The sequence below is a fragment of the Pinus tabuliformis genome, chromosome 3_2 (genome assembly GCF_031772625.1).
Source record: "Pinus tabuliformis cultivar Carrire ecotype Pingquan chromosome 3_2, CPIR1, whole genome shotgun sequence".
NCBI lineage: Eukaryota > Viridiplantae > Streptophyta > Pinopsida > Pinales > Pinaceae > Pinus > Pinus tabuliformis.
The window spans coordinates 386,971,412-387,043,500 of NC_142302.1; the positions used below are offsets into that span (position 1 = coordinate 386,971,412).

Below are 72,089 nucleotides of genomic sequence, written 5' to 3' on the forward strand. Positions count from 1 at the left end.
AAGATTTCCGAGTATTTTTCCCTTTTTAACTCGTTAAAGAGAATAAAAATGGAGGTCTGCTTTCAGCTCTTTTCCGACCATTTAAAGACGAAAAGATTGCCGAGTTATTCCTCTTGACTCGCTAAACGTAAATAAGGGGTGGTCATCTTTAAACTCTTTTCCGACCGTGTAAAAACGAAAAGATTGCCGGGTCCTTGTCGTTTCAAGCTCGTTAATGGTTATGAAACGACGTGATTTCAGTCGCTTTTCTACTTTTTGAGGTCGAAGTCACTAAACATGAAAAGTACTCCTCGATCGTAATGGTCAGGCGGTTCTTTCGAGCATTGTTTTATACTTTTTCGGGCTCGAGAGACACAACTTTACGAAAAAGGACACCCTTGGAGTTTTCTTTTCCGCTGTCTTTTCAAACTCTGTAAACATGAAAAGACACCGAGTTCTTCCTCTGTCAGACTCGTTAAAACTTGATGACATTGGAGTCCGTCGAGATGACGCTTTACAAGCATATGCTATCCCCGTCAAGCTTGTTAATAAAAATAACTGGGGTACTCGCCAGAAATGGTGGGGGATTATTGTCGTGTCGGCAGTATGTCGCTCTTGAACATGGCACTTGTCTGCTTTCGTGTCTGGGTGGGGACATCTCATCTCGTTTTTCACTTGCCTTTGTGGATTTGGGTGATCCTGTTTGACCTCTCGTTTGCTCATTGCCTCGTCACCATGACCTTTGATCCATTGATGTCAAATACTGCCAAGTCCACTGTCGTGCCGCCAATATGTTCAAGAGAAGTTGACCTCTGTAGAATAACAACCTCCCTCTGATAGCTCACATAATTCTGATTCACCACAACATTCTTCCTCTGTCTCGTGTCGATGATGTGGGAAACACTATGGCCCACCTTCGATCAAGGTCACTTCCTGTCGACTTCAGCTCATTATCCAGAGGAAGAATGAATGAATGGAACAAGATTTATTGATATTTGTGTTTAATATCTACTACTAATGTTGCACTTTTGTACTCTTAGTGGATGTTGGATTAAGAAGAGATAGATCATTATATTTGGAGCTCATGAGTAGAACTAGTTATAAATAGTACTTTTATCTGTTAACTGTTTCTGCTTATGTGTAATGGTGATATTCATGTTCAGTTATTTACATATGAATGCTTAAATGCTTGAGTTATCATTTGGCACTTTTGTACGGTGATAGCTATTTATTTATGCTTAGTATATAAGTAGCTTATTATGCGATATGTTTTTTAGAACTGTTTCGTCTAACTTTTTATATGAATTGGTTTATCTTTATTGAATTCTTTTCTCATAGCAGTTGAATGATCTTTATTACCAACTGTTATTTGGAATCATTTTAGATTGCATAACGGAAAGATTACATCCCGGGTTAGTTTAGAATTAGATATTTCTGTTTATTAGAATACAATTGCATGTTGTTAGATTAGATTTAGAATAAAAAGCATTTTACTTAGGAACCATTAGGAAAGAAATATCAATTCTCAACACACACACACACATATATTGGGAAACTGGTCCCATATCCCCAGTCGGACCCACTATACCAAATGGAAAAGGAGCTGCTAACCAAGGATTGGACTGGGTGGGTATCCCCCTTGTTGTAGACCCGATTTTCGGGGCTTCAACAGGAGGGTAGCACAAGATTCGAACCCAAGATCTCCGGTTCGGTGAGACTTCATTCCACGACCATCGCCACTTGAGCTACCCCAGGTAGACTTGTTTGTAGAATTTTATTTATGAAGGTTGCAGTGTATTTATTTCGATATTTGTTGTAACAGATAAATTGTTAATTAAATAACAATTAGGAGAAATAATATCAACAAGGCCCATACATAGACCCAAATGGGTCATAGACACTCGGGGTTTGAAACCCCTAGACACCCATACAACTCCTAAGATGCTCTGACCAACAAGAAGAAAGAGGTCAGAAAGCATCGAAAGATGCTCTAACCAACAAGTAGGAACAATGTTGGAAGATACTTTGGTCAACAAGTAAGCCCATGGAGATGCTCCGACAGGCCTCACCAAAATCATAAGACACCCTGGAAACATTGGAAGACACTCTGATCGACTGCATGAGAGATGTCACAAACTAGGGGCTGGGGTTCCAACCGTCCCTCTTCTTCTTTTGTGTAACCCTTTCCAGGGATGTGACCCTTTGTTCCTCTTACGACAACCTAGGTAGGCCCAAAATACTGTCGACGAAAAATAGGCGCATCGAATAAGGGCTTTATAGCATCCACCACCATTATCGCTGAGCCCTCCTTCTTTGCAGCCACTACCATTTCCCATCGTTCTTTTTTCATCACTATCATCGAAAACTCCTCCTTTGTACTCGTTGCCGTCACCTCCCTAACTAGGTCACGACACCCCTAGACAAAACCTAACATGCACAGACGCACACAACCTCCCTCATTCAACAGCCTGAGGCACACGACCCCTCTTGTGGTCATTTTCGGGGTCGCAGCCCTCTGTACCACTATTGACAACCCAAGCAGGCCCAAAAGATTGGCGATGAAACGCGAGCATGTAGCTTATTTATTGTTACTGCTGATAGTTCCTCCTCCACAACTGTCGCCATCGCTCTTCAAACTTTTGCCATCACTATTGTCGAACCCTCCTCCTTCACAGCCATCGCAAAACTCTCCTCCTCTGTAGCCATTGCCATCTCTATTGCTTCACTAGGCAAATCCTATCAAAGTGCAGCCACTGTTATCCCAGGAAGAGTGACATTGCTTCTCATATATATATATATATATATATATATATATATATATATATATATATATATATATATATATATATATATATATATATATATATATCAATAAAATTATTATTATGCCGAGAGGTGCTCTACAACCTAATACATGAGGGGGAAGTTGTCACGTGAAGCTACATTAAAAAAATGTGTGTGTGTGTGTGTGTCGAATAATATATGTATATGCAAAAGATAACATTACTTTAAAAAAAAAATGTTACTTTAAAAATCAATGTCCGCCATAAATAAAATACTTCAATTTTCAACTTTATTTTACATTAGAATTTATATAGTGATATAAAGTAATTGAAATTAAAATAAAAAATTACTTTCTAGTAATATGCTAGAAATGTGTAACGTAAACATTTTAACTAGGTGAAAATAAAATAAAAATAACCCTATAAAAATTAAATAATAAAAGAAATAAAAATGACCTATTGATCCATGGTTTTAAGAATCAATGGTATTGACCCATGGTATTCATGTGGAATATAACTTATTTAAGGGGCAAATTAAACTAGGCTAGATCCATTTTAGTTTGATGTTATATTTAGATACATAAATAAATGTAGAAAACGATGGCTGAGGTATGATGGGAAATATTAAGTAAAATGTAATAATATTGCATTTTCATTAGTATTTCCTTCCAATCTGGCCACTTTTTATTGGGTGGGGGTGTTAATCAATATTGGGTAACAGATAATATTGTAATATTATATTTTATCCAAGATTTCTCCTCTTAGTTTGAGGTTATATTTAGATACATAATTAAATGTAGAAAACGGTGGGTGAGGTGTGATGGGAAATATTAGGTAAAATGTAATAATATTGCATTTTAATTAGTATTTCCTCCCAATTTGGCCACTTTTTATTGGGTGGGGGTGGTAATCAATATTGGGTAAGAGATAATACTGTAATATTATATTTTATCCAAGATTTTTCCTCACACGATTCACTTTTTATTAAAAAAAATCTTTAAATTTGAGGTTCATAAGTAAACTTAACTCCTATATAAACATTTGATCCAAGTATGGTAGAGATGTTGTAATATTTAACATCTTCACTTAAAAATAAAATAAAAATAATATTAATAAAATAAAATAAAAACATGAAATTAATATTTATACTTATAATTAATTAAAAATAATAATTAAACTAGCTTAAATCCATTAACTCTGGATCTACCAAGGGCCAAGAGGGATCAAATTTCTTGAGATGCAAAGCTCTTCTAAAGTGAAAAGAGATTTGATCCCTCTCACGGCTTGGTAGATCTAGATTTAATGGATCTAGGTTGATTATTATTTAAACTTATCAATTGTCTTTTATATAAGAGACAAGGATTACACAACAATGTTGCATATTACACTTGTTTGTATTGTGAATATTTAATCATTTAATGTTTTTTGTTTGTTTGTCAAGTTGTCTATGAGTTGACATGTGGCTCGAGAAACCATGACCTAGGGACAATTAATCCGCCAAAGTCACACTGGGGATTGCACTCGGCCTGGACCACACAGGGATCACACTCGGCCTGGGCCACACTGGGGATCGCAGTCGGCCTGGGCCACATAGGGATCACACTCAGCCTGGGCCACACTGGGGATCACACTCAGCTTGGGCCACACAGGGATCGCACTCGGCCTGGGCCACACCAATGTTAAGTTGACTGGATTTTTTAGCATGTCTCCTCCCCCTAGCACATGCACAACCACCCCTGTGAAGTTTGATCCTGGGTCACCTTGCTAACGAGGCCCATCCTCAACCGGTTGTGCTAGTGAGACTTGACATTTAATAATTTAATATTTAAAATAAAATCAATGTTGTTTATTCTTATTTTGATTGTTTTTTTAAGTAAGCATGTCTAAATTATATTAACTAAGCCAAATTTGCAGTATGTACAATCATGAGTTTCTTCTCTACCTCAGAGCAAGGAAACTAAAGAGATGAGACAAGAGTTCTTTGCCCCTAGAGGGGGAAACCAGAGTTAACATTGTTTACATTGTTTTTCAAAAAGATTAAACCATAGAAACTGCACGGGAGGGCAAAGCCTCGTGGTGCCTGGAAAATGGACTGATACAGAGTGATAACTTCACATTAGGACAGAGCCAAAAGGTCCCCAGTCTCCAAATTGGCACTCTTTGGCCAAGGAACCACTGTGCTATTGTACTGGAAATTTTCGAAGCAAAAAGGTCTTCCAAAATTAATTGATCGAAAGAAGAAGGAAAAATCGACTTGGCCCTACTTAGGAAGTCACCGGACGACGAGAGCTGTTGTGAAGCTAAACAAAGACCGAGCTGGAGCCACCTTGTGCTTGAGAAATGCCATGAGTTTGCCACGTGTCGACCTCCTTCGAGATTTCCTCCAGAATGAATCATCCGTTAGGGCTAAGCCTGGGTGGGGAAGAATATGGAACATTGGCCTCAACAGGAGGAGGAGGCGGGGAGCTCTGCAAGAAAGGGAGAGGATTTATTTTGAAATTTTAAATTGTTTAAGTTATTCTATTTCTATTTGTAATGTAAATGTTTAATAATTTAATATTTAAAAAAAATTAATATTTGTATATTTTGAATTTTAAATGGGTTTTAACAATTATATTATATGGGTTGATTTTATTTTTTTAATTTTTGATAAAGTTCTTAATTAAGATAAGTTTATATCTATACAATATTGAATTGATTTCATCCGTTATATGGTATTTATTTTGAAATTTTAAATTATTTAAGTTATTTTATTTCTGTTTGTTGTGAATGTTTTTTTTTTGCTAAGGCAAGAGTAGTTCCTTCTATTTCAATAAATCGAGAAAAAAATACACAATTTACATAAACCCTGAACTCCAAGAGGAGACCGGGAAACAAAGGGCGTGATGCCAAAGAAGAGCATCATTCTGCTGCCAACAGTAAATACGAAAAACAATTAAAACAAACTTTATGAAAAACCAAACCCCCAAAAGCCTGAGCTACGACAAGTAACCAACCACGAAGCCCAAGCGAAAAGCCCGTCAATACATGGGGCCCCACTTAAAAGGAATCAACAGATCCGACGGTTCGCAACACCCCACGAAATCGGACGATGCTCCAAAATATCGCATCAACAAACCTGTGCGAAACATACCTCGCGATGGAGGGTGGTTTCCACTTCCCGCGCTGGCCACGTGTCAGAAGTCTGAAGGTGTCGCTCCCCTTATGACTAAAACCACTTTTAACCCAAAAGTGGTGCGATCGCAACCAAAACCGCCAACCACCAACCGCCAACCCCACCAAGACCACGGGCCCCACCAAGCTGCTCGATAGATCCTAAGCGTTGATTAGCCAGGCACCATCGGACGGCTGAGCAGATGATCGCATGCTCGAGGTCATCGACCTTTAGGGCGCGTGGAAAGTGGATTTGGGACCGGGCCCTCCTCCACGTGGCATTCTTTCTATGGCATCGCTGCAAGAATTCAAAAACCACCTTTGACAGGAAATCGGTGCGACTGCTTCGAAACCACCCAGAGGTGGTTTTGCCTTCTGCCACTGAAAAATTAAGATGACGCAAAAAATTCCGAGGCTGCTTTCTACTGTTCGGGAAGCTCTGACTCCCGACGCTGAGAAAAGACTTTGTCGTGAGCTCCTTTACCTCTTTCCCTGTCTTGCCTTTCTTTGTGCACATTTTAATCCCGCTTGTTGTAGCCCTCAGACCTATCCTTCCCCCTGCTTAACCCAACATTGAAACTAGCTGCTGAAACCTTTTTGAACTGCATATTATACCCTGTGTCGCCTCTCAAGGCAAGAAGGAGAAAAGGTCCCATTCCCCAGAGAAAGAAGTCAACCATGCCGAGAAAGCCCAAAATCATGGAGTTGACCGCCGAACTGAGAAGAAGAAACAGGCAAAAGAGCATTAATCTTAGTTTGCTCCTCGTGCCCAACAATCGAAAATTTCTTTGTCCTCTGCGGCTTGAGCCTCACAAAGAGCTTTTACCCTGTTTGTAGGCATCTCTTGCCATTTCTTTCAACCCTGCCATTTGGATTAGTCACTCCTAGGTTGGCCAAAAGATCTGCAATTTTGTTGGCTTTCCGCCTAACATGGTTGAAGCTAACCGTTCGTAGACTTTGGAGGTGTTTTTGAATTCTCTGGTACACTTGTATTAGTTTCCATTGTTTTGAGGCTCTTTCAGGAGTTGTACCGTAGCTGATTTTCTTGACTGCATTTATAGTAATTTCAGAGTTTGCTTTGATGAGAACATTTGAGCTGTTATTGAGTTTAAGAAGCTCTAGACATTGTTCCAATGCCATCAATTCGGCCATGTTGTTGGAAGCATGGCCTAAATGACAGTAGAAGGCAAAAATTATTTTTCCATCTTCATCTCTCATGACACCTCCATAACCTGCAATCCCCGGGTTACATTTGGAAGCCCCATCAATGTTACATTTTAGGTAACCATTAGGAGGAGGATGCCAGAACTCCTTTTCCCTTTCCGCTGTTCTTTCCTTTTTCCTCATACCATTGGGGATGATCTCATGCAAACCCAGTTGCTTGAGAGATCTCAATTCACGTGCTGTGGGAGGATTCAAGGGATAACTGTGCAGAGTGGTGGACACAGTCTCTTTTATCTGCTTTAAGATTAAATCCATCAGGCAGAGCTGAGTAGTCTTTTCATCCTTGAAGATTCTCTTGTTCCTTTCTTTCCAAGCATTTCAGATAATGAAGCTTGGTGTAAAGGTCCAGGCTAAGTTAAGAATCTCGTTGTCTGCAAAGTCTTTTCTCCACTGGTTCAGGGTGTGAATAATGCTACCTTTGTCTCTGTCTATCTGCTGAAAAATGCTTTTGAAGGAATCCCATAACCAGGAGGTATAGGTACAACTATTGAGGATATGCTCCATAGTCTCCTCTTGAGCCTCACATAGGTGGCATCTAGAAGGCCCCATAATTCCCCTCTTCTGAATGTTATCCCAAGTAAGTATTTTCTTGTGATGGACTAACCACATAAACAGTTTGATTTTCGTCCATCCTTGGTAATTCCAAAGCTTTTTCCAGGACTTATCCAAAACGCAGGGCCCAAGGTTAAGAGAAATCCTTTTAGCCTCCTTGATATTAAAGATTCCCTCTTTGTTTTGGCCCCATTTTAACTGGACCTGCCCATTTGTTACCAGAATCTTCCTCTGTTCCAATATTTTCATGAGTTCCTCTGTCTTTGCTTTTATGGGGTTGTCCGCTCTGCAATCTATTTTTCTCCAATTTCTCCATTTATTAGTGTCCTGAGGAGGATTCCAGAAATCCCTGACTCTTGTTAGCCCTTGGAGATCGGTTTCTTGCTTGATGCCTAGAAAGTCCTCCCTTAACAACATCGGTTCTTGCTGCCATTTATCCTCCCAGAAGAGAGCCTGATCACCTGCTCTGATTTCCCAGAAGCTGTTGTTTTGTACCAGACCTCTGTTTTCCCAAGCTTTGTTCCAGATGTGAGAGCCTTTTATGTTCCCTGACATTCTGATGAGCTCACTCGTTTGCCAGGAGCTGGCATATTTCTCTTTCCAGGTATTAGCCCATTGCGCCCCTGGTTCTTTAACCCATCTCCACCAAAGTTTAGCTCCTAAAACATTACTTAGAATCTCCTGATCATCTAAGCCTAGGCCTCCATGACTTTTGGGCTTGCAAATTTTATCCCATGCCACCAGGGCCCATTTCTTTCTGGTTTCCTCCTTGCCCCAGAGAAAGTTGTTTGTTGTGAATGTTGAATAATATAATATTTAAAATAAAATTAATATTTTTATATTTTGGAAATTTAAATGGATTTTAATAATTATATAATATGGGTTGATTTTTTTCTTTTTTTTAGTAATTAAAATAAGTTTATATCTACACAATATTGAATTGATTTCAATTGTCATTATTATAATTCTACATTATTATAAAGTTTAGATAATTTATTAGTAATAATTTTTAGATAATCTACATTAATCTCTACTTAGCACATAAAACTAAAGCATCAATAACATTTCAAGAATTAATCTTTACAATATATACTTGATATAATTGTTAGAAAATCCATTTTGCTTTATACATGATACATAAAATTAAAAAATTAATGACATTTCAAAAGTTAGTCTCAATAATATACTTTATTATTAATTAATTTATTCTTTGGGTCCATAATTAATTTATTCTTTGGGTCCATCGAATTAGGTTAAGTGTTGGACAACGTTTCTTCTAAACCCATCTTGAGATTTAAGTGTTGGACAACGTTTCTTCTAAACCCATCTTGAGATTTATTCTTTGGGTCCATCGAATTAGGTTAAGTGTTGGACAACGTTTCTTCTAAACCCATCTTGAGATTTATTCTTTGGGTCCATTGAATTAGGTTAAGTGTTGGACAACGTTTCTTCTAAACCCATCTTGAGATTTATTCTTTGGGTCCATTGAATTAGGTTAAGTGTTGGACAACGTTTCTTCTAAACCCATCTTGAGACTTTGTACAAGTATTAGATTCAAAAATAAAGACGTAGTTCCTCTTGAACTAAATTTTCGAATAACGTGAGGTAAAATTTGAGTGTCGCAATCAAGGGAAAGGTTAAAATTTTGATAGTGTAACTGAGGACCAGATCTCGTCATCTTAGGTGCGAAAGAGGTAGATGGATAATTCCCAAAGAAGAATGGGAAGAAAGAATGTGTATCTTTTGCAGGACAAGAGGGGTTGAAACCAAGTGACACTTCATTGTAGAATGTCTTTATGAGTACATTAGTAATCAATTTAAAAGTGGTCTAAAGGTGGACAATTTTGGACAGTTTGAGCACACTGTTTGAGGAAGCAAGGCTTCACAAAGTTGCGAATTTTTTATTCATGACTGTTCTAGAGAAAAACTTAAGAGTATAATGTCTTATTGGATGTGGAATTTGGATCCCTTAAACTATTAAATCTCTTCAACAGCATAATCTATTCTCATGTAATCTGCCTCATAGAAACAAAATTAAACTCCAAACAATTATAATTTTATTTTTAATTTTAAACATTTACCCGACTTCTTTCCTTTTGCTCTCAATACCAATGCTATAATCTCTTTCCTTTTGCTCTCAATACCAATGCTATAATTTAATAGAAAGTTCTCTCGTAATAGAGAGAGGTCTTATCCGAAATGTTGGACAGATCACTTATAAGACAGTGCCCTTCTTTAAATCCATATAAAAAATTCCAATAACGCACTCCAACGAAAAAGTTCACGGCAAGCCAGCTAAAATCGACATTTCCCTTCTTTAAATATATATAAAAAATTTCAATAACTCACTCCAACGAAAAAGTTCACGGCAAGGCAGCTAAAATCGACATTTCGAAATAAAATTTAATTTGTTATAACGATAAATATGAACTGCTACTTTATTACAACAACATGTCGCGTGAAGGCTAGCTCCTTTTTTGAATAAAATTTAATTTGTTATGACGATAAATATGAACCGCTACTTTATTACAACATGTCGCGTGAAGGCTAGCTCCTTTTTAGCCGTAGCTATGTCGGATTCGTCTGGGCGTGGCGTTATTGAGACTCGAACCGTAGACTTTTCGTACCCGTAGCATCTCAGCTCCAGGAGGTTTCTTCGAATCGCTGTTTCCGGCCTCGGCAACCTTCCTCGTTTGTGTTGTAGTACGGTCAAATATCATCAGTTTCGAACACTTGCTTGAGGGCCTCGAAATTTGGTACGGACTTTTACGATTTCCATAGTCTCCACAAAAGTCGGTGCACGCTATTCAGACGCGTGAATGCTTGAAGTTGTGAAGCTTAAATCCATGAGAAAATTGAGCTTAATTTGTGAAGGATTTCCATTGTAAAGGTTTGGCAAAAGCAACGGCTTGTCACTTGCCCGCTTTACAGCATGTCCGTTTCGTAATTCTCATTTTCCGGAATATATTTTGATGTTTTGAGCTGAAATCCAGAGTCCTTCTCATGTTTCAAGATGAACTGACACTGAACAAGTTAACCGTCATTAAACACCATGGTCTCGTTTTCTCGAGAAGATCCACTGGAAAGGCTTGAATCCTTCAAGCTTCCACTTTCGATCTTTAAAGTCCCTGCGGCAAATTTCAAGCACGTTTAAAGTCGGTACTTGCTTTCATATTCTGGATTTTATTTTTTTGCCCCTATTTGGCTAGGGTTTAAAGCTCACGTTGCGTTTTACGGTATATTAAGATTGAAAACAGCTGTCTGAGAATTAGATTTGTTCATCAATTCTCCTAAATATCGGGAATCCTTCAGTATTTCTATTGATTTTGTAAAGTCCTTACATTCTTTATTTTGAAAGCTTTAGTTTGGCATTTTTGTTTTTTGATGTGTCATTGTCCGTCAACTGTAAAAGAGGAAGATCATTATCTTCTGAAATAGAATCATGGTACAAGCTTCTGGAAGGAGTTCAATCAGTTTCGGATCCATGACGTGCTCACTTCCTATCCTTGCTGTAACAGCAGCAACTTTAGCTATATTTCTTGGAGTTGTCATTACACCTTGGTTAGGGTTACCTCTGAGATCCACTATACAAAGCTACATTTTGGAAGCCGGTTTCATGGGTAATAGCAAAAATGCAGACTACTTTTCTGATAATAACAGTCAGTTTGTTGATGTGCCTAATAACAGCACAGTTCCCACTTACGTGTCTGGCAAAAATCATAATACAGAGGAAATCGTTCATCCAAAAACTACAGATGATGGAATTTCTAATCAATCTGCAGCGACACCAAAAAGGACGGCAAACAATGGAGGTATGGCTAAAAACGAATTTGTGAAGCAGTTTCCTTTGTCGGGAAATCCATCTATATCGTTAAATTCAAGTTTACAACCTTCAGAAAAACAGTTACAGTCAACTAGTACTCAAGCTCCTGGATCTCATGATGATTCGCAAGATAAGACTGCAAGCACAGCTGAAATCTCTGCCACTGGTAAGAAGACGGAACCGATAGTATTGCGACCGCCTATAAGTTCCGAGAATGGCACTGCAAATGTTATAACTTCTGGGTCATCCACAGGTAGTCTCTCACCATTAAAATTCTTCAATCTATTAAATTTTAGAATGATTAGATGTTTCTAACTCAGCTGTTTGAACAAGGGTTGATATTATTCCATTTTTTGTTAACTGTTGCAAAGATAGTTGTCACCATAGTTTTGATACCTGTTCTGGAATATGTATTTGTTCCCATTTGTGAAATGAAAAGGTCGTTGTGGAGAATTTTTGAAAAAATTGTTAAGTCTAGTCCTGAGCCCGTTTCACAAATTTTAATAATGTGCTAAACAGACTCTTCATACATCTACACTCTAGTTTTCATTCTTTTGTCGAGGACAACACATCCCTTCCACTTGTTTAGTCACTCAGTCATGAGAAGACTAGCTCCATGTCCTGATGAATGGAAAAAAGTGAGGTAACATCAAAATGGTTAGAAATAGCAAGATTCTTTCATCAAGTTTATGACTGTAATTACTTAAATTTGTTGTGTGCACAAATGTTCCACACTCTTCATTGTTTCCATTGAAATATCAGTTTTAAAACACATGCTTTCTTGGGAATTTAATCAGTTAAACCTATATATTTCATGCAATTTTGGTCAATTGCTGTACTGGAAATATATACCTCTGAACTTGGTTCAGTAGTAGAATAATCTTTAGTGTTTGCATAGAGATTCAAAGACATGTAGCTAAACCATGAAGACTGACTGTGTATTTTAATGCCTTTTAGACCTTTGTATATCTTCTGTTCTGTCTTGGCTTCTTGAGATTTTCTAGTTGAAGATGGCCTGCCACTTTTGCCAGAGACTGTGAGTGTGAGAGCAATCCTATGGCTCTCATTGTCGTTAGTTAACAATGGATTAAGAATTGAACCAATCTATAAAATGGACAAAAGGATTGGGCCGTTCTGATTAACAACAGCAGGACGAAACAAGAGGAAAATGTTAGCTGTAAATACTAAATGTAGTTTTCCAAAACACTTGAGCCACATTAATTATTCTCAACCTGCACTGCTAGTAATTTGTCTGTTAGCTTATATCTCGAAAGAATTAAGACAGAAGGAAATGCTCCATGGCAAAGGAAAACAGAAGCTAGATGAGTGTGATGGCATAACTTTTGCTTGAAATAAAGGCTAAATTCGTGTACCATCTGTCTTGAGTAATTTCTTGCTGACAAGGTGTAATTTGCACTCGTCAACATTATCATGGAGAATCGAGAGAGTGAGAAATGGGGGAATAATAAATTGCATTTAAAGAATTCAGGCTGATTGTTGTTACTGCAATTTTTTTTTAGCTATATAAATCTGAAAACTATATATGCATCAATAATAAATTCATGTTTAGGTTATAAAGAAACAATATCTTTTCAAGAATTATCCAAAAGTAGGTAAAACATTTTCTAGTCAAAACATAGCTTCGACATCTTCCTAGAAATATTTGATTTTGGCAACTTCAAAATGCGTTTTTTATCAGGAAGGCAGCTCACATCAGCTGATCAATTTGAAGGGCAAAGTAAGATAAACAAATTCAATGAAATAAAGTGTAATATGTTGCATTCGCTACCAGTTATAAAATCTAATATCCCAATGATACAACAAACTATAGAACAATTTTGGAAGGTAAAGCGAATATTTTAGCTGCAGTAATAAGAATGTACTGACACCACCCATCATAAGCTGTGCATCATATTGTTTTTGAGATGGAACTTACAATGACAATCTAGGAGTTATTTTTCTTATTACTTTTATAGTCATCCCTTTCTTTTGGATGGACATAATATCGTTATTCTTTGCAGGCACGACAGGGGCACAAGTGTCAGACATGTTTGAGCTTTGGCACTGAATAGATCAATTGATTCACATTTTTTATTTCTTTTTCTTTTCCAGAGTACCTAGACCTGTTCTGTTTTGGTTGGTAAAAAAGCTTATAATTTCATTAATGATGCAGATACTTATACAATGTAGGGTAGGCAGAAAATAGCAACCTGAGATGGTTTAGACATAGATTACAATGTGCTTTCTGATTTGTCCTCGCCATTATTCTTTATCTGTATATACAATCTTTCTATTATCTCGATTCTTGAGTGTTGATATCTAAGACTATTAAACGAAATTCTGGCCAATTTACCTGAAGTTGGTAGATTGTGTTGTGATATTTATATAACATTCCCAATTACATTGCGAATACAGAATGCATAAACTATTATTAGATTACTGCAAACCATCCAATAGATCAAAATGAAAAAAACGATAGCAGGTGGTGCCTTTCTGGGCAGCGGGGTGTCTAAAAGGGTAGCCTGGTTCCTTATGTAGTGTCTTGCTTCACTACACTATTTCATGTTTCAACATTTTATAAAACGGATCAAAATTTTGATAAGGAGCTTCATGATTCAATAATAATGCATTTTTGTCGTCCATGCTGTTCTCCTTTTGTTATCTCCAACTGTTTCCTGATCCGAGACAATTTTTCTCTTTATTATCTTAATTCTACTTCTTGTTCTATCACCCTCATCTTCAGATTGTGGAATTTGTTTTTCACATTTTTTAAGTCAGATTCCACACTATTCTTCCCCTTCTCAAGGTTATTGAGAACCTCAGAGCTTGTACCATAAATACCAAGGATTGAGATGGGAAGTTATTGTGAGATTCTCCATATTTAGTCATTGTTGAGTTCAGGTAAATCTAGAGGCCCTGAAGTGGGGCTTGAAGCTAACTGCTGTTTGAATCCAGTCTGGGCAAGTTCACATTGAGGAGACTGAAAGCCCCCTGGTATGGAGGAGCTCAACATATGTTTGCACTAAAAGTTCAGAGCCAAATGGTTGAGAAATTTTCCTTATCAAGGGTGATTCCCATTGTGTCAGGGGAAAGATCACAGGAACCTTTCCTGCCTGCAATGTATAGTTATCTTCAACTACACCAATTGCCATTGTCTTACTACTGTTTGAAATGAAGAGCTTTCATCCCCATTGCCTTCCAAACTCCCTATCTTTCTTCTTTCAAATAACGCTCGATAAGCGTCAGACTTAGCTGAAAAATCCCTATTGCTATGCAATTCTTCCCAAGAGACCATAGGTATCAACACCCAATGGGGGAAGAAAAAAACCCAGCACAAACAGATTTCTGCCCAAATGATAGCAAAGGCAAAAGCAAAAGGTCTGATCTCGAAAATGAAAGAGCAGAGCTTGTGCTACCCTTAAACTTAAAGCCCTTAAAAATAAGACTAAGTTGGTTAAACTTAGTATGGAGAGAAAACCACGATACCTTGATGCCAAGAGCTTCAATCTGAAGAAGAGCAGGAATTGAATGGCCAAACAATATGTCCAGCCCCTTTGGCAGTCACAAATGTTCTCCCTGTGAAATTTTCAGCAGAAGCTCAATCCATACTATTGCCACGTAGAGGATTGCAAAGGCTTAGGATGAAAGAGTATTTGCAAGGGGCATTCCTTAATTGCCTCATTTGCAATTGATACCTTCGTTGCTGAGGTGATTTTGTCGAGTGTCCAACACCTTCCATGATTGTCCTTGGATGAAGGTTTCCCATCATAATTTTTTGGACCACCTCCCATTACCATAAGAGATCTTAGGGTGTTCTGCTAATCTGCTTCAAGACGGGTTGTAGATGTTTTCAACATTATGTCTATTATCTTTGGGTTATAAGGTGAAAAAGTCTGCATGCATGAGGTGTTGTACACGTGATCATACTTTATTGATTTGCACCCCATTATCTTGTTTCACCTATGTGATTCTTGACCTTAGCACCAGTATTCACTATATAATTGACCACCTTATTAGCTGATGTGCAAACGTGAGAAGATCTTCCCCTGCTTAGAGGTAGTCAAAATATTGAATGTTGATTATCTTGTTTCACCTATGCGATTCTTGGCCTTAGCACCAGTATTCACTATATAATTGATCAACTTATTAGCTGACATGCAAACGTGAGAAGATCTTCCCCTGCTTAGAGGTAGTCAAAATATTGAATGTTTCATGCAACAAGGAGTCTGCTACCTTTTAAACTAACATTCAATGTGTGAAAAGGTCCAACCACAAAATGCAACCTCAAGAGAACTAAGAGGGGGAGGCCACTGTCATCTCACCAACCCTTTTCACTCTTTAGGTTAGCTCTCCGCCAACTCAAAGGGGCTCCTTAAGAAATGATTGCTAAAGTCTAGGCAATGTGGCTCAAGGTGAAATGAAGGAGTGGTTTTAGCAAAACAATAATGGGAGGATCAAGACTGGTGTCAAGTCCATTGGGCTGGCGGAGTCAAGAATCAATTGCTAGTGACAATGACTAAGATATCAAGAGTGAACGTAGCCTGAATTAAGGATATATAAACAAATAATTCATGCTATACAGTAAATGTGGAAATTTAATTGTGAATACTCAAATGAGCAATAAATCCAAACATGTGGCATAGGGTTTGTTTATTGAAGGATATGTAAACATGTAGCTACCTCTGATTAAGAAGAAAGGTACACGACATATTCCAGCAACAAGACAAAGGTTTAGAGGGAAATGAACCATTCATCAACTCTTCTAAATAAAGGAATAATCTTCTTGATTAGGAAAAATTATTATCTATATTTCTGTCCTTACACATACATTTGATACAAGTAGTTTCCAGCCATAGTCTTCAACAAGTGAACCGAAGGACATATGCCACAATAGTAGAAGTGTCTAGCTTTCCATTGCCTTCAAGATCTTTAACAAAAGTACAATAGGGAAGATGTCCCCATCTCCAACGATGCCAAATAAACGAGAGAGCAAACCCTTGTATAGGCTTAAGCTCAACTCGCTTCTACAATGACATAATATTTTCCTTAATTTATTTTCCAAGGAAAATATTAGAAAATGATAGAAAATATTACAATAATCTGTAAGTGGGTGAACTAGGACTAAAATGCTCATAGAAAATGGGAAATAGAATATGGTAGATGAATGTAGTGCCACATGTGTTTTTTCTCCATCTTCTTACTCATGCAAGGTGCAAGCAAAGTGTCACTTGTCTTCTCCATGTGCAAAGGCACTTCTTAAAATAACCACTTCAAATAACATATCATGACATGTCAAGAAAGTAGGGTGTTTTCCAAGTAGATGTGTTAGTGCCAAGTATACAACTCTAATGATGAGGGTGCTCTCCAATACATGCAGGTAAATGCCAAGTGTCTTGGTTATAATGGTTTCTTCTTGAGGCCTCTTTGACCATAAAGGTATAAACAATTGTGCCCTTGGGATTTGTGCTTCTTTGACCCCTTTTATTGGCATATAAGCAATAAAATATTCTTCATCAACTGTGCCCTTGAAAGGATTGCTTTTGTGAACCATTGTGACTAGATAATAACAATAAAATATTCCCTAGCAAGTGCAACCTAGGAAAGAGAGCACTTGGGTCCACATGTAAACCTCCACTATGATTAAATATCTCATGCATGCATGTGCCTTTAGGAAGATAGTGGTGTGCCCTTGATATTTGTGCACTCTTATCTACTTTTAACCAAGTCAACCATGAAGAAACCACCATATAAAGTGCGTCCTAGAACATTGTGCAAATGGGTCCACACAAAATTATCTTATCTCCTCAAATAATGTGCAAGTGGACCTCCTTTGACCAAGTGGATTTAATTAAAATATCCTAAACCAATCAGGTGTGTTCGCACAGGGAAAAGTAAAAATATGAGATATAGGGATTAGTATGGTATAAGACTTAGGGAATTATAAGCAAAATATATCATGCCCCTCCTAGGAGGTGGAATGTGGTGAAAGTGTGTTGTGTGTGATGAGGATTTTATCTAGGTAAAATGTGGAGATGTGATGTGATACACGAACTACCTATGCAAAATGATGAAGTGTGTTCCACCTAAGTAAAAGGTGAAGATATGCTTGTGAAATACAGGTTCCCTTCTTGCTCTTATGGAAATTTTGTGGAACATGTGAAATTTTCATGTATTGCAGTAACTGAAAATTATTCTCCTAACTGTAAATTTAATTTTGCAGTTTACTTGCTACGAAACAATGAATAAAATCACAATTGCAATTTTCACCATAAAAAATTTTGTGGAAAATAAAATGCTGGAAATTGAGAAATTCTAGCACGATAATTTATCATCGTTATTTTTGGACAATTGTCCTCAAAAAAACCCAATGCGAGAAAACCGGTGCAGCAGATGATGGTTTTATTATTATTCTTTAGCAACAATTCTGAGTACAATAATTTGGATGCCAAACTGGAAATCCAATCTGAGAGAATCATTGGAAAAATTATTGTGAGGATTTTTCCTCACCCCACAAGTGATTTTAGTTCTCGGAATTGGCCCCTCAACAATTCGTAACTTCCTTCTGCGTCAGCCTCTGCGTAGTGCTTGTGTAGGCCTTGTTGTTGCTGCCTCTGGAAACTCTTGAAATCTACAACTCCGCTTCTCTCTGGCTTTGGAACTGATTCATTGATTCTCCTAATCAAAATCCCGGCCACCAGCTATTGAATTGACTACTTCTCCAGCTAGATAGAACTGCTCTGTTGTTGTTGCATGTGCAATCTTTGCACAGTTCATCTAGGAAAACTCACACTCCCTCAATTTGATTCTTCCAGTACTGGAAACCTCCATTGGAATACTGCCTCACTCCTCTGCCACTTGCTACTCAATCTTTGGCTCGAATCCTCTTGCGAAATCACTATGCCACTGGGAAATCGATCTGCCTAGATAACTAAGTGTTTGCACTAGCGTGTTCTCCATCTACCCATCGACTTCTTCTTATAATCTTTTGTTGGGCCTCTAACGGCCAAGATTAAAACTTAATCAAGGCCCAAATTATTTTTTAGTCGATCCGTGTGAGTCTCTAGATGATTCATATCTTATCTCTAATTAATTAATCCCTTTTCCTAAGTTTAGACTTGGGAAATAATTAAAAATAGGCTAATAATCTAATTGAGACACTTCTAGGTGGAATTTCCAGAAACAATCTCTGGGTTATGGAGAACTCCTGTGTTTTAGCCTTTCCACATAGTTTCGAGACTAGAACACCTTTGATGCTACAAAAATTAACACTCCCTCTTAGCAAGGAAGGTGTTCTATCTAGGGCTGCACATTCTGTCACAACACTCTGTCTTTGTACCACCCTCTATCACGCTGTTGATGTCTTGCCATTGTGATTGCCTACCACTGCCCACCAACCACTGCACAACTATGATGCTGCATCTATGCTGCTACTGACACTGCTATACTACTGCTAGCTCTGCATCTGCACTGCAACTCTCTCTCATCTGTAGCTGCTGCGATTGTAACCATGACAACTGAGAAGCATCCTAAATAAACTATCCTTGCTACTGAAACAGGTTCTCCACCATACCCATCTGTTCTCTGAAATAGAAGAACTTAGCTCTTCCTAGAGATTTCATGAGTATATCTGCAACCTGCTCATCTATGGGAACATACTGTAGCTGGACCGCTTCACGCTGCACACAATCTCTGATGAAATGACACCGAATATCTGTGTTTCGACCTGTCATGAAGCAGTGCCCAAAGGTACTTTTCCTCTCCACTAAATTGCCTGCCCAATCTGCATCAGTGAACCCGCATAGTCTGACGTCATCCCCTCTGGTATATCTCAACCCATACTCGACTGTGTCGTGCACATACCTCAAAATGTGCCTCGTTGTTGTCCTATGTACCCTCTTTGGTTCCACCATAAACTAATTGAGGGTATTGACCGCAAAGCAAATATTTGGCCTAGTGTTGACCAGATACATGAGATAATCGATGAGTTGTCTATATAAGGTGGGGTCAACATCCTTGTCATCTGATGCATCTATTTTCTTCCAGTTGGTGATCATGGGCATAGACATAGGTTTACAATCCTGCATCTTGAATCTCTTCAGAATATCTGTAGCATATCTTCCTTGCCCAAGGAAGATCTCCCTGTCCTTCTGCCACACTTCCAATCCTAGGAAATAACATAGTTTTAAAAACTGGCCTAGCTAACCGGTTACCGGTCTAACCGACCGGTTAGCAGGCCCACCGTTTGGAACCGAAGCAAAAACCCGATTTAGGAGGCTAGATGGCGAGAAATGGGCCCTAACCGGTCCTAATCGGTCGGAATCGGCCGGTTCCGCCCTAAACTGGTCGATTACCTGCCATGCTCGCGGAGGACCCACACAACAACTTATCCAAGGTGGTTTAGGGTTTTTGGAGGGAAAGTAAGGGTCCTTTCCCTCCAAAAACACCCTCTCCAAGCCTTTAAGAGGCCCTTCTCCCTCTCATTTGTCTCACACATCTCATTTGGAGTGTTTGTGAGTTTGCTTGGGAGCGTGGAGAGTGTTGAGTTTTTGTTGGAGTAGTGGAACAATAGAGTTTAAGCTAAGTAGTAGTCATCATGCCTCCAAAAGCTAGAGATACTGCATGGGCTCATTGTGATATGATTGATGACAAAATGATCTGCAAATATTGCCAAAAATCCATTGAAGGAGTCTCATTGCTTATGTATTTTGTCGATGATATGTATTGCACTCAGTGCCATTTTGATATATTCACCTTTACATGGTATATAAATGAACAATCTTTGCATATTTTGCCTCTATTGGCTTGGAATCATGGTTTTAAATCTTAAAAATAGATTTTTTCATTAAAAATTAATTATTTAATGTATTTTTCTAAAACCGGTTCGTTTAGGCCTAACCAGTCCCGGTTCGACCGTTTCCGGTCGGTAACCTAGTTCATTAGGTGGACCGGTCTGGTCACCGGTTTCGGTTTTTAAAACATTGGGAAATAGTGCATCAACCCCAAATCCTTCATATGGAACTCTACTTCCAAGTTCCTCTAGCAACCCTTTATGAGCCCTGATGACCTTGTCAGGACGAGATCATCCACATACAATACTAGGATGAGTGGCTCATTCTCTACCATCAAATAGTAAAGGTTGGGATCTGCACCACTCTTGATGAATACCATTTGCTGCAAGTAGCTATTAATCCGACCATACTATGCCCCGGAAGCCTGCTTAAGCCCATATAGAGATTTCTTCAGTCTGCACACATGAGTGCGCTTCTCATGAGTCTCAAAGCCCTTTGGTTGTTCTATGTGCACCTCTTCCTTTATCACCTCGTTCAAGAATGCTGTCTCGACGTCCATATGGTGAATCTGCCACCCCATCTAAGCTGTAAGGGATAGAATTGGTCGAATAGAAGTGTATCTGGCAATTGGGGTGAAGGTCTCCTCATAATCTATCCCTTCTTTTTGTGCATACCCCTTTGCCATGAACTTAGCCTTATACTTCTCCACGTTGCCATTTGCAACATACTTGATCTTGTAGATCCATCGAGAACCTACAACTAACCTGTCCTCAGGCCTCGACACCACCTCCCAAACATCATTCGTCATAATAGAGCTGTACTCATCTACCATGGCATCAACCCACACCTGATGCTGTGTTGTTTCTTGAAAAATGGAAGGTTCTGTAACTTGAGCCACCAATGCTTGGTACCTGTCAGGTTGTCTGCACTCTCTCTTGTTCGTTCTAGAAGCTCCAACAAACTCCTCTGCATCTCTCAATGTCTGACGAACTTCTCTACTGGTTCAACCACTAGTGGTGGGAGGTTCAACCAACTCGTCCTCATCCTGCCTCTGCTGCTCTGTCTTTTGAGATCTCACTGAATCTCCAATATCTGGGGAAATGCTAGTATTGGTCACTGTACTAGATTCCTGTGACTGTCCCACTGGTGGTCCCATTGGATGCCCATGTTGCTGGACCAATGGAGCTTCAGTTGGCTGATTTTGATCACCTGCAGGTATCTCACGAGATCTCTTGAAAGCTTGATCTTCAATGAACTTTACGTCATATCTCACTACAATCTTCCTATTTCTAGGGATGTAGATCCTTTATGCCTTGGTGGTTTCACTATATCTAACGAGGAACCCATTCTCTGCAGTCTGATCCAATTTGGTGCGCTTCTCATTTGGCACATGGCAATAAGCAACGCTGCCAAATATCATGAAGTGACTTAGGCTTCTTCCCTGTGAAGACCCCTTCTGGGGTTTTCTTCCCCAATGCTTTGTGAGGAGTTCTTTTCTGAATATGCACTGCTGTGTTACATGCCTCTATCCATAGAAACTTGGGCAAATTCTGGTCATATTACATTGCTTTTGCTGCCCCAACTATAGATCTGTTTTTCCGCTCTGCTACCACATTCTGTTGTGGATTGTATGGAGTTGTCCACTCTCTTCTGATGCCTTCCTTCGCACAAAAATCTGTGAAGTCTTTATCAATAAACTCTCCACATTATCTGAGCAAAACACCTTGATATTCTTCCTTGTCGCATTTTCCACGAGAACCTTAAACTCCTTAAAGCGATTGAAGACCTCATCCTTGGTATTCAAGAAGTAGATCCAGGTTTTCCTGGAATGGTCATCAATAAAGGTGATGAAGTATTCGGTCTTACTAAGAGCTCTGGAAATCAGAGCACAAATGTTTGAGTGTATAAGTCCTAATATGCCATCTGCTCTGCTGTCACTTCTTGGGAATGTTGCCTTAGCATATTTCCCAAGCACACACCCTTTGCACACATCATCATGTTCCGTGCCAAGTTCTGGAACCCCTGTTACTGTCTCCCTGAGCATCTTGAGTGCTCCATGGTGTAAATGTCCCATTCTCCTATGCCATAGCTCATTCATTTCCTTCCGACTGCTACTGTCATTGGCTATTAGTGCCATTGGAGAGAGGAGCTGCAACCTGTACAACCTGTTACTTCGAACTCCAGTCCGTGTCACCCTTTTCCAACTTGAGTGTTTGACAAGCACCTTCTTCCCTACAAAGTGGATATCATATCCCTTATCCTGTAACTGGGATATTGAAATCAGATTCATACCCAATCTTGGCACATGTAGTACATCTGTAGCGCTGGTAATTGCTTCTAACTCCATCTGAAAATCAATGGTACCTCTCCCCACTGGAGTACACTTTGTTCTATTTCCCATCGTAATCTGGAAGTCCATCTGCTCCTCCTCGTAACCAGAGAAATATTCTCTAACCCCCCTATCATATGAGCTGACATCCATTGTCTATATACCAAACACCCTGTGAAGCTGAGCCTGATAAGCAAACAAATTCGTCCTCCAATCTAGAAGACAACTCTGAAGCCCCCCGAATGTTAATTTTGTTCATGGTCATACTGAAGAATTTACTGAAGACAAATTTGCGTGCTATTCCTTTTCCACCCGATGCTGATTCTGCTTCTGCGAAAAACCCTTCTGCACCCAAACAAGGAATCTGCTCAACTACTCCCGCTACATGCTGGAATCATTCAACTAGAAAGCTGATTTTTTTTGCCAACCTGCACTGAAAAATCGAACTTCCCCAAGCAATTCGATCTTCCTAGCTTAGGCTCTACGCTGCCCCTAGAAATTAGTCTTGTTGCTCCCTTTGAACAATGAATTTCTGTGATCCAGGTGGATATTGGTGGCCACCTGCCTATTCCACTTGGTCCCCCACCATTATTTCTTTCAGTTTTTCAGTTTCCTTATTTGTAGCACAATTTACTATTTTTGGCAATTTTTTGGGTCCTAAACTTCCAGAGCCGTTTTGAGGCCCTAAACGACGTTTTTTCGGAAAACCGGGATGGTCATTCAAAAGTTATAGTCCTCGGGTAGATATTTTTAGCGTGGTATTGTGCGCGTCAAACAGAGATCATATGCCAAAGTTACGACCCTGGGAAGTTGATGTACCAATTTACCCAAACAGGGCCCATAGTTTGGTGCTTCATCTCCTAGGGTTAGGTTTTTGGATGTTTAGGGTTTTCCATTGTTTTTCAATAATAAATAGGCCTTTGAGCCTCATTGTAACACAATTCAGAGGCATGTAGCCGCCACATCGCTTCTCAAAGATAAGCTACCATCGTCCGAGCTAGTCTTATTTCCATTCTGTTTGTAAGCATATTTCAGTATTTGATAATGAAATAAAGTGTTATTTCTACTGCATCTTTGTATTTATGGTTATATTTGTAATTTGTTGCGTTCCTGTTTAAATCCGTATCATTCTACCTCCGCTTCTGAGCTTCTCCGTCTAATCAATCATGCTCTGATACCGTGTGAAAATTTCATCTAATGCAGTAACTGGAAATTAATCTCCTAAATGTAAATTTAATTTTGCAATTTATTTGCTACGACAAACAATGAATAAAATCACAACTACAATTTTCACCATAAAAAAATTATGCGAAAAATAAAATGCTAGAAAGTAGAAATTGAGAAATCTTAGCACACACACAATAATTTTAACATAAATGACAAGTAGAATGGAAGTGGATAGTCAAAACAGGAAATGTCTAGGTAGGAAATGCTCAGGATATAATAATAGTTTTGATAGCCAGAACATGGGCAATGGAGCACGCCATGGGGAATCTACTACATTTATTAATAATTATCTAATTGCCGTTATCAAATCAAAAACCACTTTGATAATCTTGAGTGAACAAGGTTATGTGTTCCAACCTTTCACAGATACCACTGTTACATTCACAATATTTGAGATAGAGAATTGACAAAGCAACGGGGCCAAAATTGTAGAAAATAGTTACATTGCGCTCACTCGGCTGTTCTAGTGATGCTATGGTTAGGAGTCAGCGCTGAGTTTGACAGAGAGGCAATTTTGATCGGGCCCAAAATAATTCGGTGCACATCAAAAACTTGACAAATAGGGAAGGTAGTGTGCCCAGGTGCAGAGCTAACATGCTTTTATACCACTGTTGAACTCAGACAAAAATAATAGACCAAAATTAGATGAATGTGAGATACTTTCTCATTCATATTATACACATTAATACAATTTCACTGAACCCTGGTTTTCAATTTCCAAGAGATTTTTTGGACTTTGCAAGTTTGCATGACTGTTGGCCTTCAGTTGAGGCTTTTCGCCTTCCACTCATGTGAATGTTCGAAATTCACATAACCCCAAAGGATTGTGTTTCCAACATAGAGGGCTTAGAGTTATGATTTATCCACTCCTTCATTTCCCATATTTTCTGCAGCTGATTCCCTTGTGAATATTTGCATTCTTTGATTTCTATGGAGTATGATCTTTAAATCAGTGTTGAAAATATCGGTATCGACAAAATATTGGCAAATATCGACAAACAGAAAAAATGCATAATATATTCATTTTTTCTTTCTTCAGATTTTTAAACATATAAAGCAATAACAACATGAAATAAACACATTGGCACATAAATATGAAGAAAGCAATGATATATATGGCATAGTGGATGTAAAATAAAAATGATACATCAAAGGCAATACCAAATCCTGTTGATCCTTGATAATTGTCCAATCAAGGACTCAAATGTGGAGATCCAATATAGAATAACATCACATATACAAAAGTATCTCATCATCATGAGTTATATGTAGCAAAACAAATAAAACTAGTAACTATCTATTTGAAATTAGTGCCCTCTCCCCCTTTTATGAGAAAACATGATGGGCTGTTTTCCAGGCCTGCCCCTAGCAGTAGAAGGCCCCGCACCTAATGTCAAATAATCACTGATGGGTATGGAGCTATGCTTTCTTATATCTATAGCAGATAGTGCTGACGCTGATGCTCCCACAATCTCCTCCTCCTCCTCTTCCTCCCGCGTCTCGTGCTACTCCTCCCCGGAGTCGTCCTCCTCTTGCTGCCCCGGTTCTAATGGTTCCTTTGGCTCTAACCATGCAGGTGACTCCTCCAAGATGGGCACCTCAGACTCCACCCTCCACTGAGACAATACATCAATATTGTCTAAGGAAATGACATCTGGATCCATTGATGCTTCTATTTGCTTCACTCAAAGTCAGATATTGCAATGCACATACACTAAATCATTGAGGGGTGAGGACTCCAACCTGTAAGAGTATCAAAAAAACTAATGAGTCTGGACTCTTGACACTTGAGGGTCATAAATTAAAATTACTATAAATGTAATTGCTCAACTGAAGGTTGAAGCTCAAAGTTATACCTGTTGTGTTTTTTTTAGTGTATTTTCTCAAATACACTTTAATTGCGCTCACACCCTGAAGAACTACATGTTTGACTCAGGATTCTTATGGCCAATTTTTGCAAATTTGGTGCCCTTGCACCATAACTTTGTCACCAAATATCTACAACAAAATAAATAAATAAAAATGTCAAAATCATAAAACATAATTAAACCTTCAAATAAAAGTTACATAATTGACTTTTAAAAATCTAGAATATAAATAAATAAATTCTAAATTGACAATTCTAATGAGTGATGACTTGTTACTTACATGGCATGAAGATGGTCGTTTCCCTAATAGCATCATCAAAGCCAAATAGGCCAACACAATCCTGATAAAACTGTATATCGCGATTGATTTTGCTATGAAGCTCCAGATCAGGTACCATCCTCTGAATACAGGAATGGAGCCCTTCCATCACCTCGCCATCAAAATTAAAGGCGCATTTGTATGAAAATGCGGGGTTGAGGAAGAGTGTTGCTGCATGAATGGGTTGATGAACCATCCCTGTCCATCGACTATCAATCACATCCCTTAACGTCATATGTCTATCAAACCCAACAAAACCCTTGTCTGCATAATAAGAAGGAATGACCTCCTTGGCCCTATCCATGGCCTCATACAAATAATCCATTGCAGGCTTGTCCCCATCTACCAATCTTAGAACCTTTACTATAGTTTCACTAACTGATCACACTTCTTCTACTCCCTGCTAAAATGTGTCAATGTACACCATTTGCAATGGCTCTCCTGTCCTGTCTCCTATTGTATCTACAATCATGCCACTCATAAAAAACAAACATTTACTTCCATTCAAACTGGCATTTAAGCAAAGACTGAAGAGTAATAAAGTTGGTGGCAAAATAGGTGATTGCAGGACGCTACAACTCCTTGTTTCTAGTGTATCTCCTCATAAGGCTAAGAACAAAAGCATGGTGATATATAAACTTGGGGATGCTCTTAGCCATATCAATCACATCCTTGATGAAGGAGAATTTCCCCATATCCTCAAGAAACAAATCGATACAATGTGCTGCACACAGAGTCCAGAACAATGTGTGGTGCCTCTCCATAAGCATCCTGCCGGCAGACACATAATTAGGTGCATTATCTGTTATGACTTGCACTACATTCTGCACACCAATCTCTTGAATGAACCCATCTAAAAACTCACATATCATTGCTGTATCTTTTATATGTGTTGATGCATCCACTGATTTAATAAACATGGAACCTTTAGGACAATGTACCAAGAAATTTAGAAGGGTCCTACCCTTCCTATCTGTCCAACCATCAGACATCATTGTGCATCCATACACTTCCCATATCTGTTTCAATTACGCCAATCAAGAGTTATGTTCTGCTTTTCTGCTTGAAGGATTGGCCCCCACAACTCCTCATATGTAGCACTTTTGTGCCTTAGGCCCACAACAACAATAGCATCACACATTGGTTGCCAAAATGGAATGGTTTTGGTGACACTGAGAGGTAAGTCGTTCCAGAAAAGACACCTCTCCATAACTCTATTTGCTTCTTGCTTCTCCCTTTTTTAACAACTGATTTTATGGAAGGTTGTGCTCCATGTCCTGTTCGTGGAATACAAAATGACGACCTCCCACTCCCAGTAACATTAGCACTAGCAAGTGACGCTAAGGAGCCCTTCTCGCTACCCTCAGCCTTAAAATCAGAAGAAGATATCTCGAACGATCTACCTGCACGTTCAACCTTGTTTCTTTCTACCTCTTCCTTCTTTTTGTCTTTTTCATCAATTAATTCAAGATCTTTTTGTATAAGCTCCGCACAAGAAATTGTACAAAGCCCAACATCATGTCTAGGGAGTCTAGCCAGATGGTATTTCAATTGCGTAACCCCTTCTGTCATCTTGGTCCCACACAATTTGCATGATAGATATGCTTGATTTGTCCCACCATCAGGCTCCACATACTCCCAAAATGGGTCCAAGGTTTTTGGCATATTTGTAGTGAACTAATTCAAACCTAGGGCACCAAAAGAACAAAAATTGGCATTAAACACCCATACAAAAAAAGTAATAAGCACTTCATTTTAAAAAAGTAATTTTTTTACTACATTATTTGCAATGTAAATGAAAAATGGCAATAAGAAGGTGCACAAGAAAGTTAAAAAAAATGAAGCTTGCTGTCCAAATATGGAGAAAACCCTTGCATTGGCTCATGGGTATGAAAATCATAGCAAATGGAAAAAAAAACAAAAAGTTGGTAGGCAAAAAGGCAAGCAAGCATAACTCTAAATCTATGAAACATATCATTAACATAGGGTTTTTTAAGAACATACCTGTTAATGGAAGAAATGAAGTTTGTTTCATTGTTCTTCAATCTTTGATCCACAAAAATTTCTTAGTTGGTGGTGATAATGCCTATTTGATCCTCAATCCCTCCTTGACAACCGCCACAAAGCTCTTCCCCTTCCTTCTCCAAGACTCAGAAACCAAAATGAGCAAATGAAATGATCGAATTGCCTTTTCTAGTTGCGACCCAGCCTACCCGGCGTTTTTTTGGGTCGTCGCACGATATTTTGCGGAAATATCGTGATATTTTCAGGCAAGGAAATATCACAATATTTTCTTGGCGATATTTCCGCTGAGAAAATATCGTGATATTTCCGAATATTTCCGATATTTCAGCGATATTATCAACATTGCTTTAAATTCCATGCCAAATGAGTGCAGTCTTGCTGCAGATATATTTATTCATGTAATGGTGACATTTAAAAGTGTTACTATCATAGTCGATATGATGCCATCAATTCACGACCATAGGGAGCAAACATCTCAAATACTGGCAATGGTTTTGTTAGATTTCGATAGGCCCAAAATATTGGGCAAGTCATTAGGTGTTTCTCCTTTGTAATCTCATATATCTTGAGATATTTGCCTATTGGGTTTCCAAGTCTCTCTAGAATTTTTGACTCAGAATTTGAGTGGAATGGTGTATAGCCTTTACTCACATGGTACTTAGAGAAATCCTTCAGATGTTGGTCAAAATTCACATTCTAGAAGTGCATATAAAAGCCCATAATGTTCAGAATGAAGGACTCCTCTTCACATATTTGAACTGTCCTTCTTGGTTATAAAAATAACCATGGAAAACTGTTTTGCATACAGATCTGGATCTATCCCCCCTTCCACGTTCTACCTTATGAATATCCACAATCTAAGAGTTGTCTTTGGAGGCAAAATACCCATGAATCAACAGATTGAGACACGACTACCGATAAATTCCTCATCTTGAAGTTTCCTTGCTTTAATATACACCTTGGTGCTTTTGTCTACCTTTCCCTTAAATGTACAAACCTATTTTTCCTTGTACTTTTTCTTGGCTTATACTGAGACAAAAGTTCACTGTTTTTACCAAATTTTTTCTACAGTTGAGTTATGGCAAACAATGTTTGTAAAGCATTTTTCTTTCCCAGATCATATTGTTATGCTGAACTAGGGTTGCGGGGGAGCGCCCCCCCGCTGACATCCCCGCTCTGAATTCGCGCTCCACTCAGGAGGTAGTCAGGAGCGCACTCCCTTTAAAAAAAACGTTCCCTAGTTTTTCGGGAGCAATTAGGGGAGCGGTTGCTCCTTGACCACTCCCCTATGCTCCAGGAGCGATTTTTAGGGGGAGCGGCCAAGGAGCGATTGCTCCTGACTGCTCCCCCTCTTAAAAATCGCTCTTGTCTGACGCCGAAAAAGAAGGCCGCACGACTGAGAGAGAGAGGTGACGATCGGCGACGGAGAGGAAAGGGAGGGAAAAGGGGAGGGGGAAAATGATAAAAAGACCTTCTCCCTTCCCATTATTCACTTAATCCATTGGAGAGCAAGAGGAGAAAGAGGGTTTGGAGCAAGAGAGAGTTTGGAGCTTGGAGAGAGCAAGAGGGAGGAGCTTGAGGAGTTTGCAAGGGGAGATTGGAGCTTGGGATTGAAGGTCAAAGAGGTAGGATCTACACTCTAATCTAGCATTTTTTTATGTTCATTACAATTTTTTTTTCTTTATTTCCCATTCCCATTCCTCCATTTTTTTGCAGACTCAAAACTTCAGAGTTCAAACATCATGGTTATATGGCTTGGCATTTTCTTCTTCTTGGTTCATTTTTTGGTTATTATGGTGTTGGAGAGTAGAAGGAGGGTTAATCATGATGAAGAAAATGATGAAGGAGTGGGTTATAGTGGATTTGATGAAAACCCCAGAGAGGAGTACCTTGGTGAGGAAGAGAGTGAACATGATGAGGCCCAAAAAACTAAACAAGACCAAACCCCATTGTGGAAATATCTTTCTAGGCTTGAAGGAGGGAAAGGGGGTGGAGCCACTAAATTTGCATGTCCCCATTGCAACAAAACTTTCATAGGTTCATACACCCATGCCGGAAGGCACCTATGTGGGAAAAGGCCACGGGATGAAGATAAACCAATAGGAATCAAAACTTGTGCAAGTGTGTCAGCAGCAGATAGAGCCAAATACATAAGGGAAGAGGAGGAAGCCCAATACAAATCTAAAAAATCAAAGGGTTTCTTTGAACATAGCTCACAATCACATCAACATACACAAAGAACTCCATCATACTCCCATGGCAGTGGATATGGAGGCATAGGAACAAACATATCTTTATGGCGTGGATCCATATCAGATTTCCTTGACGAAGGGTTTAGGAATGACATGGATTCAAAAATTTACTGGTTTTTCTATGCATGTGGGATACCATTCAATGTTCTTCACTCACCTTATTGGCATGAAATGGTTTATGCCATAAATGATGCCCCTAAAGAATACAAGAGCCCTGGGTATGACAAGGCTAGAACCTTTGGAGTTGATCATGAAAAAGCAAAAATATCATGTTCTTTGAGTAGAATGACAAATTCTTGGGCTGAGCATGAGATGTCCATTGTATCTGATGGATGGACAAATGTAAAAGGCAAGTCATTGATAAGTGTTCTTGTTGTGTCTATTAGTGGTGCCATCTTTCTTTCAGCATATGATTACTTAGAGAAGTTCAAGACCGACATCAACATTGCTGAACCATTATTTGAAACAATTGAACGTATTGGGCCATACAATGTCATCCAAGTCATCACTAATAATGTTGCTAATTGTAAGGCAACGGGAGCAATTATTGAGGATAAATACCCCAACATATTTTGGTCTGGTTATTTGGTTCACACAATGAACCTTTTGATGCATGATATTATTAAGAACAAAAACCAACAATACAAATGGATTGGTGATTTGTACAAGAGAGGCAAACAAATGATAAAATTTATTACAAATCATAGCAATACCCATGGGATTTTCTGCAATCACTCAAGATTGGAGCTGTTGAAGATTGTGAAGACTAGATTTGCTAGCTATTACCTCACCTTCAAGCGCCTTTTGAAGGTAAGAGAGTCATTGGCTAGCATGGTATCAAGTCCACACTGGCAGGTATTAAAGGACATGGCTACAAATGCAGCTAACAAACAAGGTTTTTAACCAGTGGAGGAGACTGCTCTTGATGGTCTGTTTTGGGCACATGTGAGACAAGTATTGGAATTCACCAAGCCCATTTATAACATGATTCATTTTGCAGATATAGATAAACCAGTGATTGGGAAGGTGTATGAGCAAATGGATACCATGTTGGGGCAAATAAAAGATATTGTTCAAAAAGATGATCCCAACTTGTATACACTAATTCACAATTGTGTGTGTACACGGTAGAATAAACTTAATGTTCCACTATATGCCTTGGTGTATATCCTTATGCCAAAATACTACTCTCCATATTGGTTGGGCCAACTTGCATCTGGGGGTGGGGTTAGTGTCAAACCCCATATGGATCCAGAGGTATCTACAGGATATATGCAAGCATTAAACAAGTTGGTACTTGACAGAGAGGAGTGTGCTAATCTGCGTCTTGAATTAGGCAGATACTTCAGTTGCACTGGTTTGTTTGGTTCTTTGCATGCAATGGAAGATAGAGACAAATTTGATGCTCTCACATGGTGGGAAGCATATGGCGGCATGAGACTTTTGCCAAAATTGACAAAAAAAGTTCTCTTACGGGTTGTAAATACTTCTTCTGCAGAGATGTGTTGTAGCGCCTACAACTTCATACATAATGTGAGAAGAAACAGAGTCAATGAAAACTGGGCAGAAAGCTTGGTTTATGTGCACTACAACTTGAGGTTGTTGAGTCATTATTGTGATTGGGATTATGAGGATCCAACATATAAAATTTGGGACAACCACCCAGAGGACGATAATTTGGAGGATGGCACTATACATCTTGAAGAATTGGAAGCGGAACTTATGAGAGATGAAGGTGAAGCAACAACAACCATGCCACCCCACCATCCAGTAGCAGTGCCAGTGCTCGAGTTCCAAGTTTTGTTCCTTTGCTGTCACCACCTCCATGTACCTCCTCACGTGGAGGCATATGCCTTCTGGTTCTGGTCATGCGACTGTGTGGGAGGAGATTCCTAGAAGACGAAATTAGACATTTCTCGTGGCGGCAAGACAAAGCTGTAGATAATAGATTTACTTGTCTTTTCTAGTTTCTAGTAGTTTTGATAACTGTTGACTCTTTCATATTTATTATGATATTTTTTGTAATCAATATATGACAATTTAAGTTTGAAGTTGGCAATTATAACTCATTGGTAATGAATTATGAATATGGTGCTTCTTGAAAGTTGAAAGTTGTTTCATTTCATTTCATATTAGATATTCTTTGTTGTGATGGTTATAGTTAGCTTACATGTACAGCTTTGGTGATCAATTATGATAAATGTTATATATTGAATTTTGAAAGCTTGAAACTTTAAGATTGATGAATCATGAGACTCAATATGTTGTATGTTACTAACTTGTGGACGTGGTTGATGAAGATTATAATTTCTAGATGATTGTTGTTATATGCTTCAATCTATGTTTTTTATGCTTTTTATATCTAATTCATCATTCTACATGCTTTTGTTGATATTATATGCATCAAAATATAAAAAAAATAAAAATATATATATTATATAAAAAATAGCTCATAAACCGGGAGCTTCTGAAAATGTCGCTCCCACTCCCACTCCTGCTCCCCATTTTCGCTCCTGCTCCCAAGTAACCTTGTGCTGAACAGTTCAGCCATGGTGTTTGGGTTTTTGGGCCTATCCTGGCCTTAATAAAAAAGGCAGGGCAAAATCTCCAAAATTTGCGTCTCATTTCTTCATTTATAATAAACCATTTGTCCATGTAGAGTGAAGTAAGCCTTTTTATAACTTTAGACATTTGCAATGGAACAACAGTGGCCTAGAAAAATAGCACTCTTCCCCTTTTTCTTTCACTCTTCACTTTGTTTTCTGCCCCTTATTAATTCATTTATCATCTTATTTGATCTTTAATCAAATCCCTCTTGACCATTTAATGATTGATTATATTCTTATTTCTTTACCCATATTGAGTTTTATTTTTGACCATTTCAATTATTTATTTTCTTTCCCTTTTTACTATTTAATATATTATATCCTTCCCTTTTAAGGTTATTTCTTGACCGTTTATCAATTTATATAATTTATATTTTTGACTGTTTATCATTTTATAATATATATAATTTATATTTTTGACAGTTTATCGATTATCAATTTATAATTTATTATATTCTTGACTGTTATTCTAATGCGTTGACCTATTTAAGGACTGATCAGCACTCGCTCTCATCATCTTTTAGCTTTCTGGTCCCTGATGATGGGTGGAGTGTCCACCTGAAACGTCGAACCGGGTTAACCAATACACAGTTTGCTTCCAATATTTTATTTATTTTTAACAAAATAGCACCTTGTTTTGAGGCTGGCAAATTTTACTATTCTAGCTCTAGAGAACACTGGTTTTACAGGAAATTCTAATAAAAGAATAGCAAGGTTGATCCCAACTCCATATCAAATGCTTGAGAAGCATAAGAACTGAAACTAAAGAATGACTCATGAAATGGAGAGAACTTATAATTGGCAGAAGTATTTTTTGGAAGATTCGTTCATTGTTTAATTTCTTTAGAAGTGTTTTTTGGAAGATTTGCTCATTGTGTAAATTCTTTATTATCTGGAAACTCTATTATGGTTAAACATACAAATGATTTAATTAATTTTAGGGCAAAAATATACGATGTCTTTATTTCTTTTCAATTTAATTACTGTTTTTGGTATGTGCAGGAAAGTGTGACCTTTTCCAAGGAAAATGGGTACATGATTCTCTTGGGCCTTTATATAAGAATGATTCTTGTCCAATACTGACGCAAGCACAAAATTGCCAAGGTAATGGAAGGCCAGATAAGGATTATGAAAATTGGAGGTGGCAACCTATGAATTGTGATCTGCCAAGATTTGATGCACACAAGTTTCTGGAACTAATGCATGGAAAAACCCTTGCTTTTGTGGGTGATTCGGTTGCCAGAAATCAGATGGAGTCAATGATGTGCATACTGTGGCAGGTTAGTTATTATAATCTTCTCTCGTGTTAGATTATAATTCAGATATCCTTTTCTGCTAGATGATAAAATTCATGCAAGATAGCTAGTTAAAAAATTATTGTTGGCTTGTTATGGTTTTTTGTTATACTAATTTGCAATTTGAATTTTATATGCACAAATGCTGAATTTGTTTGCTTAATTGTTCAAAGATTTGCACATGGACTGAATGCTAGCAAAAAAATTCTTGTTGGCTTGCATATGCTTTTTTGTTATACTAATTTGCAATAAGAATTTTATATACACAAATGCTGAATTTGTTTGTTTAATTATTCAAAGATTCACACATGGACTGAATGCTTTGTCAAGTCTAGAGATATTTTCTGATAGAAATCAATATACGATTTCCTTGCCAACCTTGGATGATGTACTAATAAATCAGGGTTTACCTTTCTGTTAACATATAAAATCTAAGGCAACCTTGGATTTCCTTGCCAACCTTGGATGACATTCTAATGAATTAGGGTTTACTTTACCTATTTGTTAACATTTATAGTCTAAGGTAGATGTATTGTTATGTACCTGACTGACTTCATTGTTATACTCTTAATTGAAACTCTCAATAATGAACTTACCTGCTCTTAATGCATTCCAAATGAAAGACACGGAGAATATTACATTTAAGTTTCAACAACTTTGGCAAATAAATTCATCTCCTATAATCCATTATAATTCATATAAATATTTTTTTTTTTCTCCGTAAAACTGATCTATTTATATTACAAAAAAGTCAAAAATGTTACAAAAATTACAGCTAGGCCAAAGCCCTGTTTCTTCAACGAAGATCATATACATTACTTCCATGCTGAGAGGAGCGACACATAACAAACTGAGACCGACACGTAACATGCTGTGACCGACACGAAGAGTTCCAGAGATGACACGGTGGATGATGGACAACATGGTGAACATGATGGACGACGCGTGGACTGAAACTATGGCGATATGGACAGAGATTACCGTCCTGAGCTAGATGACAGAAATGCAAAGAACTGAAAATGAAAAGGTCAGAGGAATTCATCCCTTGCTTCCCAGACTTGGCGAGTGCAGCGCTAATCTTCATCCGTGGAATGCGGCTCATCAGAAGCAGGTCCCTTGAGATTTTCCGCAGCTCCCTTGCCCTTGTCTGAGCTTCGTTGCACAGGCTCCCTACCCGGACTCGAGCTTCTGCGAACAGGTTCGCTGGGGCCAGCTTCATCCTTCTGGACCGGGCGCGTGAAATCCACAGTGGGAGTCTCCATATCGACCCGCGGAACTGTCACCGTGTCCATGCGCCCCCGAACACTGCTGCAATGCTCCACAGTAACAGACACTATGAGAGTATTGTTAGCAAAGGCACAGGGAATTCTGTAGCGAATGGCCGGATGTTCCGCATGGCCACACTCCGGCATACCCCAACAATTGCCTCTGGCATTACGGCCTGGAGGCCTGTTTTGCTCAGAGATGATTTCAAGTGAAGACGAAGGAGAGATTTCAGGCCTCTGGGAGCCTGAGCGCCCTCGAGACATGCCTCTGCGACTGCACATCCTAAGTCGCTCCCTCGGCATATGGCTATGGCCTGCCTCTCCAGCAATACCTCCAGAATCCCAAGCAATTACCCACTCCTCTGGATTGTCAGAATCCCAAGCAATTACCCACTCGACTGGTTTGTGATTCATCTGAGCGGTAAGGATGGCCTCCTTATTAACCGCCTTGCTCCTCGTATGTTGCAGCGCATTGAATGGCGCCTGCAACTCCCTGTACATTCCTCCAACGCTCCTCTGCTCCAGACGAGACAGCCAAACGACATTCCCATCCCCCCGAGACATTGCGAAAATACCAATTGCATCGCCTTCCGGCGAATTTAAGGTTCGAGCAGTTTGGCATGGCGTGGCTTGTCCGGGCTGCCAGAGGCCCATGTGACAAGCCACATGCCTCTTAACTGCCTCAACACGCGGCATGGGCGGTGATGTCACCCGCATCCGGGAGATAATTCATATAAATATTAATGGCAACTGAATATATATATATTTTCTATGTGGTTCATGAACCTCGAAGATCGGTGACCGCTACATCCACGAAATATTTGTACTAGGCAGATCCACCTGAAGGGATCACTTCCTGCCAACTCAACCATGGAGCCTAACTTCGAGAGTGTTGAGAGAATTCAACCCGTGACCTCTCAATAGCAAAGGTGCTGTAACGACGGGGACTCGACCAATTGAGCTAACCCTTGGGGCTATGGCAATTGAATACTTACATGCACAAATGTGAATATACGAAATGGTTTTGTAGGAGCAATTTATGACCTAGCCATAGGCATCCACTATAGACACCACCCCTAAGTTGGGCTATTAGGCAATGAGAGTAATGGCATGCATATTAACTATCTCTCTTACACCCTAGACACCACCCCTAAGTTGGGCTATTAGGCAATGAGGGTAATGGCATGCATATTAACTATCTCTCTTACACCCTAGACAATGCTGCATGAACCAAACCAAACAATTGCGAATACCATGAATCCCAATGACAACCAAATTGGAGCAAAATCACACAACAACCTCTACCGACATTGTCTCAAGTATTATTGCATTTACTATGATAATAATTGCACATGATGATGTATCATGAGATTTTCATGGCAATGGTAATATTGCCTTAATCATGACATTCAAAAATAATATTTTGTCGATATTTGCTAATATTTTATATTTTTTATATTTTTCAATTGTCCTTGATATTGTTGATAAGTTATATTTTGGTTCCTCAATGATATATTTGTTGACGTGCTAAATGTAACATTGCAATCAACATATGATTATTTTCTCTTTGCCAACACTTTTGCTTGGTGTTAAAATTGGCATCTAGGGCCAAATTCCACCTTGGGACAACTCATTTGATGCAGATGATGATTGCATTAAATTTCTCTTTTCGAGAGGACCAAAATTGATATAAAGATCATCTAATTTGAACAAACAGAAGTGTGTTTTTGAATTTTATTCCCACACATGCAAATTGTTCAGGTCGGCCACATCATCATGTAGGCTCATTAAGCTCAATGGACGTGTCACTTCACCCTCAATGACTTGTATAAATACAAGTGACCTCTCACCTCATTTGGCATCATCACTCACACATTCTTTTCTCTCCTTATCTCATTGGTTCGTACAACTATTGGGTATTCTCTCTCTCTCTCTCTCCCCCACATGTAGCGCAAGGAGGTCAAATTTCTGGATAGAATTGCAAGGCCGAAAATTTCAGGATTTGACCAAGTTTGACTAGCATTGACCAGGGACTCTTTGACCAGTTTTGACTGTGATTTTTAGAGAATTATTTCTGTTTCTTTAGACTACATTGTTGGGCACAGAAATCGAGAAAATCTGGGCACTTTTACCAGCGTTGACTGCAGAAAATTATAGCAGACTCTCTCACCTTTGACCGAATTTGACTGGACTTTTAAGGACTGTTTTGGGATGACTTTGACCAGCAAGGAAGGCCAAATTTGATTGGGTTTGACCGAGCTCCAAGTGGACTGTTTGACTGTTGCATTGACCATCATTGACTTCCTAGTTAGGGCTGATTTGATTGTTGTTGACTGAGAAGCAGTATTGCAGATTTTACAGGGTTGTTTTGTCTTTGATTTGGCAAGTCAATTTTGACTTTTGTACCCTCTCTCTCTCTACTGAACATTTGATATAATAATAAGAAGAATTCATCGAAGGGTTTGTCTTCTGCATTTTATTTTATGTTCTATCTACAGGTACTGCCAATGTGATTTATGGTTAATGTGATTACTATTGGAATCTAATTTAGAAAAATTGTCATTGGGCTGCTTAAAGTACATTGAAGTAATTGTGCTAATCATGGAACATACCATTGTTATCTAAATTTAACACTTGGTCATGCCACTATCAAGGACTTAAGGATCCTATTGCTCAAGGACCCCTTCGGAGCTAGGATACAAACTTGGCATAGAAACCCCAACCAAGCTACAGGCCTAGTAAGGATTATGCTTGGGTAACTCTACTCATCATGGAATCCCAATGCTAGACTTCCTAATGAGTAGATTGGAGCAATATACAAATCATAGGGATTAAAGAATGCATCTTAGTAGGTTTATTGCAACATCTCTCCTAGGGTCTCACACTCACGATAGCTTGTAGTATGTGTATGTTCCTATGCCCATATGGTTCATAGAGATAACAACCATAACATCCAAACCACAAAGCAAAACAATGCAAACAACCCCAAAATGATGGAAGAGAGTGGGATAAGAAACTTTCAAATGACAAAATGAGGCTTCTAAATGATATGTGCATGGGATATGTGGTATAAATTTATTTCCGAAGGTGGTGTCTTCTGCAACCACTTCTTAATCATGGAGGAGTTTAGTCATTGACACGTGGCACAAACAATTTCCCTTGCCTTTACCCTTCCACTTTTGTCACATCATAGCTCCCCTCTTGCTCCCAAGTCCTAGCAATCCATTCCATAACACGTTTTATATTATTATGCTTTATGCATTTACATCAAGATGTTATGCAACCAGCGCACAAAAAGATAGATCAACGACTTAAAAATTATCCTCTTCGAGGGGGAAACCTCCTTTACATTACATAAATGAACAATTCTTGGATGATACAAATGAAAAGGCGTTCTTTGTATATATAGGAGTCTAAGGGGTTACAATATAATCAGAGCCTACATAACAATAATAATGTAAGGGCACAACAATAACAACAATGGGTTTCTATGGGGCACAACAATAACAATATGGGGGTTGCATGGGCACAACAATAATAAAGGGGATACACTAGTGTTATAGGGACCTAACATGCCCCTCTCCTTAAAAAAAGTGTTGTCCTCAACGCTTGAGAGTTTTGGATGCTTTTGTATAAAATTATCACCCTCCCATGTGGAATCTTCAACGAGTAAGTTCTTCCACTTAATGAGATACTCTGAAATTGATCGATTCCGTAGTTTTCGAGTTTTTGTTTCCATCACTACTTCAGGCTCAAATAAGATCTTTCCTTGGGTGTACTCGGGAAGATGCAGACAACTCCAATTTGTATGCCATAGTACCAATCTTTTGCAACACTTTGTAAGGACCGTAGTACTTGGGTGATAATTTATTATCCTTCTTAGCTTGCTTGAGAGACATTTGTTTGTATGGTTGTAGCCGTAAATATACCCACTTACCTACATCAAAACTTCTTTCATTGCGACACTGATCTGCCTGTCGTTTCGTTCGATTCTAGGCCAGAGTGAGGTTATCCTTTAAGAGTTGGAGAACTTGTTGATGCTCGATGTGATCTTCCACTGCTTGAACCTTAGAATTTTCTCTTAAATATGATGTAATGGATGGTGGATGATATCCATAAAGTGCCATAAATGGGGTCATTTTTGCTGCAGTATGGAAGGAAGTGTAATTATTTATACCACCATTCAGCTAGAGGTAACCACTTGACCCATTGTGTTTGTTTATCATATACAAAGAGACAAAGATATCCCTCCAAACATTTGTTCAATATTTCAGTTTGCCCATTAGATTGAGGATGATAAGATGAGCTATGAGGTAATTGATTACCAAGACAAGAAAATAATTCCGTCCAAAAATTTCCAGTGAAAATGGGATCTCTGTCACTTACTATATAATCTTTGGATTTCCATGAAACTTTTGAATTGTTTCCATAAATGCTGTAGCATCACTTCTCTACTCTGTGCACTACCTGCCTTGTTGCTCAAGGTTGCACCTGTCTCTACCTCCAACTTGAAGAGGTTCTTCACCCTCACACCTACCTGCGTCTTATATTTGGAAGTTAAGTGCTGGAGGTACGCCTTACCTTTGTTGGAGATGACATCATATCCCTTGTGCTCAAGGGTAGCTACCGAAACAAGATTCTGCCTCAATCCTGGAACATAGAGAACATCTCTAAGATGAAGAGAATTACTTGACTCCCTCTAAAAATTGATAGTACCAACTCCTCTAGCTGCAAACTGACCATCATCTCCTAGCTCAATTTGAACCTACATGTCCTCCTCCTTTAGGTGGCTAAAACTCTTCCTGTTCCCGGTCATGTGAAAGGAATCTCTTGAATCAATATGCCACATACTGCTATTTGCTGAACTTTCCATGCAGGCTATCAAGGAGAAATCCTTTTCGAACTAGGCAAAAAAGTCATCTACCTTCGTTGATGCAACAACATGATCCTTCCCAACCCCCTTCTTCTTACCAAGACACTTAGAATCATAGTGTCCAAACTCATGGCAATGGAAGCACTTGATCTTGCTTATATCCTTCTTCTTTCCCTTCTAAATGGACTCGGCCTCTCCTTGGCCCTTCTTTCCCTTGAACTTGCTACCCTTGCCTGCTAGGGTACAGTGCTCCTCCTCCTCTATCATAATTGATCTCCTTTCTATGGTTCCTCTTCAGATCTCTTTCTATATGCAGTCAATCCAAAAATTTTCCCAATTTGGAAAGTTTTCTCTCCCTCAAACATCTTAGAACCCTTTCCACGACTTGTGAAGTCCAAGTAAGGCAAAAATCACAAGATCATGATTAGACACAACCACACCCACCCCACCTAGTTCATCTTGTACCTGAGTGAACATTGTTAAATATGGGACGATGGGCTCATCCTCGTTCATCTGGATACTCCTCAACTTCTCCTTAAGAGCAAGCTTCCTGGTATCACTGGTACTTTGATACAACTTAAGGATTGTATTGTACATTTCATACGCTGTCTTCTTCTCACGGATATGAGTCACTATATGATCTTTAAACCCTTCTAGAATGATCGTTTTTTCCTTGATATCATTCTTATTATGCTGGGCCAATTGCTAGGGGCCTTGAGGTGGTGTTATTGCTTGCTCGATGTACTCTCCCACCCCATTATCTTCCATCACTATCGTGATCTTCCCTTTCCAAGCTATGAAGTTCGATGCACCCCCTAGACAATGATCTGCTCTCAACCCTTGGTAAGCCATCCTGCGTCGCCTGAGAGCTCTCTAAAAAACTTTCCCACTAACAATCTTGTAGTCCTTCACAAGAACTATACTAGGGCCTCTAAAACAACGTCTTCTAGTAGAGCTAATAGTCCTTCACAAGTCTGCACTTAGGGCTCCTTTTGACACCTACCAGTAGCCCTCCTCATTGCTCTTAAGATGCCAAACAACCTGACCAACCTGGATTCAACACCTAGCATCCATCAATCACAAGAGAGACAAACACTGGTTAGGGCTTCTGTACCTTCGCTAACTCAGGCTCTTCAACCTCCTCCACAACCTGGTATAACCTTCTCCAATCCTCTGCACAATTACCTTGACTAATGCTGCTTCCCTCTAGCAACTTCCCTGAACCTTCGACCCGACAAAAAAGGTGCCTTCGACCCTCTACACTTTGTTGTGACTGAGGTTCAGCCTCCTACAAGGAACCAAATTTCTGTAACCTTGAATTTCAGAGAGAACCAAATTTCTGTAACCTTGAATTTCAGAGAGACATATGCCAAAACATGCCCAAGTTTTCTCCTTGTAGTCTTGGCTAGCGTCCCTCTTACCTTGGCAAATCAAATAACAAGAAAGAGACACAAATTTGACCCTTTTCTCTACTTTAGATGCTCCTGTAGAATGCGGTTGCCTTGATGAGATGCAGTTGTGACAATCTTAGTTCTGTTCCAAGAGTTCTGATACCATGTAGAATTTCCACGAAATTTTGATATGCTGATAAGAACAATCTGAAAAACACTTTCTTTTCTTACAAACACAAAATTTCTCTCTTCAATTTGCAGCGGAATTAGGAACATAAATAAAACATAGTCACACAATTCAAGACACAATTTTTTTTACTAGGGAACCCAACTGGGAAAACCCTCTGCTTGATGATAATTTTATTGATAGAAAAACTGAGCAATTGATCTCTTACAAATACAACTGTTTCAATCTGAAAACAACCTAGTTTTCCTGCCTTGAACCAGGCTTGAAACCCTTGCAAGATTGCTGATCTTTGCTGCCCTCTACCAACCTGTGCACAAAATTCTCTTGCACACTCTTCCTCTCACAAGCTCCATGCACGAACTTGTGCTTCCTATTGCTTGGTCTCACCAACTCGTTCTCACCAAAACAATAATTAAACTTGTGCCTTCGTTCCTCCTTTTAAAGACAATTTGAATGGTTAAAATTGGTGAATTATATGTTTCGAAAGTCGAACAGGTGTTTTTATAGTTAACAACAGTTAAAACAACTTGTTAACTAGTTCCTCCTAAAATTTAGGAGACTAACTCCACTTGTTCTTTCAGTTTCCAAACTAACTCACACTAGAAAATCAAGAACTTGACTTTCAATTTCAGCACATCAATTAACTGCCTCATTCACTCCTAATTCTTAGGGAAACTCTTAAATTTTAGGAACTCGACCATGCACAAAAAGGAGCTCAACTTTGTCTCATTGAATTAAGGGACAAATCGAAGAATCATTTTTCGCGCTGATTTCAACACAAGTTTAACTCAAAACACAGAAAAAGTCTACAACTCAAGAGCATGCTTACCATGATCCTCCCATAACACACGTAGTATTATATAAATATTCATAATTTAACTAAATAATGCTCTAGGAAATAAATTAAGATGCATGAGCAAAAATGAATCTATATTGCAAATCAAGTAGTAGGCAAAGAATGCTACCTATTAATAATGCTCTAGGAAATAAATTAAGATGCATGAGCAGAATTGAATCTATATTGCAAATCAAGTAGTAGGAAAAGAAAGCTACCTATTAAGATGATCTCCTTGCTTGATTACTAAATCATAACCAAATAAACACCAATATTCTTACATTTCTAGAGTGTATATAATACCCTCCTATCTAGAAACATCCTCTCATTCCACTAGAAGAGAAGGGAATAATGGAGTAGCAATTATATGGAAATGCTCACTAAGTACCAAAATGGGTCTATTGGACTTGTAATACATCTTTAACTCGAGCCTAAGGAGTTCCACAAGGCAAGTGTAATATACTTGATAAAATAGAATAAGTCTTAATCATGTGATATAAAATACAAAATGATGTAATAGATAGTAAGACGGTTAAGAACCTCGTGATAAGATAGAGGAGGGGTTGGAAATCCTCAAGAGGTTCAGTGATGCTGCAACAAACTTCAATATGCTTGAAAATGATGAACAAAATGGTACCAATCCGCTAATTGGTTTTCCCTACTTGATCACCAAGGAACTGATTGATAATGTCATTTGTGAATGCCCCGACCTAATATGGCTTTGTGGAGTAATCCTCAATAACTTCAAAACATACTCAACAAGGATTGAAGTAATCTTAACATCCAAGGTCAATAATCCCCTAGTAGAAAGAAAGGTGGTAATATGACCTTGACTAAGAGTTTTTAGAGTGAGCTCCAGTATGTGTAGTCACCCCTTTACTCATAAGCATTCTTAGTGTGGATCAATCCCTGGGTGGCCTGAATCAAAAAACGATGCCTTGTAGGCCTACACCCATCACACATAATCTCTGTTGGAGCTATCGGGTCTTTGATGTTATTGATATTTGTTGTAGGTTGAAAAAATAAGTAATGCATCTAGTAGTTAAATGGGTACTTCGAAGCAAGCAATACTTGAAAATACTCACCTTTAAGGAACAAGGCTAGACAGGCTAGACAATGGTTAAGATATCTTATGCTTGAGGACCTCATTCATTCCCCAAAATGGAAACAATATAAAAAACTGTTCTCATAGTAAATTAGACATCAGAAAATGATAGTGTTCTTTTGTTTTCACCGTTTGTATGGAACAAAGCTTACAAATATACTTGTCAAGCAATGTGATGGTCTTATCTCTTAATCAATGTGAACTGAGACATCATTATATTAATGTAATATGGGGTTAGGTATGAAAGAATACTAAGGCATTGTAGCTTACTCACACCACAATAAATGGCGATGATGTATCTGAAGATTCGAAGAATAATAGAAGACATTCCGTCTCTCTCAGGCCTAATTACTAACATTGACCATGTGATAGTGTATTAAGTTTTTAATACTAATGGGTGCCTATCAAAGAAATAGTTTATCTGAGGTAAGGTTTTGCGCTTGTACTTTTAACATTTTTATATAATCATGGAAGTGGTTAGCAAACCTATAACCTTTGTAAATTGTAAAATACAATGTTTTCTGTAATTTTTATATAACCTGTATATTCTCCTCGAGTACCTTGAGAATGTCCTGACTCTCCTGTATCTAGTCTTTGGCAAGGGATGCCTTGCTGTCTCCAAAATTTTTGTCGATGGACGGTGCATCATATCCATATAGAGCCCTGAAGGGTGTCATCCCAATGGATAAGTGGTAGGTGGTCTTGTAGCAATGCTCCCCAATGTACAACCACTTAATCCATGCCTTTTGCTGACTTGTCACATAGTTGCACAGATACCCCTCAATCCACATTCACAATTTCTATCTGATCGTTGGTTTGTGGGTGATAACTAGCATTAGGGGTCAATTCAATTCCCACTAGTCTGAAAAGTTCTTGCCAAAGTGCGCCCATAAATCTACTATGGCGATCGTTGACTATATTCTTTGGCAGCCCATGTAGCATAAAGTCCTCTTTGAAGAACAATTTTGCGACTTGTTTGGTCGACTAATCAGTTGAGATGGTAAAGAAATGTGCGAATTTAGTTCTTGTCTACTACTGTGTATATGTAGTCCTTGCCTTACGCTTTGGGCAACCTTGTGATGAAGTCCATTGAGATGCTCTCCCATTTTTGTTCTGGAATTGGTAGAGGTTGGAGTAGACCTGCAGGATGTGTATGCTCAACCTTATTATGTTGATATGTCGTGCATTCTTTGGCATATTTCATCACATCTTCCTTGAGCCCTTTCCATGAGAATCGTTCCCGAATCTGCCAATATGTCTTGAAGAACCTTGATGTCTAGCTGAAGGAATATCATGTGTAACCTTCAATATTTTCTTCTTGAGTGTAGACTCAGGAACCAGGTATATCCTGTCTTTATAGTAAATGACTTCATCAACTATTTTGTACCTATCATCCTGGATGATTTTGTCGACTAGTGCACAAGCAAACCGGTTCTTGGCATATTTTGTGGAGAGGTGTGCCTTCCAATTCTCTACGAGTTCCATGAGGGCGCATGTTGTTGGATTCTTGGAAAGTGCATCGGCCACAACGTTCTTCTTCCCCTTCACATACTCAATGTCAAAATCATAAGCATGGATTTTGCTTACCCATTTCTACTGTTGTTCGTTCAGGGCCCTTTGTCCCAAGAAATGACACAGGCTATTGTGGTTTGTATTGACTATGGACCTATTGCCCACCAATTATTGTCTAAACTGCCAACCCGTGCATGCTAGCCAACATCTCCTTGTCATATATGGAGTAAGGTCTTTATGTATCTTCCAACTTCTGACTTTTGAATGCGATAGGGTGGCCCTTTTGCATTAGGATATCCCCTATTCCTTCTATTGATGCATCACACTCATGAACGATTGACCAAAGTTGAGAAGAGCTAGTACTAGACATGAACTCATTATTTTCTTGAACTTGTTAAACGCCCTATCAGATTCTTCTATCCACTTGAATACTCCCTTTTTAGTTGTCTATCAAAGGTGCACCTAACTGGGAGAACCCTTTAACGAACCATTGATAGTAGCTGCAGATCCCTAGAAACCATCATAATTTTGTTAGGGTTTTGGGTGTAGGCCAATCCACTATTGCCTGGATCTTCTCGTGATGAACTTGTACCCCTTTTGCACTAATCATATGTCCCAAATAAAGGATTTCCGTCAACCCAAACTTACACTTTGATGCCTCGACGTAAGGAGATTGTTCTTGCATGATGCTCAAAATTTGATCCAAATGATCATCCCATGTCTTATTGTAGATGAGAAGGTCGTCAAAGAATACCAACAAAAACTTCCTTAACTGCTTGTTGAAGATGTTGCTCATGCAGGATTGGAAAGTAGTGGGGGTGTTGGTTAGCCCAAATGGCATGACCAGAAATTCAAAGTGCCTGTAGTGGCATCAAAATGCTATTTTTGGCAAGTCTTCCTCTTGAACCCGAGTTTGATGATATCTGGATCGCAGATCGATCTTTGAAAAATACACTGCTCCATGTAGTTCATCCAACAACTCATCTATCCGGGGAATGGGGTACCTGTTTTTGATGGTCTTCTTGTTGAGCGCTTGGTAATCAGTACACATTCTCCACGTGCCATCTTTCTTTTTTATCAATACGACGAACAATGCAAACGAGCTTGAGCTGGGTATGATATGGCCCATGGCTAACAATTCTTGGATGGTTTTTTCTATCTCGTCCTTGAACTTCTTCTGATGTCGGTATGGTGTGGTAATCACAGGCTTAGCTCCTAATTCAATAGTATGCTCAAATCCTGTTTTAGGAGGCAATCCTGGAGGAATGCCACCAAATATACCTGCCTCAGATAGCTGATATCGTGGGGAGAAAACACAGTCGGCACCTCTAGATATTCAGTTGTACAGAAGACAAAACCCACAATTGTTTCCTTCAATTTAATTTCTTAAGAGATGCGTTATCCTAGATGGCTTCATCCTTGCCTCAAACTTGATCAAAAGTTTAATTTATTCAAAGATATTTTCTTGCTCCACCAGGACTATAGACCTTCACTGCCTCCAAATGATGTACTTATGCCCAGAACAAACCAGATTGTACTCCCGTGCCTAGATAAAATGAAGAGAAGATTAATTGTTGTCAACTAGCGTGGAATCTTTCACCACTGAAATTGACAGAGAGGAAAGGGGAGTCTTAAACCTTCAGAGCTAATGCTTGAGAAATTAATTAGATGATCCACACTTGATGATCCAAAACGAATTCAACCCTCTATTTATAGACATTCTAAGGGGTTTCATCTTTTTTAATTGATTTAGTGGCCCTTACTCAAAATGCCAGTTTTGGGTTTTTCCACCCAGCTGACCCAAAATTTGTCCAACAATGGGTATTTTGGGTTTTTATCCCCTTTATGGAGGACTATAACCGACAGGGATGGATAGGCATGCCGCATAAGTCCTATTTGTCCTCAACTCGTAGAGGACATTACAGTCTGAACTATAATTCTTAACAATTAACACCCATGTGGCACTAGTTCTCCAAGAAAACTATTCATTGACTGGTTTGGCATTTAGGCCATGACAAGTATTACCCATGCAGTCTGTTATGGAATACTATGTAGTATGTAAGGGGGAATAATCACAACAGCTTTTGACTCCCATGTTTGGTAGGTTCTTCTGTATGGCTACCTTTTTTTGGGGGTTATGAGTCATACTAGCTTTTTGTAGAGGTCTTTCGGACCTATTATTTAAGAATCACTACTTCTCTTGAGTAGCATGGTAGTTCTATGTTTTAAAATCTCCACTGTTAAATTTTAATATTTGAAATTGTTTCAAATATGTTTTGCTGTCCCATTTACCTGTACCCTGGAAATTCCTCCCATCCTCCCTACCCAATAGTATGTAAGGGGGAATAATCACAACAGCTTTTGACTCCCATGTTTGGTAGGTTCGTCTGTATGGCTACCTTTTTTTGGGGGTTATGAGTCATACTAGCTTTTTGTAGAGGTCTTTTGGACCTATTATTTAAGAATCAATACTTCTCTTGAGTAGCATCGTAGTTCTATGTTTTAAAATCTCCACTGTTAAATTTTAATATTTGAAATTGTTTCAAATATGTTTTGCTGTCCCATTTACCTGTACCCTGGAAATTCCTCCCATCCTCCCTACCCAAGACTTGGTGCAACATAGTTTCTGGCTAAATTCCAACTATGCACAAGCCCAAAACCTCATTAATCAATGTCATCATTGGTGATAGAATGTGATTCTATAACCAAATGATTTCTTGCCATTCATAATTTTCATAATCAGCTCAGAAACTGTTTTTGTAGAGTTCAGAAATCGAGTTGTTGCAATCAAGAGAATTCATCAACACAGTTGAGAAGTGCACGCAGCCTGTATAGAAGTGGGGCAAAATATTTTTTAAATGTTTTAGTGTCGATACTTCTAACCAAACATACAAGGAAAATACAAGAAAACAATCACGATAGCAATCAGAAACTGTACTATTGGAATTGAGAAATAAAGTCTTATGACCAAGAGAATTACTCCAACGTACCTGGGAGATGTGCTCCATAAAGAGGTGGGTTTGAAATATAGGTTTATTCTTCTGTAATACCCATACTTTTACTCCGTAGTGTCATACAAAGAGTGATACAAAAAGTAGAGGTGGAGGTTGCAATGAGGATTGTGAGTAGTGAGTAGGAATCAGGATACAAGTAAGAGAGGCCTTTCTGCTTAATATTGTTTCTTTTGTCTAGCTGTCCTTTACTCATAAAGCCAAATGTATTAAAATGAGGTAGCCTGTCCTCGATGCATGCCAAGGAAGCTACAATGTTGAATATTCTCTTGCCCCAGTGTGGACAAGAGAATTCTCAGTACTTTGAATCCACGCTAATGAAGGATGAAGTGATGAAACAACGCATGAGTGTGAAAAGATTCACATTTAGATGGTAATAAAAAAATGGCGATTCAGGGAATTCTGGAGATTTCAACATTGTGTGCACAATAACCCAATAGGAAGAAACATTGTGCTTATTAGCAATGATTGAATTGCAAGGGTATGTGATTAAAGGCAATTTTGTAGGGAGGGGAAGGGATTCACCAGTTGAAGTTTGGAAGATCAATGTTAATGGTTTTAGAGATGCATGATAGTCATTATGCTGGCCAGTGTCAACGGGGAAGATACAAGCAGTCTGGTTACTGAAAGCATATTAAATATGACTGAACTACGAACAAAGTAAACTCTTCAGCGGATGAGAAATGAAACAGCCCCACTGATATTGGTGGCTAATGATGAAAATATCATCCTTACATAACTAGGAGTTAGTGATAATAGTTAAAGCTTTATCTTACTGCATGTCATTTATTAGGAGCCCAAGGTTGACAGTTAATTTTGGGTTGTTCTATGGAGCAGATGTATAGTCGTATTTTGCTGGAGTCAAATAAGAGGCAGATTTAGAGGGTGAATTAGTTCTTCAAGGGTATAGTTCACCTTTAAGAAGCAAGGTAATAATTGTCTTGGGAATATAGCCTTCACTCGTGGAAATTTCATGCAACAATCAATGCTGCAATCCAGACTCATGGACAGACATGGGCTTGCTCCCCATGGCAAGCTTCTGAAATTTTAATTAACACATAAGTTTGTGAGGAATCCCTCATAAGGGTTCTATAGGCCTATTGCAAACATGTAATTTTTTCTTGATTTACAGACCACTCTGTAAAAGATAATTGATGTTGCACGTGGGGTTAAATTGCCATCCCCACGCACAAGACATTAATTGTTATATTATTTTATAAAGTATGATTTAGAAGGCAAAACTTTGATATGATGATGTTCCCAGGTTGTTGGATTTCAATGTTGCTTGGTAGAATTAACTTGTGCTGAGCTGTACTGTTCTTCTCATTGTAAAGAAAGTTGTAACAGATTCTATTTAGTGTGTTCTCTTAGAAATTCACCATAATTTCAGATATTTTCTTAGCTTTTAGAGGGTGAATTAGTTCTTCAAGTGTATAGTTCACCTTTAAGAAGCAAGGTAATAATTGTCTTAGGAATATAGCCTTCACTCGTGGAAATTTCATGCAACAATCAATGCTGCAATCCAGATTCATGGACAGGAATGGGCTTGCTCCCCATGGCAAGCTTCTGAAATTTTAATTAACACGTAAGTTTGTGAGGAATCCCTCATAAGGGTTCTATGGGCCTATTGCAAACATGTAATTTTTTCTTGATTTACAGACCACTGTGTAAAAGATAGATGATGTTGCACGTGGGGTTAAATTGCCATCCCCACGCACAAGACATTAATTGTTATATTATTTTATAAAGTATGCTTTGAAGGCAAAACTTTGATATGAAGATATTCCCAGGTTGTTGGATTTCAATGTTGCTTGGTAGAATTAACTTGTGCTGAGCTGTGCTGTTCTTCTCATTGTAAAGAAAGTTGTAACAGCTTCTATTTAGTGTGTTCTCTTAGAAATTCACCATAATTTCGGATATTTTCTTAGCTTTTCCTTGAGTATTGACTTCACATATTTCTACTCCTGCATTGTAGGCTGAAACTCCCCAAAACAAGGGAAACAGAAAAATGCAACGCTGGTTTTTTCGTTCTCAGTCTGTCACAGTCATCCGCATATGGTCTGCATGGCTGGTACACACATCATCAGAAGCCTTCCAATTTGCACCAGAGGGTCTTACCAAATTGCATCTTGACAAAATTGATGAAACATTTATGGATTATCTTCCTACATTCGATGTTTTAGTTATATCATCTGGCCACTGGTTTACAAAAAAGGCAGCTTTTCTATACAAAGACAATGTCGTGGGTGGACAGCTATGGTGGGAAAAAGGCCACAAACGCAAAATTGAAAATGCTGAAGCATTTGCTATTGCCACAGAAACTGCATTGAAAGGCGTTGTTTCCCATCCAGATTACAAGGGATTAACAATTTTCCGTACCTTTTCTCCTGATCATTATGAAGGAGGTGCCTGGAATACTGGAGGCTCCTGCACTGGTAAAGTGAGACCTTTTACAGAAAATGAAGTTGTTGCCAATGGTTTCACTGACTTGATGAAATCACGCCAACTATATGCGTATGAGGAAGCCAAGAAAAATTTGAAAAACAGGTCCAAATTGATATTGGCGGACATAACTTCTGTTTTTGCGTTTAGAGGAGATGGGCATCCAGGACCTTACAGGAGTACTGACCCTAATAAGATAACAAAAAGAGGTCCAAATGGACGGCCCCCGCCCCAGGATTGTCTACACTGGTGTATGCCTGGCCCTGTGGACACCTGGAATGAGTTTGTCTTCGAAATTACAAGAAGGCATCTAAATGGGAGCAGCAATGACATGTGAATTGTTATAGATCTCACGAGATAAGCTGCTTTGTCTCCTTCCACAACCAAATTAGAATGGCAGTTGCTCCAAATGAGTATGAGGAAACAATTAAATGGCCATTAGAAAGGCAGGCTTTCCTATTTGTCAGGCCTCTTCTGTCTACAAAGTGCACAGATATTCCTATCTTGTAAGGGATGCCTGTTTGGCGCGCTTACATTTTTTGCCAGACAAATTGATAAATCGCTAAGCAATTTTTTATGGCAGTAAAATTAGAGAACAGAAGTGTGTCTGGTCTCTAGTGAGCTATAATATTTTGTAGCCGTGTTTTCAGGGGATTTGTTGGATGCCTGCAATGCTGACTCTAAGGTGAAAAGCACATTGCGGTTCACGAAACTAAGAGAATATTGGTGCAGCAAAAGCTCGAGTTACCTGTGCATTATTATTTCTAATAATCTGTCTACATTGCAAGTTAGATATCAATCATAGGCTCTCATCCATTCCGGTCACCATAACCCGGTCCTGTAAGCTACTTTCTTTGATTTTGTGGAAATTCATTCAAGACGGGCTTCTATCTCTGGTTTTTTATTTTTATTTTTGTAATTCCATGGATGGAAACTACAGCCTTAACAATTTCACTGATCTCATGCACAACAATTTTAAGAGTAAATGATATAAACTGCCGTGAATGCAGCCTCTACAGGAATAATATCAGCAATCAGAATGAAACGTCAAATGTTTTTGCATACATAACATACATATGACACCAACGTGTGAATGTGATGGGATTAATGAATTGGATCCAACAATAAAGAAATGAGAATCGAAAACATACAAATGTGGATCACGCCTTTTAGTAAACGCGGCACCGTAATACTAGACTGGAGGAGCCCACGTCATACTGAGACTTGTACCTGAAGAAATTTATCCTTGTGTCATCAATCAGTTAACAGAAATCGGGCAGAATTTAGTCTGACTAATGGTAGGAGATGGAAGAAGAAATTTCCGATGCAATTCGGTGGCAGCAAACCAGAACGGTTAACTCGGTTCCCAATTTGGCTATTTACTGTTGTTTAATCACATCACAATTCAATTAAGATCCAACATTAAGCTGAAGTTTTGATGCTCCGCCTCTGGTCCCATGCAGCAGCCTATGTGACCCTGCCTGTTGGGCTTTTAGACCCATGTCACATTTTCTCTCTTTAAGACTTTCTCTAAGTTGCCCATGTTCATATAGGCCCTCTATCCGTTCTAATACGAATTAGACAATTACTATAATTTTTTCACCATGCTTAAATAGCTAAAGAACCCATCCAGCACACACTGGCATTCTATCCATGCCCTACTTATTTTCAATCCATACCCTACTTATAAAGTATTTTGAAGCCATGTCAAATTTTGAAACATGCAGTATAATTATCCGTGACCTATATGAAGTATCTTGAAGCCATGTCAGAGTATAATTATAATCCGCATAGATCTATCATAACCATGGATTTAACATGAGCTCAGAATGATCAAATTTTTTTAGGTGCAAATTTATTTTAGAGTGCAAAAAATAATATGTAATTTTTTATTGTTTAAATTATATTTTTGAATGTTACAGACATTACATAATGTGTATTGAGCCATTTGTCAATATTAATTTATATTAAAACATTTTATTAGTAATTCACATTGATTATTTTATTTTATATAACATTAAAATATTTTCTCTTAACATTTATTTTCTTTACATAGATATATATGAAATTGATATCAATTGTTAAAATATTTTCATATTTTTTTTCACTTCTAATTTTTTTAAATATGCATAACATATTTATTTTTTATTTTTTATTGTAGCAGACATTGTTTTTCTATTTCGAGAATATTTTATTTTTATTTTAAGAGGGACGAACACACTTATACATCGCCTTCACTCTGGGTTGTAGAATGAGCCTCTCCATTGCTTTCACATTGGGTTGTAGAATGAGCTTCTCCTCTCAATCATAATTGCATGTAGTGTAAAGATTATTTGTTGGATTTCTTTGGAGGGAGTTGACCTAAATTACATTTTTTTCAAATTCTTTCCATGATTTCAGAATTCAATCCCCCAAACCTACCTTGCTATTAAAATATATTTATTTGGCAAACCATGTACACCCCCTCCTAGGAGTGGAGTAGCTTGGGGTGAGGATGAACACTTGTTTATGGACACCATCACTTAGCGAAGATAGGTGGTGGGAAGATGCAGGTGTGTATGTGTGTGCAACATCTACCTTATAGGGTTAAGAGGTGAAGGTGTACATGTGTCTGTCTCACCCCTCCTAAATTGTAAATAAGCCTTTAGATATATGATTAATAAATTGTAAATAAGCCTTTAGATATATGATTAATAATCAAATACCAAAAGAGATTGAGAATCTAATTGGGGTTTTGCATTTATGTTTTGGAAAAGATTCACTTAGCATTATGTAAGTGTGCTTTCAAAAAGATGTAGTCTAGTCTGATTCCATTTGTTTGACCTTCATGTTGTTGGTTTTAAGGATGATGAATACCATCATTATTGTATTTTATTAAAGGTTTAAAAGGGTCATACAAATATTTGGGTGAATTTCAATCTAGGTTATGTGTATGGAGGTTAGGGTAGAACCCTAACAACTCTCCTCTTTTCCCTCTTAGTCTTGTGGGTGCACACTAGGGTGGTCTTCATCCCTACCCTCATGCTATATGTGGTAGCTCAAATCCATTTGTTTACTATGGTAAATATATAAATAAGTGTGTGCCTTACGTTTTGGGAGTGCATGTGGCCCATAAAGGGGATCTTCTGACAAACTTGGGTGTCATTCAATGCACAAAATATAGAATTGATTAATTTGATCAAAGAAAGACTGTAATAGGGTCCAAAAATTGTTTATTGTGATCAATCTAGCGACCTAAGGTGAAAGAAGCCAAGGGTTGGGCAAGTAAAACCTTACATGGAGCCGGAAGTCAAATGAAAGATTGTAATCATCTACTCATGCCATGAAAATGACACTAAAAAACAAGGACCTTAAAACATATGATTCCACCATTTATAGGGTTCCTTGTTTCCTATGATGAGGTTTATGCTTAAATAATGCATAGATATGAAAATCCATGTAAGTCATCACGTGGGTAAGTGTAGCTAGTTCAAAGTGGAAAAACCATACACCATAGCAGACATTGAAATGAGGCCTAAATAACATTATTCAAATTTAAATGAATAAACATAAATTTCCAGAAACATAATTATATTCTTTTTTGTAAAAAGATTAATTTCATGACATAATCACATTCTTTTAGTATAGATTTGATTTGCATGACTTGTTTTAGGTTAATTTACTTCCAAAAGCTTCTTTAACCATTTATTTTATGCAGCTTTCTTGTAGCATCAAAAATTTTAATGTAGGTCTACAACTTTTCCTATAGCATAATGGGGAATTGTTTTTCAGCTTATTTCTCATTCAACAATGCATATTGTATCCACAACATAATTGGTGGCATTAAGCAATGATAGTAAACAATAGGGGTATTAGGATTTAAATAGCTTTCCTTCAATTTTTGCTAGTAATGTATGTGTTTTCTTTGTGATTTGAATTCTCTTTTTTTTGTAAATGGATTAGATATTAGTATTTCTTTCTATTTGCAACAAGTTGGTTTCTTCAAGATGATTAATCTGCAATCAATAAAATAGAGTTTGTTTCAAGCATTGGTTGGACTTCCTCACAACTAAGGTTAGATAGGTTTCCTAGTTTTGGTAGGTAACAACCATGAATTGGTAGTAAATTCTCCTTTACCTAGAATCATTGACAAAGATAGTTGCATAGTAAGGAAAAGGAGAGTGGCTTACACATATGGTGGAAAACACCTCTGGAGTTTGTACAAACCTTGGGTTGATGATTAAATTGGCAACAATAAGAGGGCAACATCTTGCTGTAAATCTAAAACCCACCACTTTTTGGCATTGTTTCTAGGGAGGTGATAAGGATGTCATTTTCTCTACTTATCATCAGGTATCTTGCACCAAGTTTTCCTCTAGCATAAAAAAGAGAGGAAAACATATAATTACATCTCTAGGAAACATGTTTTGACTTAGGGATAGATTAGGAAAAGTTTTACCAAAAACCCTCACCTTTGAACCAAGAACTAGAAATCAACAACAAGAAGTTGGTTGTTATCCCTTCTCTCGAAAAGAAACAAAAGATATTATAGATTTTTGGGAGTGGCAAGCCATAAAATTCAAGAAGCTCCCAAAAAAAGGAGCTCCATCTTACTACTCCATCGCTGGAGATAGGGAATAGCAAGAGGTTTTTGAATTTCCTATTAGGGAGACTAGGAGAGAAGCAAAAGTGAATAACACCAACCCCTTTGTGCTCCCTCACTTTTATGGGTTACCCACTAAAGACCTTGATATCTTCTTGTTTGAGTTACACTGTTGTATGCACGACTTATGACTACACAACTGATGAACAAAGGCTCAAAATATTTCCCTCCATATTGAAGGATTCAACGCTGAGATGGTTCATGATCTTGGAAGGCACTAGTATCTCTAGCTGGGATCAAATGAAACAAACCTTCAACAACAATTACAAGGACTATTGTAGAGCTACAGATACTAATGATGAGATCTTTCAAATCGCTGAAAGAGAACCCGAATCCCTAGAGGACTATGAAGAAAGATTTTGACTCAGTTATAAAGAGTGCACGATTGCACTCTAGATGAGGACTCTATGAAGCTTGCTTTGTTAAGGGGAATCAAGGAATAACTCGTGGAAACGATAAATCTCTTGTCAAATGGGGACATCTACCAACTAGACTATGGAGACATCAAGAAAATCTTCAAAAATCACTCTAGGGCAAGTAAGAAAAAGGGTAAGAATAGTAAGAGTTTGGTAAATTCTTCTTCTACTTCCTTTACAATCACATAAAATGAAGTTGGAGGAAAGCTTGAATACACGAAAACATAAATTCTGCACTCATTAGCTTTACAAATGGATACTCTGCAAGAAAACAAGATGCATGAGGAAGCAAAAGTGCCACTAACCATCTTTTGTCCTAAGTGCACAAAAGGGCACCCTCATAATGAATGCACACTCAATACTGTAGAAGTATGTGCTCTTTGTGAAGAACCTCACTTAATTGACAAGTTCCCTTCATTTCCATGTTTAAATGCTATGTATCAAGGAGAAGGGATATGGATTCAATATGCTCCAATATGCTCCATAATCAAAAGGGACCAACAACGCCAAGACCCTTCCAACAAGGTATGATCTATAACCCTCCTTCATGTTTTGGTAGATATAATGCACAATTACACCCTCAACCTTGGTATCAACCTAATTAGCCCCAATGGGCTATACAACCTTAATGGTCCTATCCAAACTGAGAAGTCCCCCCTCCATATTCTTGTCAACCTTCTAGAGCCAAGGCTCCCAATGGACTAATCCTCCAGAGAGGTGGAGACCTCCACTTCCTTAACAACTAGCCTCCACTTCCTCAACCAAATAACATTCCTCAAAGTACTACTACAAAATAACATCAAGTTCCTACTCAACTAATGCCAAATCCCAACAATAAGCAGGCCCAAATAGTTTACAACAATAAGCCTACCTATCAAGCCTACTCCCAAGATGTCCAAGAGATCAACTTAAGATCAAGATAGGTGCTACAAGATCCTCTCACACACAAACAAGTAGAAGGGGAAGAAATTGGCAAGGGAGATACTTTCACCCAACCACATATTTCTCCACAAGATCCACCTTAAAGGTTAGTCATCAAGAAAACCTACACATCTAAGGAAAATGAACTCCGAGGAGAATTCAAAATCTTGTGTCAAAATGCTTCTTTTTTAAGTTATAATATTAAGGATGTCCCCATATATTAAGTATATCAAAGAATAATGCCTCAAGAAGCCGAGGAGGAAGAAAAGAGAGACTCTTAATATAAATGTTAGAGGGTAGTTAGTGAAGCTTATGCTCAGGACATTGATTGCTCCAAAGTATTTGGAGACTAGAAACTGGCGGTAAATGTCCAAACAATTTGAATCTTAATCCAAAATACCTTAATTGATTTAGGGGTTGCAATCAATGTTATGACTAAGGACATAACGTTGAAACTAACCCTCCAAGATTCACCAAGGAAAACCATCACTATACTCCAACATGTTGATAGGTCAATAGTGGTGCTTGGGGAGATGTTGGCAGATGTCATTGTCTCTATTGATTCCTAGGATTATATCACAATTTTTTGTTTCTCCAACCAAAATGTGTTCCCACTTATTCTAGAAATGCCTTGGCTAGCAACAACATATGCTTACATTAATTGTAGGGAAAGAAACATGAGCATCACATGTGGTCATTCCCATAGAAAGAAATATGATCCTTTACCCTCTTGTTGAGCCACTACTTGAAGTAGAATAACCAACATGGGTAGAGGAAGAAGAATATTGCATCCGTACTTCCACCTATCGTGTTTGCACAATTGACAAGGCCTTGAGCTTTAAGCAAGTTGATGAATATACTTTTATTTCCAATTTCTTGCAAAATTAATACCTTATTGTTATCCAAATTAGAGACTTAAATGTTGGACAACAATCAACATTCTCTAATAACTAAAATGGAAGTGTGGGAAAAATAAATGCAATTTGATAAGCCCATGTAGAATTTGATAACCTTGCTACCAAAACCATAGGAATTTTCCCCTTTGTAACCGTAAAAATCAACACAAATCTTACTATTGATCAAGAGTAGAAATTGTTGACCATGTTGAAAAATCATGTTATAACATTTGTATGGGACTATAATGAAATGAAAAGCATCCATCTCTCCATCTGTAACCACCACATTTATATCAAGTAATATCACAAACATGTCAGGCAACCTCAAAGAAGGATGAATTTTGTAGTAAAGGACATTGTAAAAGAGGAATTGTAAAAACTCTTAAATGTTGGGTTTGTCTATTCTAATATCTGACAGTGAGTGGGTTTCACCCTATAGTCATTATCCCTAAAAAGAATAGTAAATGGGGAGTATGTGTAGACTACATGGAACTCGAGAAAGCCACTAGGAAATATCATTTTCCTTTGCCATTTATTGACCGACCTAAATGTTTTACCAAGAAAGGAATACTTCTCATTCTTGGATGCATTTAGTGGATACAATTAGACATAAATTTGTCCAAAAGATCATGATAAAACTACCTTCACTTGCCGTTGGGGAGCATTTGCCTACAATGTTCTTCCCTTTGGTATATGCATTGCTTTTTCCACCTTCCAGAGAGTTGTATTCAAAATTATTTTAGATCTCATCCATGACATTGTGGAAATCTATATCGATGACTTCACACCTTATGATAACTCCTTTCAGAAAGCCTTGGCCAATCTTGATAAAAGATGTGAAGAAATGAACCTCTCCCTTCATCATGAAAAATGTCATTTTGTTATGAATGGAGGGGTTTTCTTAGTACATCATTTGTCTTCCAAGGGAATTGAGGTAGACCCATAATCATACAATGCCTTCCCATTCCTCAGAAGCAAAAACATGTTAGAAGTTTCCTGGGCCCTGCAGGTTATTATTGAAGATTTAAGAGGATTTCAATGAATTGGCCTCTTCCTTGTTTTCCGTTTTGACCAAGGACATAAATTTATGTTGGACCCTATAATGCCAACAAGCCTTTGATTGCATAAAATAAAAACTTACATTAACACTTGTCTTACAAGGCCTAAGTTGGAATTTTCATTTCTACATCCATACGTATGTGTCATGGTAGGTGCAATGTTAGGACAACAAGAGAACAAAATGCCTTATGCCATTTATTTTATTGACCAAAAATTGACCAATGCAAAGATAAACTACACAATAATTAAAAACGAGTTTCTTGCAAAAGTTTATGCTCTTAATAAGTTTAGGCATTAAGTTTTTGGTTACCAAGTATTTGTGCACACATCATGTTTTAACTAGACACCTCATGAAAAAACCTAATATTAATGATAGAATTATCACACAACTTCTGTTATTATAACAATTTTATCTCACCATAGTTGACAAGCTAGAAACCCAAAATGTTGTTGTAAATTGTTGGCTGAGACTTGCAAATCCTATAGATGAAAAGATGATAGATGATTAATTCCCAGATAAATACCTCTTTGCCATTTTGGTATATATCCCTTGGGTTATTGACATAGCCAACTATTTGACAACACATAGGTTATTGGGCAACATGTAGTCTACACTTGGATTTCATAATGTTTATTCAAACTTGGATCAGATTAGATCTTGAAAAGATGTGCGAGGGAAGATGAAGTGTATGATATCCTCGATGCATGTCATGATGAGCCATGGACACTATACATAAAAAATGATAGTTTACAAAATCTTGTTGGTTGGTTACTTTTGGCCTACCATACATAAGAATGGTCATATATACTTCTTATTGTGATGAATGCCAAAGGATTGGGAAACCCATTAGAAAAAGTGAGATGCCACTTCATTACAAGTATCATTAAAAGCTTTTGATAAAATGGGTATGGACTTCGTGGGACTAATAGATCCTCCTTAAGAGAAAAAGAGATATGTTCTAGTATGCATTGATTACTTGACTAAATGGGTTGATGTCAAGGAAATTAAAGTAGCTACAAAACAAAAAGTAGTTGAATTTTTGAGAGAGAACATCTTCTACGAATTTGGAGTCCTAAAGGAAGTAGCTATTGTTTAAGGAACTCAATTGACTTCAAATCTCATTTAACAGATCATGAGGTATCACCACATTTACTATAGAAAGTCCATTCCTTACCATCTACATGCCAATGGGAAAGTTAAATTGACAAATAGGGAGTTGGAGAACATCCTCACAAATACTATCAGCGTGAGTAAGAGGGATTGACCAATGGATTGATAGAAGCAACATGGGCATATAATGCAACATGGAAGACCACCACGAGGTTTACCCCCTATGCATTGGTCTAGGGTAAGAAAGCCATGTTACCCATCAAACTAGAGCTTACCACCCATAGGAAAACCTCCTAGATCAACATGAACTTATCAATGATAAGCCAACAATCATTGAAAGAATTGTATGAATACAAAATCCAAGCCCTCTTCTGTGCTGAGATTGTCTAATTACAAAGAAATATTTGGCATGATAAATGGATTAAACATGAAACTTTTAAGGAAGGAGACTAGGCATTATTGTATGGCTCCAAGTGCAAGGATTTTAAGGGAAAACTTATGAAAAGATGGCTTGGACGATACATTGTCGAGAAATGTTATGACAATGGCTTAGTGAAAATCAAAACCGTAGGTGGAGTACATCTTGCTCCTGGTAAATGGGTTTAGGTTGAAAGTGTACAAATGACTCTTGACAAGGGAAGAATTTGTAGAAGTTGGTAGAACATAGGACCTAGATGTGATTGGTTGCAGGAATACTATCAATCAATCTAAATCCTAATGAATAAGAAAAAGAAAGAAAGAGAGAATATAAAATTCGCAAGTGAAAGCCCCGTTGAAAAGCGTAACTAGGTTCGGTCTGCATAATGACATGTCATTATGATTTTATGTAAGGAGATGGAAAGAAGAAAAAATAAAATTATTGTATTGAATTTCTTCATGGGTTTCATGAGCAAGAGATTTTGTTTTTGAGTCAAGACTCCCATTGAGAGTCTTTAGGATTTATTTCTCATCTATTCATAAAAATGCTAGAGTTATTGTCATATAATGAAGTCATGTTACACTTTGTAAAAGGTCAATCCTGTCTATGTAAAGTATCCTCCAAGAACTTGTCATCATCCTCTTCAAGTCGAACTACAACGATGGAAGAAGATGCTAGAAGAAGTTGACCTAACTACAAGTAATCATGTCAGACTAAAGGACATGTGTGGAAGTGTATATATAGCCTAACTTGGCCTCACTTGAAGACAAACAACTCAACTAGAAATTTGGTGAAAAAGAGCGAAGAAGAAGAGCTACAAAGAGAAGTGTGAATAAGAGTGAAGGAGGTTTATTCTAGGGTCAATGAAGGAGATTTCTTCTATAGTATGTTGGCATTATGATGCATGTGTTGTACTTGATGGCAACCCACTTGTAGCAGAACATCTCACTTATATATAACCAAATGATTCTACAAAAGAGAGATCAGATGTAACAGAATACATGGGATGTAGGGCAGCTCAAAGGAATCAATGCAGATGTAATGAACAATGACAACTCATTAAGATGACAGTTCTCAGTATGGCAAGTTAACTTTGCCATCAAGTCCAAAGGGGGAGATTGTTGGCATTATGATATATGTGTTGTTCTTGATGGCAACTTACTAAGATGACAGATCACAGTTCAGGCTCACAGAATGAAGAAAAAGAGATATATGCAGGTTCCCCTTGATAAAGCCACGTATACACACGGGTTAGCCGACCAAAATGTGCGTATACGTATACATGAACTTTCATGCAATGGAAGGCGCGTACATTGGGTTTTGGTCCGTGGTATTTGGACCATGGTATTGTGATCCATGGTATTGGTCCAAGGTATCTTGTCCGACGTATTGACCCCAGGTATTTGGTCCAAGGTATTGGTTCTAAGTGGTTTTGGACCATGGTATTGAGTAAGGCCTAAGACTATAAAAGGAGGAGAAGATCATTAGGTAAAGGCACTCAGAAAGTCTTGAATATCTGATGAAGTATGAGATCTAGTATGCAGGTTATGGTTTCATAATGCTTTGATTGATTTGAGATAAGGAGAAATCTCAGCGGTTGATGGAGAACAAAATCGAAGGATGGATTGGGATCTAATGGCTTGGAATGAATCATCTCTATACGGTTTGATCACGCTTATTCTAGATCTGTATACTGACGCATGTAATGTTCTGTAAATATTATGATCTGGGTATAACTCAAGTTTGGAATAGCTATAAATCATGAATGAATATTTACAGATGTATACGCTGGTTGACTATGATAAAAGTGCGTACATACGCAAGTTAGATACATCTAAGTAGTGTATACCATATGAACTATGATGTTTCAAGTTACAGGTGGTTTTGGTTGTTGATGAGTTTTGATGACTATTTACTGGTGTCAGTATTCTGCATATTCAGTTTGGTTGATTGTGTTTAGCTTCAGTTTTGATTAATGAGATCTAATAATGGATCAGGATCATAATAACTTATCTTTATGTGATATGATGGACTAGATCTGGTTGCTAACACATATATTATCCTTGTATATGTAATGATCTGGGTATGTCTGAAGTCAGGAAGTGCATCGAAGTTATAAGTAAGTAATTAATGACATATACGCTGGTTTGCTTTGGTGAAGTTGTGTATACACACTGGTTCGTGTTGAAAATGCAACAAGATGATGGAGCTTAGTGAAAAGGAGTCGCCTTCACTAAGTGGGCCCGCAGGCTATTTTTGGCGCAAAGTCTATTTTTAGACTATGTCTATTTTTAGACATATGGATCATGGTCTATGAGTTGCAGGATGCTATTTGTGGATGATTGGTCATGTTGGTAAAAATAGATGGACTTCTATTTTTAGACATATGGGCGGAGTCTATTTTTAGACTGCCAGTCTAAAAATAGAACAGTTGAATATTATTAGCTCTTAATATTATTTGGACTATAAACATTATCTTATCCTCTTGGAGCACTTCAGTGCGAGCTACAGATGTGGCACATGCAACTACCAGAAGGAAATACGCTTTCTTATGGGTCAGTTGAGCTATTGCATGATGGACTTCAGTTAGAACTCAAGTGATTGAGTTTGGTGGAGTTGATTGAGGAGTTGATGGAGTTGTGTTCAGTTTGACTTAGTTGAACTAGTTGTATTTAGTCTAACTGCAGAATATACTAGTGATGAGTGATGTGAATTAGTTATTAATTAATTCACTAATTATTAACTCATAAATCAACTAAAGAATACATCAGTTAACTTAGTGCATGGATAGTTCAGTGGAGACAAGTGTTAGAGGTGAGTGAAAGGGCAAGACAACTGTCAGTTGTGACTATAGTTGTGCATGAGATTTGCACAATCAGTGGATTGAGTATTGCCAATGAGGATTGCGTGGTTCAGCCAAGGGAAATGCGAGTTTGGATCAGCGATTCTCATCTATTCTCATGCAGGATTGCGCAATGGAGGCAGGCAAGCAGCGGAGGAGATTTGAACCTGTGATTGATTCAGATCTGAGCTAATTTGTGTGTAACAGGTGGAGATAGTAATGAGTACTTGTGAGGAGTATTGTACTATGTATTGTTACATTTTCTTAATCAATATAATATAAAGATAGTTGGGGGTTTTCAGCTGTATGCTTTCCCCGGTTACATACTGTGTTGATATGTGTTATTGATGTGTTTCAATGTGCGCATGCGAATGTTTTGATTTTGCAAATTGATGATCAACGTAGAGGAGGTTATGTATTATGCATGCATTCCGCAAATAGTGTATAATCAGGATAATCTCTATGGATATGTGTTATATTATTCAAAATTTCTACATGGTATCAGAGCAGAGTTGATCATCAGATCTATTATTCAGAAAGTGTTTACATTTTATTTCTTCAGGCAGAGTCTGTAATCGGGCCAGGTAGCCTCTGGATTCATCCTTATTTGGAAGGTGAGATATCCGGTAAAAGCCCATACAATCAATCTTTGTACGAGAAATACTTTGTTCTCACAAATTTTAGATCAGAAACGGTTGAGTTTTGAGCTGGTGGAATTCGAATTTGCAGCAGTGTTTTCTTGGTGTCAAAGTTGAAATGTCTTTCAACGGATTGCGATTGGAGTATGCTCTTGAGGGCAGCTCGAATTATATTGCATGGAAAGACAGGATGGAGGCGGTGTTAGATGACAATGGGCTGAAGGAGTTCATAGAGGCTGAGGTCCCAAAGCCCACTGATGCTGCTCATGTTGAGGTTTGGCAAAAGAAGACAACAAAGTGTTGAAGGATTCTGTTGGAGGGCGTGAAGGATCACATTGTGTCCAGCCTGCATGGAAAGGCTTCTCCATACTTGATGTGGAAAGCGTTGACAAATTTATTCCAAAGCAAGAGTGACCAGAGGAAGTTGGCTATCAAGGATAAACTCAGAAACATTAAGTGTGAGAATGGAGACAGTATGCCCAAGTATCTCACGAAGTTCACCCAATGCCGGGAAGAGCTGGGAAGTGTGGGGGTGACTGTTGATGATGAGGACTTGGTGAGCTTGGCTCTCCTTGGTCTTCCGAAGAGTTGGCATTCTTATCAGGACTCTGTCAATGGTCGGGAGAAATTTCCAAGATGGGAGAGACTTTGGTCGGATCTTGTGCAAGAGGAGATCAGGTGGAATACCAGGGACGGATCTTCATCAAAGGCATATGATGAAGAAAACTGCGCTTTGGCTGCCAAAGCAAAGAAGGGGAAGGAGAAGGATTCTCTTTCCGAATCCAGTTCTTCCAATGATGGGAAGAAGGTTGACAAATCGAAAGTGCGATGCTTTCGTTGTCATGAGTTGGGCCATTATGTTACTAATTGCCCAAAGAAGAAATCCAAGAAGGGATTCGGGGAAGGATCTGAAGGTGAGGCACTTGCTTCACAGTTTGAGTTGGATTTCACACTCTTCACATGCATGGTTTCATCCATGGTGGGAAGTGGTTGGTTTCTTGACAGTGGAGCTTCTTTCCACATGACCAGTGACAAGGGTTTGTTCAGTACTTTGGAGGAGAAAGATCTCCAGATACTCATAGCGATGGGTAATGATGAGAAGTATAATGTCTCAGGTGTAGGCACGGTTATTTTTCAGAGGGAGCATGGAGCTCGCCTTACCTTAACTGATGTCAAGTATGTACCAGGACTGAAGAGAAACTTGGTGTCGATCGCGATACTGGAAGACAAAGGCTATGATGTAGTCTTCAGTGAGGGAAAGGTTTTCCTTGGACACATCATCACTAGACAGGTGAAGCAGATTGGTTCACGGGTCAAGAACCTATGCTCTTGAGGTTCAAGATGCATGCAAAGCCTTGAGCAGCGAGGAAACTGATGGAGACTTGGTGGTTGAGAGGGAGCGTATATTACCTCTCAACATGCAAAGCCAGAAGAAGTCTCAGACGATTGTGGAGGAGCCACGATTGGTGCATCATCTTCAGGAGGTTGTGGAGCAACCACAACAAGGGAAGCTGAGCGGAGATCGAGTAGAGACATATACTCATGCAGAGACCTCCAATAGGGGGAAACTTCGAGCTAGGTGGGCTGAGGGATCACATGCAGCCATACCTCCAGGTAGGAGGTGGGGCGATATAGAGTGATCGTCCCAAGGAGGAGGGGCAGGATCCTTGAGGTACCCAACCTCTTGGATGAGACCTTGCTACGGGAGCCCCGATGTGGAGTAGCAGGAATTGACTGATTGGGTAGAGACAGATGCGGATGGAGCGGCAGAGAGAGCGACAGTGTAGGGAATACCAAGACAGTGCATAGCTAGCAGGCTGCAGCAATGCGAGAGGCACAAGTGTTTTGAACAGTGCTAGGTGGCACAGAGAAGTGTGCAATGGTGCGAGATGCATGGAGATGTTGCAGTAGCGCGGATGTCAGAGAGGGAGAACTTGTTATCAACAGGTAGAGCTTCAGCATCAGAGTATGTTCCTAGCCCAACAGAGTGGTCAGTTAGGAGTGTTTTTTGTTCCAAGCGTTGTTGGAGTAAGTGGACCGGGCAAATGTGTTGCATGCAGAACATTCCAGAGTTGCAGGATAGGGGTTGTAGATAATCCATATCTTGTTGAGAGGGAGTGTTGAAAATGCAACAAGATGATGGAGCTGAGTGAAAAGGAGTCGCCTTCACTAAGTGGGCCCGTAGGCTATTTTTGGTGCAAAGTCTATTTTTAGACATATGGATCATGGTCTATGAGTTGCAGGATGCTATTTGTGGATGATTGGTCATGTTGGTAAAAATATATGGAAATCTATTTTTAGACATATGGGCAGAGTCTATTTTTAGACTATTAGTCTAAAAATAGAATAGTCGAATATTATTAGCTCTTAATAATATTTGGACTATAAACATTATCTTATCCTCTTGGAGCACTTCAGTTCGAGCTACAGATGTGGCACATGCAACTGCTAGAAGGAAATACGCTTTTCTTATGGGTCAGTTGAGCTATTGCATCATGGAATTCAGTTAGAACTCAAGTGATTGAGTTTGGTGGAGTTGATTAAGGAGTTGATGGAGTTGTGTTCAGTTTGACTTAGTTGAACTAGTTGTATTTAGTCTAACTGCAGAATACACTAGTGATGAGTGATGTGAATTAATTTTTAATTAATTCACTAATTATTAACTCATAAATCAACTAAAGAATACATTAGTTAACTCAGTGCATGGATAGTTCAGTGGAGACAAGTGTTAGAGGTGAGTGAAAGGGCAAGACAGCTGTCAGTTGTGACTATAGTTGTGCATGAGATTTGCACAATCAGTGGATTGAGTATTGCCAATGAGGATTGCGTGGTTCAGCCAAGGGAAATACGAGTTTGGATAAGTCATTCTCATCTATTCTCATGCAGGATCAGTGGAGGCAAGCAAGTAGCGGAGGACATTTGAACCTGTGATTGGTTCAGATCTGAGCTAGTTTGTGTGTAACAGGTGGAGATAGTACTGAGTACTTGTGAGGAGTATTGTACTATGTATTGTTACATGTTTTCAATCAATATAATATACATATAGTTGGGGGTTTTCAGCTATATGCTTTCCCCGGTTACATACTGTGTTGATATGTGTTATTGACGTGTTTCAATGTGCGCATGCGAATGTTTTGATTCTGCAAATTGATGATCAACGTAGAGGAGGTTATGTATTATGCATGCATTCTGCAAACAATGTATAATCAGGATAATCTCTGTGAATAAGTGTTATATTATTCAAAATTTCTACAGTCCGGCTACTCCAAGTAGCGTATGCACTCTGATGCATGATTTTTGATGATACAGTTAGATCTGAACATTGTTGCAGAGTTTTGTGTTCTGCTCTATGTTCTGGTGACTGCAGTTTGTTGACAGGGTTTCAGTGATTCAGTATTGGGTGATTCAGAGATTAATGATGCTAGTGTTGATTGATTGTGTGCTTCAATGATATTGATGGGTCTAGTATGAAAATTGGATGAAACGTGGCCTTCCGATTATGACATTGTGCTTTAGGAGTATCCAGTCTGAAAATTTATGAAACGTGGTACCTAGAGGAAGAAAGAGAAGGTTGTAGCCTTATGTAGGTCAGCACCTACGTACTAGTACTTCAGCTAGTACAAGAGCTAAGGGGGTTGTAGCCTTATGTAGGTCAGCACCTACGTACTAGTACTTCAGCTAGTACAAGAGCTAAGGGGGTTGTAGCTCCCTTCTAGGAGAAGCTAGAGAACGAGAGAAGGTTGTAGCCTTCTGTAGGTCGGCACCTACGTACTAGTGCATGAGCTAGTACAAGAGCTAAAGGGGTTATAGCTCCATTCCTGGAGAAGCTGGAGAATGAGAGAAGGTTGTGGCCTTCTACAGGTAGAAGCCTACGTACTGGTATAAGTCTGCTCCAGTACAAAAATATTGTAAAAAGAAGTTTCTTATTAAAGGAAGATAGAAACAAATTGCAGCAAGTGGTTTTCACCTACATTGGGTTTCCACCTTACACCATGGTGTTCATGTGTGCTTCTTGTGTGTGATGATCTATTCTGTTTTACTGCACCTGTTTACTGTTTATATGGTTAATAAAGTTCTGATGCACTAACTAAAGATCAACAATTTAATGGATTAACTGAATCATAAGTTTACTGGATATATGCTAGTTTCATTAGACACAGTTGCGTGTACACGCGGGTTCCCTTAACTGAAGTAGTGTACATGAATCTGAGTATGGAAATGAAAAAGTGTTTGATTTGATAATATTGATTCAACCCCCCTCTCAGTATTATTTCCAACAATTGGTATCAGAGCCGGTCCTTTGGTAGAAGCTTGATCGCTTGAAGGAGATCCGTAGAATAATGGGAAAGAAGCTTAAGAAGAAAGCGCCTAAGAAGAAGAATACATCTCAGAAGAACTATGACTGTGGAAGAATCGATTGGGGAATATGTGGAAGCAATACTTCAGATTCAAAATCACCTCAGAATGAAGATGAACAAACAAAAGAGCTGTCAGGTATGAGTTTGTTATTCTCTGGTGATACATTTCTCCATCCATTTGAAGATGATGAAAGTGATAGCGAAACAACTGAATTTGCTCTTATGGGTGAGAAAGAAAGATATCAAATAGAGGCAGAATTTAAAAGGCTTACAGACAAAATTAGAGATCAACAAGATCTATTGCACAAAAGGGAATGTGTCTCTAAAGAAGAAGTTACCAATCTAAAAGCTCAACTAGAAGAAGGAAACAAGGTAAGGAAGCTATTCAAGAAAAAGGAAGATCAATGTCAAAAGTTGCAAGATGAAGTAACATCGTTAAGAAATGAAGTAAATGAAAGGAGCACAACAATCAAGAAACTCAGAGAAAGATCCAATTACTATGAAAGTCTTGAAGCTACGATCCTCTTGCTAAAAGAAGATCTTGAAGAATCAAATAAGCAGAATAAGGAAATGCTCCAAGCTCTTGAAAAACAAGAAAATGAAGTTCTTGAATTAAGACATTAGTTGGAAGAAGGAAGAAAAACTAAAGAAAACATGAAGAAGCAGTGTCGTGAAAAGGAAGAGCAACATCAGGTTGAGGTAAATTTTCTAAAAGCTAACCTAGAAGAAAAAGATAAGCTCTTACGATTTCAAGATAGTACTAAGATCTTGGATGATATTCTTGGTAGTCAAAGGTCTCCTGCTATCAAAACTGGTCTTTGTTTTCATGAATCTGTTGAAGGTGAATCTAGTTCACAAAATAAGACAAGGAACTCTAATGCACAATCTGAAATACTCAACAAGGAGATGTCCCATCAACAACCAAGGAAAGAAATTATTCAAAAAAAATCTTTTACTCCTCCGATGAATAATGTTGAATGTTATGTATGTCATAACCTTGGACATGTTGTAGCCAGATGCAAAAGTAGAATTGTTCAATACCATCACACAGAAAGATCATCATGTTCTAGGTACTTTAAGGGATATTTTTTTTCTTGCAATATGTTTGGTCACAAAGCTGTTGATTGCTACAGAAGGAATATGAAACATGTAAGATTTTATGCATGTAACAAGCTTGGACATATAGCAAAGGAATGCAGGAACAAAGTACGGGCACCATACCAAAAGGAGAAAACATCATCGCACTTGAAGATATGGAAGAAGAAGGAAGTAAAATCAGAAAGATGTGGCACAACACGATGTATAGACATAACAGACTCAGAGGAAGCTGAAAGTGTAAAACTTCAGTGTTCTCAATCTCATACGCAAGTTTCATAAAGAGAATTCGCGTATATACGCGATTTAGACACTGCACAGTCGCGTATATGTCAGTTTGAGAAAAGCAGTAGGACAGGCTCAAGAAAAGGGTTTGATATGATTTAGTCCATTATTTGCTCTGTTTGATAATGGTTACAATCTGCTGATGATGTGTGGAAATGTCTTGATACTTGAAGTATTTTGATCCTAACTTGATGATGATGATGCCTTGATACTTCTTGTTGATATTTACATGATCAGATCTGACAGTAAACAAGATGGCACAGGTTCAGGGGGAGCATATGCTTTTAATAATGCATTGTTGGAATTATGGTTAGTAGTCCTTGGTGATGATGCTTATATGGTTAAATGATACATCTTGCTATGAGTTGTCCATGACAAAATCTCATATGGTTCTTGGGGTTACATAGTTGGTGTTCAGATCAGATTTGTGGTTGATTCTCTGATGATGCATATATGGTGCTTACATGGTGATCTTCAAAAGGATAAGGAGAAGTACAAAGCTTGAATACACAACTTCATTACTTGATGATGAGTCACTCATATGCTGCTGCCGACATATAATATAGTTATGATGCAGGATTCCTATAGTTCTTGGCGCTCACATGGATGAGGATTGTTGCTGTCTTGACAAAAGATCTTGAGCTCAAGATACATAGTGCTATATACAGTATGTTGGATGCATGGATGATTACTTAAGGTCACATTGTTGGAGATATGATGATGATGAATTCTTTCCTATATGATGATAGGTTGATACTTACATATGTTGATTGATGCAGATGAGGGATGTTCCTGAGTGATGATACATGGATAGTATATAAGATCATGCAGATCTTGATGATGATGTGATGACTATGGTGTTTTTCACATATGATATAATGTGAATGATTTTGTATGACATATGCAGAATTGATTCATGGAAGGTTATGATAATGCTCAAGATCAAGAGGATGAATTGATATCTATATGCAAACGTATCTTGGCACAGGTTGATGCTATCTACACTAATGGACATATACAGGTTGTTGGTCTAGATGCTGTTGACAGATGCATATGGAGCAGATCATACAAGATCTATTGCACAAAAGGGAATGTGTCTCTAAAGAAGAAGTTACCAATCTAAAAGCTCAACTAGAAGAAGGAAACAAGGTAAGGAAGCTATTCAAGAAAAAGGAAGATCAATGTCAAAAGTTGCAAGATGAAGTAACATCATTAAGAAATGAAGTAAATGAAAGGAGCACAACAATCAAGAAACTCAGAGAAAGATCCAATTACTATGAAAGTCTTGAAGCTACGATCCTCTTGCTAAAAGAAGATCTTGAAGAATCAAATAAGCAGAATAAGGAAATGCTCCAAGCTCTTGAAAAACAAGAAAATGAAGTTCTTGAATTAAGACATTAGTTGGAAGAAGGAAGAAAAACTAAAGAAAACATGAAGAAGCAGTGTCGTGAAAAGGAAGAGCAACATCAGGTTGAGGTAAATTTTCTAAAAGCTAACCTAGAAGAAAAAGATAAGCTCTTACGATTTCAAGATAGTACTAAGATCTTGGATGATATTCTTGGTAGTCAAAGGTCTCCTGCTATCAAAACTGGTCTTTGTTTTCATGAATCTGTTGAAGGTGAATCTAGTTCACAAAATAAGACAAGGAACTCTAATGCACAATCTGAAATACTCAACAAGGAGATGTCCCATCAACAACCAAGGAAAGAAATTATTCAAAAAAAATCTTTTACTCCTCCGATGAATAATGTTGAATGTTATGTATGTCATAACCTTGGACATGTTGTAGCCAGATGCAAAAGTAGAATTGTTCAATACCATCACACAGAAAGATCATCATGTTCTAGGTACTTTAAGGGATATTTTTTTTCTTGCAATATGTTTGGTCACAAAGCTGTTGATTGCTACAGAAGGAATATGAAACATGTAAGATTTTATGCATGTAACAAGCTTGGACATATAGCAAAGGAATGCAGGAACAAAGTACGGGCACCATACCAAAAGGAGAAAACATCATCGCACTTGAAGATATGGAAGAAGAAGGAAGTAAAATCAGAAAGATGTGGCACAACACGATGTATAGACATAACAGACTCAGAGGAAGCTGAAAGTGTAAAACTTCAGTGTTCTCAATCTCATACGCAAGTTTCATAAAGAGAATTCGCGTATATACGCGATTTAGACACTGCACAGTCGCGTATATGTCAGTTTGAGAAAAGCAGTAGGACAGGCTCAAGAAAAGGGTTTGATATGATTTAGTCCATTATTTGCTCTGTTTGATAATGGTTACAATCTGCTGATGATGTGTGGAAATGTCTTGATACTTGAAGTATTTTGATCCTAACTTGATGATGATGATGCCTTGATACTTCTTGTTGATATTTACATGATCAGATCTGACAGTAAACAAGATGGCACAGGTTCAGGGGGAGCATATGCTTTTAATAATGCATTGTTGGAATTATGGTTAGTAGTCCTTGGTGATGATGCTTATATGGCTAAATGATACATCTTGCTATGAGTTGTCCATGACAAAATCTCATATGGTTCTTGGGGTTACATA

At 38.3% G+C, this 72,089-nt stretch overlaps 1 protein-coding gene across 1 annotated transcript; it reads left to right on the forward strand.

Moving 5' to 3' along the window:
* The first annotated feature begins 10,224 nt into the window (after positions 1-10,224).
* On the forward strand, positions 10,225-51,749 carry LOC149181032 (protein YLS7-like). Its single transcript, XM_089416418.1, has 3 exons — positions 10,225-11,767; positions 33,932-34,209; positions 50,379-51,749. The coding sequence occupies exons 1-3, from the start codon at positions 11,134-11,136 to the stop codon at positions 51,180-51,182; spliced, it is 1,716 nt and encodes a 571-aa protein (XP_089272544.1). The 5' UTR covers positions 10,225-11,133; the 3' UTR covers positions 51,183-51,749.
* Positions 51,750-72,089: the final 20,340 nt, after the last annotated feature.

Excerpts from the sequence above, each read along its gene's own strand:
- LOC149181032 (XM_089416418.1), top strand. The coding sequence starts at position 11,134 with ATGGTACAAGCTTCTGGAAGGAGTTCAATCAGTTTCGGATCCATGACG. Across the intron at positions 11,768-33,931 it reads AACTTCTGGGTCATCCACAG|GAAAGTGTGACCTTTTCCAA; the intron begins GTAGTCTCTCAC and ends TGGTATGTGCAG. Across the intron at positions 34,210-50,378 it reads TGATGTGCATACTGTGGCAG|GCTGAAACTCCCCAAAACAA; the intron begins GTTAGTTATTAT and ends CCTGCATTGTAG.